Genomic DNA, 72,089 nt, shown 5'->3' with positions numbered 1-72,089 from the left:
ATTACAGATATTGTGATCTCCTTTTAAACAATGAACAATAGCACAGAAGACTGGGCTCTTTGAAAGAAGCTGAGCAAGTAAAAAATAAGCATAATCTGTTCTTCATGTTAGGAAAACCTCTGAAACAAGCTAAAATTTTAAGGATGAAAGTTTTAATGTAGATATCATATTAACAAAGTCTGAAATAATGTGAAACTGCAAGCTATTTAAAGCATATGCTATAAAAGTAAGAGGCAGTTGCAGAAGATCTAATAGGTTTGACTCTAAAGTGATAGTTAACCTCCATAATGAGATAATGAGGAATATTTTAGTCTCATACAGACAAAATGACATAGGCTCATTGTTTCTTCATTTAAGATACTTGAATGATTTCCCAAGAGATTTTGTTGTCTCATGCTCCCTCTCCATACCATTTTTCTTTATAAGTACAAATAACAGCACATGATCATCAGAAGCAAGTGGTATTTCTGATCAAAGATTTTGTTACGGGAATAAAATCATCCATCCAGACCCAAATGGAGCTGTGTATAATTTCTCTGGTGATCAAAACCCAGACACTACCTTCATTAGTTTTATTAAAATTGCTGTATTAAAATTGCCATATTATATTCCATTTTGAGTTGAAAAATAGGTCTTAATGTAATCGTTCACTCATAAGAAAATAATTTCAACTACAACCATTTAATCCTTATTGTAGAAACCTTGTTTGCAGTAAGTGGATAACTTTTGTTCACACATGATTCACTAGAAGATATATGTCACCAGTAGAAATTATTAACTGACAAGATTCCATTTTTACATTATATGCAATACATTCATTTCCATAAATTTATTAAAAGTGCCTGAAGAACAAAGAAATTATGCACTTCTATTATTTTTTTTTTCACAGAGATTGAAAAGAAAAATATACTGGCAAGCTCTGCCACTTTACTTAATTATTTTATTCATCACTAGGATACTGAAATGAGACCTCTTAATGATGTTACTTTATACATGCTAAACAGCTGTATGCACACACAGACACACAAAAAGAATCATAGTAATTTATCAGAACTATAGATGTTTAAATATTTTCTCTTGCAAAATTTGTTGAGAAGTGTTCAAACAATTAGCTGAATAGTTATGAAAATATTTGAAAGTATAAAGTGTACAGGTGAACTGTGGGAAGTCAGCACATCCCTCTGGATGTCCGGAGTTGCCGAAAACCCTCAAGGGGGGCTCGGAGACCCTGGCATGTTGCCCGGAACACCTGGTGGCTTCACTTTGATACTTCCAGTGAATTGCCACCTGTGTATGAGGACATGAGAGCCACACGGGTTTGAATGGTGCAAGAATGATGTATTTACAGGGTGGAAATATAGATTTTGGGGTTTTTTGGAATAGGGGTTATGGAGACAAGATGGAGGAATCAGGGCGTGTCTCATCCTTCTTCTTTTTCTCCATTTTCTGCTGTGATGTTGGCACTTGGGGATTGGTTTAGAGTAGAAGTGCACTGTCTAACATAGGTGATAGGTATTGGGAATTAAAAGTAAATATGATATATGTAGTTTGTAGTACATAAAGACAACACTGCCTCGGGGGCGGTCAGAGTGCTTGTGGCTGCCTTGCTGTGCAGACCTCAGCTGGGCAGAGAGAAAATTTTGTAGATAAGAAATAATAAACAACGTGAAGACCGAAAAGTGAAGAGTCCAGACTCATTCTTCGGAGCGTGGGCTGCCTCAGAACCATCCCACGCATCTCGGGGCAGAGACAGACAGCCGAGCCGAGAGTGAACTATATTTTTTTGGTGACAGAGTTTATCAGATTCATTTAAAGTGTCTTTGCAGACTTCTATCTTTCCTTATGTGCGGGGGTTTCCATGACAAGGTCCAGGTAGTATTTAATGAAATTCCCCAGGATGAATCTGCCCATGATGGTAATGAGTGAGTGATCTCTCCCTCCCCAGACTCAACCCACAAGCTTTTTGTGGTATTTTCTCTCCCATAGGCAGCTGGGGAGGGCAGTGGTAGTCAGACTTGGTTGGCACCTGGCACCCAACCAGGGTCAATGCACCACAACCTTGAATTCTCAGAGGTCACTGAAGTAAAAGAAACCTTTTCAATCCTCCTGATCCTAAAGTTGAAGATTTGTCAGTCATTTGATTTGAGGTCTACCTTTGAATTAGAGATGGGAATTAAAAATTGAGCACTACTTAAGAATACACCAAACTGTAAACTTTATTGAAAAAAATTTATAGCTAGCCTATCACAGAAAATTTAATTCATGTGAAAGACATATCAGTGTTATTCAACATCATCTCTGAGTTCTCTTACATTGTTTCTCTATCAACACTGTGCTATAAGAGCAGTATATTGTCTAAATTACAAAGTGTAATAAAAAGAGAAACAAAACAACATAATATATTCTCAGTTTCCATATTACAATGCTGACATATCTTCCTAAGATCTTTGCAGGTGTGTAGCACCTACCTCAAACACATCTCTCCTTTCACTGTACACTCCACAGGTTTGGTAAGCACTTCGCCAGAATCAAAAGCAGCCACCTTTTTCTTTAGACCATCCTCAAAGTTTTTGCTGTAAAAGAAGTAAAAGTTTGCTGGGAATTTAGAAGTTTGCTCAATCATAGCATTTATCCTTGGCCAACTAGTCCAGAATTGTGCTGAAAACCAGTCTTGAAGTTAGACCAGGCTGCTCAGTGTTTGTCCACTTGAATGGGGGTCTCCACTCATGACTAGTCAATATTCTTATCTCACCTTAGGACTGTTGACCTTTTTTCTGCCACACACAACATCTCTGACAAAAGCAGCAAAGAATCTTAATGAAGAATTGTGACTCATTTTTCCAGCTTGTCTGCCAAGACTGTCGATGCAAAGTTCATGTTTCCTTATTCTTTGCATTGTTCTGTTTAAAGGTTTTGGCCTAATGATGCAATGTTATTAACACAATAATTTTGTTTGTTTGATTTTTTTTCTATGCTGTGGCAGTCTATTTGTTCTGTCAAGCTTTTAGTTACTATGACAATTCAGTACTTACAGTACAATGACATTACAGCTATGACTTTAACTGTAGTACTAAGAGCAAACTTAACTGTAGTACTAAGAGCAAACTTACTCAAGCATGTTAAAAAATATTCCAGAAAGTCTGTCAGAAATTAACAGTTCTTGACAAAAGAGGTGAAGACGTACCATGCCCATAGTGAATTCAGTGTATCTATTGATTTTTCATGCATTAAACTGAGATAATTCAAAATTAGGTGAATTTCCTGGAGAAAAGTTGCTCATTCAGTGATGCTATGAGAATACATGTTGTCTTTATTAAACATTTTTGTTAGGAAAAAATCAAAGAATTTATGGAAAATTCAATACCGTTTTATTTCTCAAACATCTTTTTGTTATAATTTGCCTACAATTTGTATTTTTATTGCAAAAGTAAAATAGGTCTCAATTAATTGTATACATTGAAAGTTTAATTTAGTTTTCAACTGTTTGAAATTACTAATTTTTCTTAAAAAAGAAAAATCCTTTCCACCTGAAATTTATTTCCTGCACCCTTACTTAACCTAGCTATCTCAGTACAGTGCCACTTCAGTCTTCTCTCCATTGGCTGCCATATTTGTACTATTTCAAATAAACACAGCTCTCCACTATACTGAAAAAAGGGAATGAGGAATTTGTTATAACACTCTGTGTCACCAAATTGCAGATTCATTCGGGAGCTTCTTAAAACAGTTAGTACTATTAGAGTAAGGAAGACATGTGGAATAGAATTTTTGAAACTCTCCTTTAAAATGATCAGTTTTACTAGTAGTGAGATATTTATGAAAAGAGTTGTGAGACACTGGTTTGCCAAACCATGAAGGATAAATTCCATCTTCAAGGGTTCAAAAAAAAAGAGAATTTATGTGTGACGGGAATAATATTAATTTATGGGTGACAGGAATCAAAGGAGATGTTTCTTTATGCAGTGACAATTTACTCAGAGAAATAAGCATGAACAGAAAGCTGGGGATAGGTTCTGAAACAACTGGAGTGGAGAAATAACTCTCACCTGAATTTATTTTTTACCTGATTCTAAGTAGACAGAAAATATCTCTCCTATTTTTGTTTTCTCAGTCAAGAGCAGTGGCAAGCAACAGTTCTCTTTTTTATATGCTTTTGGGTTTTGTTACTAGTATGGGAATAAAAGATCCTACAGGCCCAGATTATTCACTATTTCTATTTAACAGAAAGGTATTGCCAGTATCCCCACACTATGTACTACAGGAAATGGAATATTTCTACTTCATGATAGGCAATAGACCTTCTTCAAGCTCTGTAAACCTCCAATTTAGACAGTGTTAGGAAGAGGGTGCCATGTCTTACTGAGCTGATTATTTTATTTCTTCTTGTGCTCTGTATGAGCATTCTAAATATATAAGGCATGAGAATATGTTACCTCAGAGATATTTCCATAAGTACTTCTAAAAATCAACATTTTTTAATCTAAATAATTGTTTTTTACAGGTGTCAACCCTTTGTGGTGATTAATCATGATTAGCAGTTGACATTTCTCTTCTCTAACGCTGCCACAAGCAGTGAATATCTAGTCTAGGTTTCTGGGACAAAATTGTAAAGATTGAACAAATACCAAAATTTATTCTGGAATTTCAAAAGCAGAGAAATAGAAGAAATACATAAAAAAAGAAACTGCATTCCTATGTCTCTACTACTGGATTGTCAACACTTGACAGAATTTAAAAAGAATTATATTCTTTCTATATTAAAACCCCAAGTCTGTTTATTCATCCTAAGTGATTTATCTTTTCCTCCAAGTGCAAAAGCATAAGCTTTGTAACTGCCTAATACATGAAGCACATAAATCAACTAAAAACCAGTGCCAAAAGCAGTAAGAACAGAAAAAAGCTAACACTTTAAAGCTGCCCACAAGCTGGATATTCGGGCTCCCATGATGCATGTTATATATATATATATAAGAACTTGAATTTTTAGGGTTTTTTGGTAAAAAGGCTCAAAACAGCTGGACAAACTTGAAGTGAATAGATCAGGCTACCAATATTACAATGAAGTTTTCAGAAGAACATTGGGCAATACATATATATATATATATATATATATATATGGCAATATACTGAATATAATTTTCCAATTGTCATCCCTCATTTTCTCTCCTCAGACAAAATATCTGCTTTTATTGTTGGTGTAAGATATGCCTTTTAAATCATAAAACTTAATTTTTTTACCTTCTGTGTTTTAATGCCCTTTAATCTGATGACTTCTTGTTACTTCCTTGTGCTGTTGTGCCTGTCACTTCTTCCATCTACCTGTCCTGACCATTCTCATAAGTACTGCTCCTGAGCAAATTTCAACATTCCTGCACAGTGGATGGTAGAATTGGTACAAAAGCATAATTAATCCCTGTTCATCACAGAGAGACAAAATATTCATAAGATGAGACTTATAAATGATAAAGGATTAATTATATAATTCCTTCAGGATCAAAATACATTCTTATAAAAACAAGTGATGTGGAGGAACTAAAAAAAAAAGTTGAAATTGCTACTTGTGAGATCTTATTAATTTTTCCAGAATGTAGTAAATTTCATTAGGGATCAACTGCCTAAAACATTAGGGATACAAAAGTTAAGAAATTTTCGTGTCATGAAAATTTCCAAATATTATTGACATGATACAGTTTTCATGGAATGTTTCTATCAGAAAAGGCAAAAGTGATGAATGCAAGAACCTCTTACATAAATATAACTTTTTATTTGCAGAAGTATTGAAACTTTTTGTTTAGAACTTCTAACAGTGGAAGGTAAATTTCATATTATACTTAAAATTATTTCAATTAAATAAAATTATACATTTGATAAAATTTATTAAAATTATAAAAAGCAAATAATATTATAAATGATAAATAAAAAACCTTTTTCATGTGCACCAAGGCAGGGCCAAGGCTGGGAATGGAGATGGAAAAAGCGCCTTATTGCACTGGGAGAGGCAATGTGCAGTTTACCTCGTGGCTCTCTAAAAATCTGTCTTGAATTATTGTACAGTTCAAGACTGCTAAATGAAATCTTATTCTGTTCATCCTTAAGGCCCATATGTAGAGAGCTTCTCTTGTGTATTTTTAGTCATAATACACATATTTTTAAAGGTCCTTGCTGTTGCTCACCATTGAATCAAATAGTTATGGACATAGCCTGCCTGCAATTGGAAAGTCCATCAGTCTCTGTGGTTGCAGAAGCTCCCAGAACATATTTGGAGTCTATGAACTTTAGAAAAATTTTCTACCTTGAAATTGCTTCTTTTGATCATGGATGGCATTTTTTCTGTTATTGTGAAAAAAAAAGAAAAAATAAGCAGAAACAAGCAAAATGTCCTAAAGAAATCCTATCCTATGAGAGATAGGATTCCTGAGATATCACAAATAATCTACTGGGGAAAATAGCTTATCCTAATAGCAGAAGATACAATAAACAGGTTTCATTATCTGGTAATAACCTTCCTTCTCCAACTATATTAGTCATCATCAGACTGGGGGAATGAAGTGAGTCCTCAAGGGAATAAAAATATTGTATCATTCAAACATCCTTCCTATTTTACTTGTTTCATGTGAGTTTTACTATCTAAACCTTTTTTTTCTTCAGGGCAAATAAGTAAATGATACTGAATCATCGAATATCCTCAGCTGGAAGGGACCCACAAGGATCATTAAAGTCCAACTCCTGGCCTTCAACAACACAGCCCCAAGACTGTGCGCCTGAGTGAGGTGTAAATGCTTCTTGAACTCTGTGAGGCTTGGGGCTGTGACCACTGCCCTGTGGAGCCTGTTTCAGTGCTCAATACCCTCTGGGTGAAAAATATTTCCTAATATCTAAACTGGACCTCCTCTGACATAAATACATGCCATTTCCTTGGGTCCTGTCACTGGTCACCAAAGAGAAGGTCTACTGAAAGCTGTGGGCTACAATGAGGTCTCCCTTCAGTCTCCTCTTCTCCAGGCTGAATGGACAAAGCGACCTCAGCCTCTCCTCACAACACTTCTTCTCAAAGCCCTTCATGTTCTCAAAGCCCTTCACAATCCTTGTTGCCCTCCTTTGGACACTCTCTAACAGCTCAATGTCTGCTTTATACTGTGGCACCCAGAACTGCCCCCAGCACTCAGGTGAGGCTGCCCCAGTGCAGAGCAGAGCAGGACAATCCCCTCCCTTACCTGGCTGGCCACGCTGTCCCTGATGCCCCCACAACACAGGGCCCTCCTGGCTGCCAGGGCACTGCTGGCTCGTGTTCAACTCATGATCTACCAGGACCCCAAGGTCTCTTTCCACATCACTGCTTTCCAGCATCTCATTCCCCAGTCTGTCCCTACATCCAGGATTACCCTATTCCAGAGTCAGAATATGTCACTTGTCCTTAAAAACTTCATGAAGTCCTTGACTAATGATTTGAAAATCATTAATCAATATCTCTCTGCAGGGCCTCTTTGCCTTCAAGGGAGTTAGCAAATCCTCCAATTAATGCCATTAACAAACTTACTAGGTATTCCTTCAATCCTGGGTCCAAGTTTTTTATGAAGATGTTGAAGAACACTGGGATTACATCTGTTGGCTTCCCTCGTACACCCACTGACAGGGAAGGTTACCTTGTAATAAAAGTAAATCAGGTTTGGCAAGCAGGAATTTCCTCTCATGAAGCCATTCTGTCCGTGGCAAATGACTGTGTTTCTTTTCATGTGATTTTCAGTAATTCCCAGAACATCCTTCTCCATACTTTTAGTGGGCACTGAAATAAGATTGACAAGACTGACCATGGTCATCATGGTCATCCCTCTTGTGCTTCTTGAAAATTGGGACAATATTTGCTAGCTTTCAGTAGACTGGGAGCTCTCCAGATTTCCAACAGCCTTCAAAAGTCATTGAGAGATGCTTTGTGATGACACCAGGCAGTTCTTTGAGTATTCCTGGATGAATTCCACCAGGCACCATAGATTTATAGGGATCCACCTAGAGCAGCAAATCCCACTCCAGTTCAGGGTTGACTGGGAAATTATCACTCCTACAGCCATGGTCCTTAAGGTCAGGGCGCTGGCACCTGCAGAGACCATCATCTGTGTTGAAGACAGAGGCACAGAATGCATTAATCACCTCTACCTTGTCCATGTCCCCGTTCGTGAGGTCACCATCCTCATCTTAGAATGGGCTGGTGTTATTTCAGCACTTTCTGAAACCATCTCTCATCCATACCAGTCGCAGGACTCATCACACCACGTTTTTATGTGTGTGATGTCATTTCTCTGGACTGGGCCAAAGCTTCGAATTTGTCTTGTTTGCTCTTTGTGCTGCCCATGTTGGACTAGGAACAGTTCAAATGCAGCTCATTTTAGCCAACAGCTCATAGACCAAACTGAAGGATCTCATGATCGTGCACTGCCTCAAATTTTGTCATGCTGTCCCATTACTTATCCCTGGCAAGACTGGTTTTTCCCTGTCCACCCAGCCAATCTAGTCTGAAGCTCTACCAATCAGAGCTGCTAACTGCTGTGCAAAACCCCTTTCCCCCCACTAAGAAAGGTGCATCCCATCAGGTGTTTTATAGATCATCCCAAGATCAAAATCCAAACATTCTGACCCTAACACTGTCCTTGTTCCATTTTTGTTCTAGTTGGTCTACCTATTCCTTTCAACATTTTTTCCCTGCTAGTGAAAGGATCAAGAAAAACATGTGGCCCTCATCCTTCAATCAATCACCTCAAGATCCTGTAATTCTTTTGGTTGCCCTTGGACTTCTACTCATCTTGCCTCTGACAATATGAAGAACAAAAGCAGGCAATAATCAGACAGCCATAGAGTGCTTGCTCATATTTCTTACTCAGACCCCAGGGAAAATGAGCAGATTTCCTTAAGGGCTGGCTCTGGCCTGCACTGCTCTGTGAAGTAGAATACCTCCAAAAGCTCAACTCCAATTATCAATTGAAAAAATGCTGGATAATTAATGAAGTAAGCTTACAGTGTTTAACCAGTTTATTATGTGTGAAATCCTTGCTGAAGCAATCACATAAGGAACTTTTTTGTTCAGGAGCAGCATTCCCACAAATTTCAATGCAATTTGATACAATTATCAATTTCAACCAAAAGAAAAATACAAAGTGCTGCTTCACTCAGGAGGAAAAAGGCATCCAGGCTAAGTTTTACATTGCACTGTTCGCTTATTTTCTATAACCAATGCTCTGACTCATTTACTGGAGTTCATTTCAGCTGGGAGAGGCTTGCGGTGGACATGCTATCACCATCTCTGAATTTAATGGGTATTTGGCCCAACAAGCATAGATGTAGGTAATAAAAGTAACAAACAAGAAGCAAAAATCTACTTGCTGCTAGTAATTTTGCATTCATACTGAAATGATGTTCTGTAAAAATGATGCTTTAATATCACTCACTACTGATGAAGCCTCCCATTTTGGTTATATCAATACTGGAATGCACTGCTTAGCTGCAATCCTAAACTCTTCTGCAGGCTTAATAGAGAGAAGGTGGGTTTGAATCTCTGTTTTCTTTTTGCACAAGTCCAAGAGCTCACCATAGTGTGGAAAAGCCACATATGATATGGCCACCACCCACTCAGTGTCATCATGTGGGCAATACAAGGCAGGCATAAACTTCCAAAAGTGTTCACTGTCATGGACCTAACTTATTTCCTGAAGTTCTTACCAGTGTATTTTGGACATAGCTGCAATGTATTCAAATACATATGAAGGCAAGCATCTTTATCAATATGATAAATCCTCAAAAGTTTTCATCCTTCATTCTTGTGTACACACTCTTTTGTAAAGTAGTGAGTCACAAAGAGGCACTCCCAACTGAGCTGGGCAGAACAGAGAAAAAAAAATTAGTGAAAGAGTAATACTTATTAATGTTTGGGACAGTGATCTAGTATTGGAGAGTTTCTGACTATAACTCCTGGCCTTGTTTGCCTTAATCTTCTTCAAAATAAGAAATGTCTGAGTGAGGTATTCTAGAAGGTGCTGCTGGCTCTTACACATTTAACCTTTTGTGAACTGTGGTGAATTTGTTTTACTCATACAAATGAAAAAAAGAGCACCCTAGAAATCCATCAAAACTTTATGTGAGATTGTTCATGCCAAGTACTATTTTTCTTCAACAAGCACATCTTTTAGCCAAAGTGAAAGATATCAGTACAATCCTTAGTCATCTGGATTCCTCATGGACTGGGCACACACATTATCTGTGGTTCTCTAATTTCAGGTTGCACTTCTCCTCCTCTCAATTATGTTGATATTCTTCCATTTTTTCAGACTGCTTTTGTCATGGTATTAACACTTAAATGTTTCAACCTAATAAGAATAGAAAACTATTTTTTTCAGTTTGCTAACCAAATTAATTTCTATTATTTTCTTCTTTGTATTGGCTTTAAATTCTGGTTTAGTGGACATTTCTTCTAGAGAATGCAGGACATGGAGAACTTAACAACAAAACCATGGATCTTTTTGACTCTTGTTTCTGCTTCTCAGTCAAGTGACAATGTTAAATAGATGAAAAGTCCTGACATGTAGATGGATAAGAATATCAGATGAAAAATCCAATATTTCTTTCTATATGTGTCACTGGAATTATGGATTTAAGAGGAAATATTATAAACTAGGAATCTTTTCAGGTGCATCTTAGTTTTTGCTCATAGGTACCACATTGATATGAGCTGTAATGTTATTTCTATAAACAATATAATTACTATTTAATAATGCAGTTATCCCATTACTTACAATGTCTATTGAGGGCTAAAATAAAGATCAAAATCACACTGGAATAGAATATTTGTTTTAGGAATGCATGTAGAGTTATACGTTTGTTATATATGCTGTGAACTCTACAGAATTCCCTTCTTCCCCTCTCTCATAAAATTGAAGACTGATTTGTATGTTTCTTTATGAGCCTTCACCAAGAGTATATGGTAGTTCAAATACCTTTTTAGAAGCAAACTATTTACTGCAGGATTTAATTGGATTTTCTAGTGATCCCTTAAACTGTCACTGTTTGAAAGAAGTGAAAGCAGTAAGTGCTTCCAAATAAATCTCTGTGACATACAGATGTTTAAAATGCAATAATAGACATCTAGTCTATAATAGTCTATGGAGAAAAACAGGTAATCAAAGTATAAGTATCCTCCATAACAATAAATTTTGCACTGCTGTCCATGCAGTTTTCATCCATGAAGCTTAACATAATTACAGCAAGTTGCCGATGAAATAAAATGCCTTATTAATTTAGCATTTTATTTACTAATAATTATGAAACTCAGGAATATGTCAGTTTAATTGCAGTATGCAAGGAACATATTTTCTTTCATTATATACAAGTATTGTATTCAGTGATATCTCTGACTCTTGCTAGAAGAACTTATTTATCTTACTTTCCATTGAGGAGCTATTACTCAGTGTTCCTTAATATTTAATTAAACTTTGCTATTGACTAAGAGCAATTTTTAGATCTGCAGCAATATTATTTAAATCTTTATTCAGGAAAATTAAAATGTCAAGGGTTTGGGTTTTTTTTCCTGTATTTATTTTTTTATTTAAAGTGATACCAATTACATTCATTGCATGCACTCCATGCAATGCATAATATCCTATGACTTTGGTGAAGCCTTCATTCCACCATTCTTAAAAATATGCATTAGAGATGTCCATAAAACTTCTGATCAAAATATGAAGTTTTGATAAAAGAAATTTGTCTATAAAGGTAGAAAATTTTTTCGTCTAGTTCTAATTCATAGATATTAACATGCACTTACTATCCTGTAGTCTACCAGGTCCACATCAAGCAGAATACTACTCAAAATGCACTGTTTGAATCTGATAAACAAAAAAAATATACACTTTAAACTGCCCAGATCTTCATCTCCATGCAACAGAAAATTAGTATTTTTCTCTGGCCTATAAAATAAATTGAACAGCAGCTAGATTAAGGATAGGTGCAGTGAATTGTCTCTCTGAAGCTTTTAAGTTCTGTAGTTTTTCTGTGTAAGTAATTCATATTCCTCTAACTTCTCATTTGCATTCATTTATAGTTCTCTAACTTCTTATCTTAACTTGTTAATTTTTTCTTCCTTTCTTTCCTTTCTCACCACACTCTCTTAAATCTCACATAGTGGCCTCTCCCACACTTTCTAAAGCACAGTGCATTAAAATTGCACAGGGGAAAAGTAATTTTGTTAGGCTCACACTGAATCTGAGTCTCTTTTATTCAGCATAGGAGCACATTGTTTATGAGCTTTGGGTGAATGTCATGTGAACAGGTGAAAATGGGATTTGAGAGGTGCAAAGAGGGTTTTTGTCTATAACGCATTCATCCCACAGAGCCCAGCTACAACATCTATAACTAGCACTTTGTAGTGCTAGAAAATTGCTAATAGTTTTGTAAGTGAAGAGAAGAAAAAGAAATAGATGAGAGAACATGGTTGCACCTTAACATGTCTTAAGTCTTACAGTGTGTTTATGTTGGTTTTAATTCTTTTCTTTCTTCATCTTTCGTTTTCCACAGGAAATGGGGCTCATTTTTAATATCAGTAGGGTACATTGGTAGTATCAATATGATCTCCTTCCAGGGCCTGCACTAGCCACCACACAAAAAAGTGGCTGTTGAGCGTTGTTGGGAACACTCACTATTATTCAGAGCATGGAGAAATACCTGCTTAAGTACCTTGCTATGAGCATTAAGAAGAGGATTCAGCTAATTTCAGAGACTGCAAGAAAATATGATTTACCTTTCTACAATGATTAACACAATGACACAGACATTAAGAAGAAAATTAAGAATTCTACAAGAAAATTAAGAATTTTCAATGTTTGTGGCCATGGTAAAAATTATGACCAGAGTTATCTATCAGAACATTGCAAAAATTAGGATTATCTATCAAATTATAGAAAAAATTTCAATTCCTACATGGAACATTTATGCACAATTATTTTATTATATTGACAAGTTTATAGTTTTGGGGTTATTAAAGCCTTCTTGATCTGTTATACTTGACACAGAAGAAGTCCAGACAATTTTAAAATTTTCTATCTTTTCCACTTCTAGCTCAGAGCAGCCAGCCATACTCTTGCATGACAGAAATGCAAAACATCAAACATCCTGTTAATGCATTACTTTTTAAAATAGAAATATGCACACTTCATATCCTTAGAGAAGAATATAGATAACCTAAGACTAAAACACATCAGGATAGCTTACATGAATTAAAAATATCTTAGCCAAGATCAGTTTCACTAAGCTTGTGCCATACTACATATAATTCATCCACTTTCTTTTCATACTGTATCAATGACTTCTGGTGGTTGCATTAGGAGTAATAACTTTGAGTAGAAAACAGGAATAATTCAGCTCTTCCAAGCAGAATATCTGAAAACACAGTGTAAACTGCGAAAAAGTTCCACTGATCTTAAGAGCTAGATGGTACTCAGCTCCTGCAGTTGGGGTTTGGAATTTATTGTTTCACTCAGATGTCCAGCTCCTAAGGAACCATCTCCTTACCCTGTCAAAGGTGGACACTGGGAAATTTACAATCCTGACTTCTCTGTGTTTACACTGGTGAATTCAAGTGCTCCAATCAACGTATAATAGCTGCAGTCTTTGTTTTTCGGTGTGAGGAAGAGAAGAATCTACAAATGGTCAACATTTCTCCCTATTTTCTGGTGCAGCAGGTCACATCATCAGGCGTGCTCCTTATCTGCACATAGCCATGACCAGGTGAGTGAAGTTGCTTTTGTGAGAAGCACAGTAAAGAGACACAAGGATATGTAGCAAATCTGTGCTAGCAGTGAAGGAGGTGCCCAGAACCCCTGAGGTGGGCAGCAGGCCTCAAGTGCAGCCCCCAAACAGAAGTGCTGAAGCATTTGGAGTCACCAAGGCCAGCAGCTCTGCTGTCCTGGGAGCAGACCTAGGCCAAGGACAAATCACAACTCCTGTGATCACTCTTGTCATCACAGTGCTAGAGAGGCCACAGACCATGGTGGGAGGCCAGAGGAAGTCTTGCTGCTGCACAGAGCAGGAGGGGTAATCTGGGGATTACATGCTGCAGGGAAAACAAACGAAAAAGAGAAAAGCTGGATAATAGGATCCATGAGTTATATAATAAATTTGGCTTCTAGAGATACAGGTTTTAAAATCTTTGGTCATTTTAGGGAATCTCATTTCTTTTAGCTATAGAGGAAATCAAACTAAGAAAATATTTTGTTTAAAGGTCAGACCTTTCATTGCTAACAAAGCTTTATGGAGACGGTTGTCATGCCAAAGTACTGGGATGAGTTTAGATGTTTGTGCCAGTGGTTGAACAAGGTAGTATTTGAAAAAATGGGATGCAAATGAAATTTGTTTCTTCCCAATAAAGGCTAATGGAGTGCTGAGAGAAAAATTGAAGGACAAAAAAAAAAAAGTAAATTAGTAGTTCCTAGTTATTACTAATTATTACTTCTGGACTAACAGATGTTAATTTGCAATTTTTTATACCTGTTTAGTACTAACAGAATATTTTGTCAAAAATAGACAGATCTTCAGTTAGCTACTGCTACTGAAACCTTACTATGGATTGTGCCTTCTTGAAGTATCAAGGGAGAAATCTCCAAATTCAGAAAAATCATGGGCAGATAAACAGGGTTTTTTATGATCATAAACTTTTTAGTGGTTTGATTTTTCTGAAGTGTCATTATTTCTCACAAAAGGAGGAAAATCAACAAAATGATGTATATTTGCCCGAGAAAGTTCATTGCGATGTCCTCTTTTGAAGACTTTTTATAAGTGAATCACATTTATATGTATAATTTTTATGCTTTATACTTATTTGTTTTGTATGTTATAAATATTTTATTAATTAAAATATGTGTTTTATTATCATTATTATTTAAATTAATCACAGGCTAGGTACCTCATAGACCATGTCCTAAGAATTGGAAACTGTAATATGTATTATTTTTTCCTCCCTTCAAATGTGAAACTGTGCTCAGGGCCTTGGCTAGAGTTATGGTCACATTCTGCTTCTCTCTGGTAGGGTGAATATTTAAGTTGCCCACAAAAAGTAGAGTAGCTTTGGCAAGAGTAATACAGTGTGCTCAGACTCAGACCACATGAGTCAGGCTTTCATGGCTTTTGCCTCAGGAACGCAGGCTCAAACTCCATATGAAAGAGAAAGACATTACAACTGGGTTTTTCATAGTTTGAGTAGGAGATCTCACCCTGAGATCTTGACACAGAGTTGTATCAGTCCTTGCATGTCATTTCCTCAGTTGAAGCCAGAGCTCTGTGGCTCTGTATGTACATTCCCTTACCTATGTACACATATTACAAATATCAGTGTGTGTGTGTTCCCTGTGAAATTGTCTTTCATACAGCATGACTCTAGAGGTAAGAAAGGTTATAGGGGTCTAAAATAAGAAGCAGACGTAATAACAAGAGAAGAGGTATAGTAATAAAAACTGAGAGAAAAAAAAGTAAAAAACCAAACATAAGAAGAAAAAAGACATTGATTAGGAAGAAAACTTTGATGGTCTGTGCAAGAGGAAAGTGAGACATATCCTACATTGAGACATTTCCATCAGGGTTAAAATATTAAGGGGCTGAAAGTAGTAGTAAATATACTTATGGTCTCTTGTGGATCTGCTACTTTTGACAGAATTTAACTTCCTAAGAAATAAAATATATTCACTTCTACTTAAGTTCATAGAAAAACCCATTCCTAAAGGTGTCACACTGCTTTGATTTTTATGACTTGACGTATTCTTGTCATTCTCAGCAAGCCTGAAGTTACTGTGCCACTCATCCATCCACTGCTCAGTAACTTTGAACTTGTCATGTAAGAGAAATTCATCACCCATAGAAAGATGTCACAAGGTGTCAAGCCACAGATATGTCTTTCTTATCCTTTTGCTGCAAATGAGATTCTACTGTCAAGATGACAGAATATTCGAGGTGGAGGTGTCTAGTAAAATGTCAGAACCTCACTCACAGTGAGTTAGCACCTGTATTCACATCTGAATTGAGCTCTGGCGAGGGTAAGACTTCTTAAAATCAAACTAAGGACCAACTTTTCAAACCTCCTTGATCATCTCCTACTCTTAGGTAAATGGCAGCAGGTTGATTTGCTACATCTGCCAACACAGAGTTCTGCAATGCAGCTTGGAGAATGTTTCTGTACATTCTTCCGTGACACAGAACCTCACATACAGTCTGTGAGGAAAAGGTTAGGCTTGAGGACACAGAATACCTCACTTCCAATTCTATCTTAAGAGACTGATAAAAAATATTGGGTTTGATGTTTGTTTTTATTCAGTCTAGAACATAAGCAGAAATGTAACTTAATGAAATATACATCCTTGTTAGTCACGAATTAAATAGTGGGGAAAATAACAAAAAAGAGAGAAACTGGGAAATGGAAAGGTGAATGAGAGCAGGAAGAGTTTCTCAAAGATGGAAAATTGTGAAAGATGGATGAAAAATATGAAGTAAGGTTCTCTTCCAATGTGAATATTTAATTCTTAAATGCAAATATATATGTGAGAGGTGTGCTGTATCTAAACACAATGAGGAAAGCTAGTGTGTAAAGGAAAATGGACAAGGACAGAAATAAGAATGAAAAAAGAAAAGTAAATTTCAAAGTTCAAATACTTTTTTTCACTGGCTTGGTTAAGAAAATAAATTTATTTTTGTGCTCATAATGGAGACAGAGGTAGCCTGGAAGTCATAAAGTTACATCTTTTGAAGGCAAATTTCTAATGAAACCATGGTGAATTAGAAGGATCAGCACATACTAGCTTCCATCCCCCAAGATTGTTTGAAAAATAACTGTGGGATGCTTTGCTGTTTTTACATGGGAAAAACCCTAGAAATATACTCTTGTATGAGTTCATGATGGCACATTTTTATAGAAGTAGAGAAAAATTCTGAAAAGATATCAGTTCTGATAAGTACCTAAACTATTTTGTTCCAAATTGTTAGCTTAAGTAGCATAATAGTGATTCTCTCCTACAGGGAATAAAGGAACTAATTAGCGTTTAGTTATTCAGACAAAGTAGCATGCTGGCACAGTTTTATATCTTTGTGAATTTTATAAATCATGTTTATGAAGACAATAAAAAGTTATAAATGGTTACTGCGGTGCAGAGTGGTCCATCTCAGATACTCAGTATGTCAACTTTATTTTAATGGCTAAGAAAGGTAATAAAATAAGTAATTGTAATATATGTAACTTATTGTGAACCAAACAATGGTAAATGCAAGGTCAAACAATACTTGTCAGCAACTACATCAGCTGTGTTTCAAAAAATGCATAGATAAAACTCTTTTATAAGGAATTTTGGACCCCATATTCCTAACCTATCTTTTGTGTCACAGATTATTCATAGAATGTATATCTAACAGTAATGTCTGAATTGAGAGAAACTTTTATGATCTGTCAGTTGATCATTTTTGACAATGCCTTCTGTTGATTTATTATAGACAGTAATTCAAATCATCTTCATTATTAGCACTCCTAACTTTTCATCATGTTAATACCAGTCACTTTCCTTCAAGAAAATAATGACAACCTATTACTGCCTATTATCTCTTCATTTTCCACCAGCTAAGTAGTTATTTTGACTTGAGAAAAGGTTAAAAAAGATGAAACGATGGCATCACAGGAATCCTCACTTTTAGTGTTACTGTATCTAGTGCCTCTAAAGAGTATGGCCTGATAGAGTACTGACTCAGGCTAAATCCCTGTGGGAGTACTGTTTGGCTTCTGTACCAAAAGGAACATGTGCTTTCTCAGAATTGAGAAATTATGTCTGCTTATTGAAATGATGGGCATGTTAAAAATTCCAATAATAGTAATTTTAATTCAGTAGTGAACTATGGGAAAGATGAGAGAGTACCCTGATATAGCTTGTAACTGGTTTTCTCTAACTTCACTGTTGTCATTTCAGAGAGAATTAGTTTTCATCTTGAAAATTGATGTGTTAAGCACATGAATTAATTTTGAAATGTACAGGTTCCTTGTTGGTACTGCAGATATAAATGATTTCTCTGTGGCTTAAAGAAACAGGACTGTCTCTTAACTCTTTTTGGATGACAAAGGACCTGATACTATGTGTTGTTTTAGCATTACACTTTAAAACTAGGTGCTAAACCATATTTTTCTTGGACCTTTCAGTGCTTTTTTGAGTTGTGTTTTTTGGTTCATTGATTGGTTGATTGTTTGGTTGGTTTGGTTTAATTTTTTTCCTCTTCTTGTTTTGTTCTTGTTTAGTTTATCATTATTATTGGAAAGCTGTACAGCATTTCAGGTTACAGACTTCACTTGCTTTTTCATTTGCTCTGACTCATTTCCTTACTTTTTTCCATGGTTTTGTCCCTGAAAAATCTCCTTTACTTTTGTGAGCTTTCTTATTCAACCTCCCTTGGTAAATGATCTAATTTTACTGAAGATTTAAGGTCTCTTTGTTTCCATTGCAAATTCTAATCCATCTATATCACCTGGAGCTATCAGCCCCTTACAGCTCTCTCTTTCTATTCATACTGAAGTCTGGACCCATACAGGTAATATTAGATACTCCTTAAAGCTTACACGTGCATCCTGCTTGTCAAGGAGGTGCACAGTCTGTTGGACAGAGCTAAGCTCCTGCAGGTTCACCTCAGACCTAAGCCACTTTGCAGCTGCCTTCTACCCATCCCCATCCTGCTTTTTATGTATAACAATAACATTCTATTATCAGTGTGCATGACCTTCTTCCACTCTTAACCAAAAAGTCTGATATTTAAACATACAAACACTTCATCTAGCCAAGAAAGGAAAAAAAACCATGAAAACCAAAAATATGAGAGACGTAGAATTAGACAGTCTAATTCAGCACATCCTCTTCTGGGCCTTCTCAGAGTAAAGTTAATAAAAACCTTTGTCAAAATACAAAAGAATTCTCAGTTAGAGCAAATAAAGTCCATTTATGCCTTCCAGCTGCTGTTTTTTAAGATAGCTGAACTCTGAAGTAAACAGTTTTGAGGCATCCTATTGTTTAGACTGTAACCAATATCAAATTAATAATCTAGAACCAGTTTTGTATGCTGAAAAATTCATTTGGTACTGGCCTTTCTCTGTTATAATTTGCAACAGGCTTCTGGGCCATGACCTCATAACAAGTAATGTTGTTATGAATCCGAGCTGGCAACTAAGCTCCAGAGAGTATCCTCCTTGTGTAGTGTGGAAAAGAACTGGAAAAGTGTGAGAAGCTCAGGGACTGGGGTGCAGAGAATGTTTAATAGGTAAAGCAAAAATCACACACCTAAGCAAAGTAAAAAGGGATTCATTCATGCCTTACCCTGGGCAGGTACAAGTTCATCCATCTCCAGGAGAGCTGGGCAGCATCACGCACAATGATAACTTGGAAGACACCAGCATTCCCAATGTTCCCCTCTTCCTTCCCCTTCACTCAGTTTAATGTGATAAGTACGACTATTCTATGTGGTCTGAAATACTCCTTTGGTCAGCTGAGGCCAGCTGTCCCAGCCATGTCTTCTCCCAGTCCTTGAGGACCCCAGCCAGTCCCTGCTGGGGTGGGGTGAAGAGCAGAAAAGGCCTTGGCCTTGTACAAGCCCTGATCAGCAGGAAGTATACTCAACAGTATTGAGTTTCCAATACTGTTTCCTGGACAAGTCCTAAAACAACCTGCATGCTAGCTACTGTGAAGAAAAGCAACTCTATCCCAGCCAAAGATAGCACAATAATTAAGCAAGAAATGTATAAAAGCTACACTAGATTCTAAATTCTCAAAGACCTTGTAGGCTGTGCACAGTGTTTTAATCTAGTATTTTTAAGGTCTGTAGATTTATGCAATTTGAAGCAGAATTGCCCTGATCTCTTGACAGAATCAAGGACAAGAGATCACCTGAAAAGAGAGTTATCAACAGGAAATAAGACATAGCAGGCACTGTGTGCATAGGCTCATGACCTAGCTCCTGGAAAGCTGAAACATGCATTGCAAGTCATTGCTTGGTAAGAAATAAAGAACAAAAATATAGTGATTATTTCAGGGCCACCATATTTTTACACCTGCCAGTAGAACACATGAGCAGTACAAAAGTGTTCCTCCTTTTTGATTTACAGCAAGGTTAGTATTTGTGCTTTTATGGGAAAACTGCTCCCAAGCATGGCCAGACTGTGAGAAAAATACTGCTTTAAAACCATAGTAGTTTGTTTTGCTTTTTCTCTAGCACAGAAACAAGGTAACTTTCCTCTGTTTTAAGGCTTTGCAGAAAATAATTGCAAAATTTTTTAAATAATAGCTCTTCTGCTTTATCTCTTGCGGATTTTTTCTCTCCTTCCTCTGTGTCTTCCTTTGTCATGTTTTCTTCATTTTCCAACTGGTTCTTAGACAGAACAGCTCTGCACTATCCCAGCATAGTTAATGTTGTATCTCCATGGTCTCTGCCATGACAATGCAAAGCTCCTCAGGGACCTTAAAATCACGAGTAGACTATGCCTTTTCTTTACTAATTGCCTGCTGTAGAATAAAAGTTATCAAAAAAGAACCTATTCTTCTGCTTTTCAGAGAGTGCCTTACAAGTCTCTGAAGACACTCTCTGCTTCTTTTTTCACACGTTTACAATACAGCAATAGTTGGAAACATCTAGTTTCACTCTTGAGATACAAAATCCAAAAAGAGCAACCCACGCGTCTCCCACAGGCATAGTTTTTATAGTTATAAAGCTAATGCTTTTCTGTGTTTTTCTGAGAATGATAAATGACTTTCTTTGTTGATGTGTGTCAGTTGGTGTGAAAAGGAAACACTGTAAATAAAAAAGTGGATTGTATTTCATTTTCCTCCATCAGTTGGGGAACATGATTCCCTTACCCATTGGTTTTCCTAGCTCCCAAGCCCAGAGATCAATTGTTCTTTTTTCAGCTTCTGTCTCAGAGTTTTTACACTTTAAATGACACAAACCATTGGGCCAAACATGTTGGGCCAAAATTCATCAGCAGTGAACAACTGTATATTATGTAATAGAACACCCCCACAAGCAAATAAACACCAGCAGAGACCACAAAACAAAACACAAAGAAATTTCTGGTTTACTATTTAAAACAAAAACAAAAAACCCCAAACAAAACAAAACAAAAAACCGAACAAACAAAAACAAAAAAAAGGAAGGAGTGGGGGGATAGTATCTTAGTATCTCTCCCCATGTAAAAATGTCTTTGTCTTTCTGTGTTATTTTCTACCTGCAGTGATTCCCTTTGGAACAGGCTTGGGGCAAATGTTGACTCCTTGGACATCCCAAGAGATGTTTGTTCATTCTTGGTTTTTCAATAGAAACCCCGTAAATCACTTGACAAGTGGAAGGAAAGAGGCAGCTTGTTCCTTCTCCAATAAGTAACTTTATAACTGACTTGTGTGAAGTGCAGTCTTTTAGTGGCACTTTCAGTGAGCTGCCAGAAGTCATTTGGAACGATGTGCATAAGAAGAGTATTTGAGTTGCCTGAAAAATACCACCAAGCTCCTTTCTTTTTCAAACTACTGATCATAATACAAACTCCATCCAAACCATCATGTCTAAATTGACCAAAACTCCATGTAGTTCTCACTGGGGAGGGGAAATGCAGGAGGAAGGAAGGCAAGTCACTGCCATGTGTGGCTTGAGAAGGTCATGTATATGACGGTGGGGTAAAGGTGGTACAAGGGTATGTGGCTGGTACAGCAATGCTGGTTGGAATGGGTTGGAAGAGAGGAAATGTGTACAACTGCCTGGAAGAGCCAGGAAAGATGATATGGCCCACCTAGTTTTGGACAAACCTAAACAATAGCCTTGAGAGAAGAAAGTCCTTCTGGTGCCAGAAGTTATAGATGTTTCAGTCAATACAAGTACAGTCCCTGAGGGAAAAGTTACACAGTCAAAAAGTAATTCCCTGCATCTTGCCAATGAATAAGCCTAAGGGACAAAATAAAGGAATATACTTGATCCAATTCAGGTCTGTAAAAGCAAATGATAGCTACTGGTGCTTAATGCAAAGCTGCTGCAAGTTTCCTTTTCATAGGAGAAGTAATGACTTTAAGATTGAAACTCTATTGTCTTTTGCCAGAAAAGATTTTAAGATGAACAAGAATAAGAGAAAGATTCTGCCTCTGGCTTTTAAAATTAAAGCCTGAAAAGAAACTTATTTACAAATCTTCTCTAAGACAGCAAAGTTTTCTAGCTTAGTTTTGGTGAAGTTTTTCATATTATATCTTAAAATAATTATTTAAATAAACTTTCTGCTAATCTAGGCTATAACTTTTCGATGAAGTGGTGGAAGAAACCTGAAAGAAAATGAAACAATGAGAAAACCCCAGTGATTCAGTGAGATAGTCCTCTTAAAAAGTATCCCACTCTGGGCATGAATGTTCTCCTATTTCTCATCTCTGAAGTGAAGTGCAGACATGACACATCTCTTTCTCTGCCCCTTTGCTGACTTAGGAGAAAGAAATCTTGGTACATGACCTAGCAGGAAGCAGCCAAAAGCTTAAACAAGCCATTGTGTGAAGATATTTCAAAACAGGACTTCTGAGTCTGTTGAAAAACACTCATGCCCCACCTCAGGGGTGACCATCCTTGCCAACCCATACTACAAGACGCAGCTGACATTTCAATAATGCCTTGTCTTTTTGTCTTGTCTGAGGTGACTGAGAACATCCTGAACTTGTCCAGCTCCAAAGTGGACTCTCTTGGACTATTTCCAACCTGTAAATTGGACCAAAAGAGGCATCTTGAATAATAAACATCTCATTCTGTCTGATGTGGAAATACAGCTGCCAGATATTTGGGTTTTACTTCATTGCTGCTGTCCACAGAGTGAGTCTGAAGTGCAGTGAACTTTATAATATCATGTTTCTTTGACAGAAATGTCCTTGCACTAATGAAAGAATTAACAGACCCTGGCAGGGATAGGGTAATATAACAATTCTGTGATAGCAGAAGAGTTAACAGGTGGAAGGCTGGAAAAATTAATTCCATGGGTTTTGGATACTTTGTGCCTTTGCAGGTGCTCTTAAATTTTGTTTGAACTTATAATGATTGTCCTTGTGATGCTGGGTAAAACACCAGTAAACATTGGTATTGACTTCACAAGGAAGTCGTATTGAGATCTAGGTTATTTATTGCTGCACTAAACACTTCTCCTTTCATTTTGTCCCTAGCAAGCTGCTTGATAAAGTTTATTTCTCTTTCTGCATTGAATGTGACTTTTCCTGCAATGTAATACCAGTTTGCATTTTTGTCAGTGACGTCCTACATCTGTGTGTGAAAACTGGGTTCTGTAACACATTCAGGAGGAAAAACCCATTCAAATACCCAGCTGAAATCATTCAGTGCTGCAGTGCTCAACTTCTACTACCTTTAGTAAGTGTAACATTTGTAGGTGGTTTGGGCAGAAATCATAAGGCATTAATGCTCCCCCCAGCCCCCAGCAGAAGAGCCCCTTCATGTCTCTCTGAGCACAGCATTGCCAAATGCCATATTCATCCCCAACTCTGTGATACACAAGAAATTATTTTTTCACATGGCTTGTGGATAACAACATCCAGAGGAGGGCTGCAGGTGACCAAAATAACTGTAGAGGAGGAAGTAAATGACAAATAGCAAAACAAAATGTGCTACCATTTAATTGTCAGAAGGAAATCAAATGTTTCCAATAATTTATAATAAATTTGTATTAATAGGCAGTCTGTGGGCTCAGAATGAATGGCCTAGTATTTTTTCCTAAATAACAGATAAACATACAGCTAATAGAATGTGATTTAGTCCTATGAATAAAAAGATCTCATAGATTTCCTGTAACCAAAGGTAACTTCCAGAGGAATTATTCTTGACAGAAACATGCCATCTTTAATTTTGAAATAAGATTCTGATCTTAATTGGTAGATTCTATTTTTGCCAGAGAAAGTTGTTTTCTTAAACTTTTTTCTTCAGTGTTTTCTCATTATCTACTGAAAAAAAATCAATTTTTTGTTTGTTTATTTGCTCGTTTAGCCACTCAGGAGAAAAGTATCTTATTACAAAATGTTATAGATGTGAACAAGGGTTCTCTCCACAAGAACAAATGAAATGAAGTTTTTTAAGAGTGGTTTCTTGTGCTTATAAACCACTTTGCCAGTGTCAGCAAATCTGAGTAATTTAGAATGCACCAGAAGATCAGTTAAAGAAAAAGGCAGCCATTTTTTCATGAACGTATAAACACTGTCCTCCTGATTATATATTTTGACCTGATTCTTGATATTCTTTATAAATATAACTTTGTTCTGGTTTTTGTACCCAGGAGCTCAATATTATTCCAAATTTCACTGTGGTACGCGTTAGAACTTACCACTCATCTGGCAGTTACAGCATGAAGCTCCATGGTTGCAAACTTTTTCATATTAATTCAGCCTGAAAGCAGAATTTGACCTTATTTTTAATGCAGATTTTCCTGAATGCTTACAAATGTTGTCAAAATAAAGATTTTTAAACATCAATCTTGATGATAAGTATCCTTATTCTCTTTCCATACATCACTGAACAGTGAGAATACTCATCTCTCTCTGCACATCTCACTGTTCTAAGCTATAACTTTATTGGTTGTGAGATCTTTGGTTCTATCTGAATATCAAAAAATCAGAAATATACTGTCTGAAGTGTTTGGGATTTATTTGTTTAGGTCTTTTGTTTGTTGTTGTTTATTTTTCTGTTGTTTAAGCACAATGAGCTTCTGACTGAATTTAAACCAAGTCTGACATACTTTAAATTGTAAATCTGTTCTGAATTCCTTTATCAGCATGAAACTGGAATCATGAGACCACCAGATTGGCTGCATCTTCAAAATTAGGGAATACCAAGATTTCTAAGACTGTTATTCGACATTGATAAGAAATTTCTGAAAGAATGGCACAAGACCTCTAGTTGGGAGGTGCAATGGAAGTAAATCAGTGCATGTGAAGCCATTGGCACATGCTCTCTGCTTAGAGATCACAATTATTTTTCAAGTTTTATGAATGACCTTGAAGTGACTGCTGACACTGCAAGTAGAAGAATACTAAGGAATTTTCTGTATTTACCTTAAGACAAAGATATTAATCAAAATTACATTTTCTAGATGTACACTGTTCTTGCAACTATTCTTGCAATTTCTTTTGTAAAATATGTTCTTTTTTTTCAAACCTTAAGCAAAATGACTGGTTTCATAGAAATATTTTGTGGTTCTTTATAGTGACCAGTATCCAATTTTCTGAGGTCAGTCTTCAGAGATACTAGATAATTAATCCCTTGTTAAGTAGCTTCTTCATGGAGTTTTTTTTTTCCCTCTACATATGCTTGTATATGCTTGCTAATTAGGAAAAAGTCAGAAGGGTAACTGTGTGCATTGAGTCATAAAGTGGAATATTATAAAAAAATGCCTAAAAGAAAAAAAAATATAAATAGCTGAAAATGGTAGTCCATCGAGTGAAATCCAGTTGGATTTGGCATTTGTAGTTTTGGTATGGTCAATGGCAATACATCTTCCCCTGCCTGACCTGAATTTGTCCCTAGGACATACAATCACAGAATTTTGATGTTTGATCTCTAAATTATGTGAATGGTGAAATATGATGTATTAATTGCCTTATCAGTACCTTGTAAAGGGATAAACAGGCTATTAGAAAGAAAATAAAACTTATTAGGACACACAGCACATTTTCTGGGATCTTCCAGTTATGTCCAGAGTGAGAGGATGCCCCAGAGCCTCATGTCTTCTCCCAGTAACTGCAAGTTTCCTCTCATGAAAATGGAAGGAATTACAGAAAGTAGGAGAAGAATGAGAGAGAAGAGAAAGAGGTGGGTATATTAATGGCAATGGCAGATTTGTGGGGAGGTAGGCGCAAATTTCTAGAGGAACTGAAGTGAAATATAGTGAAAGGAATTTTCTAGATTAACTACAAACACACTGCCACAGGACAGTTGCGTGAAAAAACATTTAGAAGAAGTGAAAAACTGTTATTTGTTTCACAGGAAGTGTTGCCCTGGTAAGAAAAAATATTAAAATTATACTGTGCACTTTGATAGAAATAATGATGCAGAATGGTGCTCCAGGGCATGAGTTCAATATGAAGTGATGTTGGCTAGAAAGAAAGTGCCCCTTTGGGCATGTAGGATTTTGAAATCCTGACTCATGAAAGATTTCTTAACATTTTCTTTAAAGTGTTTGCTACAGGCTCAGACAGAGTAAACCAAACCATGCATCTAGTGGTTTGTGCTACAGAAACACCTGATTTTGTGTCTCCCAAGTAGAAACAAATTGGTTTTTTACTTTCTTTTGAGAAGTGAGCACCTTTATAAGGAGATTTTCGTTGTGCTTAATTTTTGAACCTCCTGATGTATCAAAATTAGGTGAAACAAACTCCAGCTACTATTGTGGAAAAAAAATGAATGGGACATTTGCTTAGGCTTTTTTACATTTTCCCATAAGATTCTGAGCTAAGAAATACAGTTTCTTTTGTCTGATTTTAAAAATGCCTTTATTTTTGTTAACAGAGGACTGGACAAAGTCTCTGTTAAACACAGAAACCCTGTCTATCTGACTTTAGTACTGACATATAGTAAAGGTCTACTGAGAAAATTTACATTTTACTGCAATAGTTAATTTTATTACTGTCCTAAGTTTGCAGACATTTGGTTGAAAAATTAAGAACTGCCTGTGTACATTGTTCTACTGTATTAATCAAAGACAGGTTCTTACAGACACACACAAAAACCATGAATTTAAGAATTTTTTTACATTTATTCCTCTTCTTTTCATTTATGAAGAACATTTCATTACTCACTGACATCTCATAGGCCCAGGTATTTTTCCTGCAGATAGAATCAAGCAGGTACATACAGTATGTTTCCGCTGTGGTCGTTTAATCAGGCAGTTATTCTTCCTGGGTTGGTCAGTTTTTTACTTCAGAGTGGAATTTATATCCCACAATAGGATTTTCTTTGTCAAATCAATAGAATACTGATATATATTGAAAGCAAATTTATGTCACAACACTACTGTTTATGGAAAGTGTATTTGATAATAATGCAAAAATATTTAGCATTTACACATTTTTAGCATGAGAATTTTTAAGAATTGCATTTACTTACTAAAGCGACAAATACTTGCACCAAGTCTCCAAATTATTTTGACACTGGAATACAGAAGACTTTAGTTTCATCATTTAGGTCAGAAAAGGAAAGCATTTCATGTGATTAATTTTCAGATGACATAGTAATCAGAAGTAGTTAAGCAAAATAACCAACATTTTCTCATATAAAATAGGCTCTTCAGCATAGCTCCTTTTAGATTCAAAGCTAACTGAATCATCAGGATCCATATTTCATCTTCAATGCTTGTTCAGAATCCTACATACAGGAAAATACATTAGTATTTCTTTAAAACTTAACAACCTGAGAATACTTGCAGTTTTTTTCCCCTCTCCCTTCCTTCTGCTGTCCACTTCCAATAGATTTTTCCCTATTTTTTTGCCAGTCTTCCATATTACTGTCTCCAGTTTTACTTTTTGTTTTCTGGTCAGTTGGAAAATCCTCATATCCGAAATCCATTGCAAAATTTTTTTGACAAAGTGAATAAAAGTTGCAAGGGTTTTTTTGACAAATGAGCAAAAATTGCTGTTGTTTCTAACTTTGCCCCTGGATCACACTGTCTTCTCCCGTCATTCACTATGAGGAACAGTTGTTCCACAATTTCAGCCCAATGAAAACAGCAACCTGCATCCACTGATTTTTTTTCTAGTTTGTCCAAAACTGTTGGACAAAGGTTCATGATGCATGACATATTTGACACATGATGCATATGGTGTCTCTTTTCAGCTATGCCTCTGATTTTCTTCCTACCTATATCTATTTTATCATTATTCATATTGATAGTCATTAAAATTATTTTATGTTTTATTTCCTCTTCTTCCAAATAAAGGAAAAATTGTACTGTTTCTGTGATGTCAATGTTCATTGCATTAACATTTTGTCAATTGTAGATTTATCCTCTGTCACTCTGCTTAGCCACAGTGATGATTCAATTAAGAAAAAAAAAGTTTGAAATCTAGTTTTACAGAACTTAATTTTGATAAATGGGTGTTTGGTTGGAAGTTTTTTTTTCTAATTTTGGTTTTATTACTGTATTAAGTGGAATAAGGAGTTTGCTCACTGGATTCTAAACTTAGGCATTTATTTATTCTATGTGAAATGGGTTTCAGGCTGTAAATTATGAGCATTATTGGTACACAATTGTGCAAGTGGCCTGCAGTTAACATGATGAGTAACTTCTAGGGTGAATTCTATTTCAGGAGCTATACAGCACTATTTAAAATGTGACATTTTAAAATATTTTTTTACTATTTTGTATGTTCCTTGAAGAAAGACAAACTCTTAACTTTAGCTAAAATGCTGGATTGCTTGATTTGAAGTTCTTTGAATCAGTAAATATGATAGGTGTGTAAGGGGACTAGAGGCAAAAAGGCTTTAAATCTTTTTTTATTTCATCATGTACTATCTGGTTCTTTAATGTAGATGCTTTTCTTGCCTGTTGCAAATCTCTCACTCTGTACCTCCGAAATAGTTTTTTCTGACCTATTCTGTGGAAAGATTTTCCAGAAAGACTATTAAAATTCAATGGACAAATGTGTCCTCTGAAAGGTACACTGGTGGTCATGCATAAATCTAATATCCCTTAATGATAAATTATGGTGAATGGAATGGCAATAATCCCAGAGACTAATTATAGCTCATCTCGCTATATCTGGCCCAGAACCATCTTCTGAAAGGCATTTCTTCTACTGAGACAAAAGGGATACTGTGGAGAATAACCATGTTGGTAAATACCCATTTTGGTAAATACCTTCTTCTACCCCAGCTTGTGTAACCAATGGCTAAGCAAATAGTTTTACAGGAGCAATAACTTTCTTTTCAGGAGTCTTAATTATCTAAAGAGAAAGCAGAAATCCTGTTTTACTTTCACACTTACATATTTCATGCTTTTTCCATGTATTTAAGCTGTGAGTTACTTCTTGGACTCTGCTGTAAGTTCACAGTTGTGAGTTCTGCATGTATTTAATAATTGCAAGAGTTGTTTCCCAAAGTTTTCAGCTAGGTTTCATTGATATGGAGTTTAAGCTGTTTAGTCTGAGGCTGGCAAAGAAGTCAAGTCTCTGCCAACTATTCGGTCCCAGAATAATTTAGAGGTCTGATTAATCATAGGTCTTATCTTTCATCTCAAAAAAGGAGGTTGGACCATAACTATGCCAAGGAAATTCTCACCTAGGAAGATATATCGTGCTTATTTTTAAAGTATACTATAAACTCAGATACTGAATTCAATATGTAACAGCAGTTTCCAATTCCCTCTTTCACCAGCATTGTTCTTGTTAGTTTTTATGTCCAAACCAAACATAAACAAACCAGTAAATTTACACAAGGGACAATAAACTTCCAGAAAGTACATAGTATTGATAGACAACCTTCAAATGCTTTCTGTGATCTTTACATGGTTGTGTCTTCTCGATGATTTGAACATTTCAGGAAATATTTCCAAGACTTCTTACTTCCACCTACTCCTTCAGCGTTTCCTTTCATCTGGTTTAACTCATCTTTTCTAATTCTAGGAAGCAGGAGAAGCTGGAGAGGTTCACTCTCATAGGTGCTCATTTCCTCATCCTCCTTCTCCATGCCTGCTTTGTTACAATTTTCTTCTGATTATTTAATCCGTTTATGGCCTTCTCTTTTCTCCCCTTTTTCTGTCCCTCAGCTGTTGATGGCTCTGATGCTGCTCTACCTGATGGATTTTCCTGTTGTAGCTTTACCAGTTAGGTTTATGTTTAGCAAAAGAGAATAGTGAAAAGTTGGGTGTTTTCAGCAATCCAACCGTTTCCAAAGGTGTTGTTACATGTCACACAATGTCCCTGCAGCAAGGTCCTCTGGTGACAAGTGAGGAGTGAACAAGGCACGGTGAAACCCACCCTTGTGACTGTCTGATCACACTGTACCTCTGCCTGGATCACTGCACTAAAGCCAAACTACTGCTGGGCTTCCAGGGCCTATGAGCAACCAGGCTACCCTAAGCCAGGCTCAGGACTTTGATCCAAGTCTTGGGGCAGTTCTGCTGTGAAGCTCTCTGCAGAAAGCAGTCCTTGCTCCTTCTGTTCTCTCTCCCTTTTCCTCACTAGCTGATTGTGAAAACAATAGTGAAGTCAGGTATTCGAATTTTAATGATTTTAGAACTAAAATTTTGTTTATGTTTGATATAATTAGATAGTTTACAATTAACTAGTATTTTTAAATTCAAATTATTTTTAGCTGTGTTAATTAATTAAAATTTTAATTTCTTCAGAGGAAAACTCGTAAAGCTTTTGCTGGATCCAAAACCTGTTGAACTCTGTAGAAAGACTAACAAACTCAAGCATAATTTAGAAAAACAATTGAGTTTTTTTAGTTAGAATGATTGACAAAGTATTGTTAACTTCTTTATGTTCATGTTTGCTCTCAAAGTAAAATAAAGTGAGCATGATGGAAATTTTTAGCAAGAACAGTAAGATTTTAAACAAATATTGCATCTTTTTAGTGAGAAGATTATTTTCAATTATTGTTTTGAAACATTCACCGTGGAAAAATGGAAAAAATCCCTGATATTTTTAAGTTTAAGTTTATCCCAGCATTTTCACAAACTTTAACATAACTAAGGTTGTGTTACAAATTCTAAGACTCATATTTAACCTCTCAAGCTACAGTCATAAAAACACACTACTGTGTCTTAAAATAAATCATACTTATTTTTCTTCAGTCACCTGCAGTGCAGCTCTTAGAAGATGTGGAGACAGAAGCTAGATAGTCTAAGGTAACTAAGAACTAGGATACAATAGAAATTTAATGAATTATAATATTAACAATACAGGAAACATAATTACAAAGAATGTACAGTGGAACAAGACCCCAGTTCACAAGAGATATCAATCCCTAACCCTTGACTCTGATTAGGCACATAAAACAATGCAATGCTAGTATGGCACATGAAGAAAATGAAAATTTATAAATTTTATTTTAGAAATAAAATGTTTTAGTCTAAAAAAACAAAACCAAAACCAAACCAAACCAAACAAACAAACAAAACACAACAACAACAAATCTTACCAGAGCTGCCATTTGTGATTAGAGTTAGGGATGTGGTTGTGGGTTTCTAGATTTTCAGGTGCTAGTAGTCCTGGAACTTCTCTTTGACCCTTTTCCCCTTAATGGCTCGATCTAGAATAAAACTACTAAACTTTTTTAAATAACAGAATGCTTGGTTTTTTATCAGACTTCACGGAGGAAATTCAAGGGTCCTTTTATTCCAGTCTGGATTGAAGCATATGAAAGAAAACAATTCAGCATGGCTTAGTTAAAAGCCTTACCTTTCTTAGAGCTCCTCAGATAAACAAAGATCCCAGTTACTGGGCTGCAGCATCCATGCAACTACAGTACAATTTTCATCCCCATTCAAGACTTTAGACCTTTAAGCCTCCCTTCCTGACAAAATGCAAGGTTGTTTTGAAGCATTTTCAAATTAGTGAACAAGAATTTACTGTGATATAGAGTTGGAACATGCAGACAAGTGCCTGGTGTAACATGCAAGTTTCCTATTTAATGGTCATAGATAACTTATGGTATGTTCCAGTATTTTCATATCAAAAGCATGGCTGCTGATTGTTACTTTACGCTATTATAAATGGATTTGGAGAGTCATGATGGGAAACACAATATTAAAAAGTTATACTTCCCACATAGATAATGTTTGTTTTGAGATTTAGCTTGTGTGAAAAGCACTTACTGCAGTACTTATATTGAACTGAAGGCATAGCAACAATTTTAAGCTCCTTTCAGTCATCACTTTGATTCCAGGATTATGCTGATAAACAGAGAGAATTCTCCTTGACCTTGAGACTTTAATGTGATCCTGGGGAAAAGGAGGAAAAGGCAACAGAGAGAATTCCCTTTTGTGTGCTAAAGTGAAGAGGTAGTCACACAAGCTACAACTGACCTTTCAAAAGTGGATGGATCTAAACAGATTTAGAATTTCTGTGTAGCTGTGAGCCTTATTAGAACAGCCTTCATAATAGTGTTTTCCACTTCCTCAGTTCTAGCCGAACCAGGAATCTAGAGAGAATAGAGAGAAATCTTTTGATCCTTCTGCCCTTTAGACTCAAGTGAAACCAGAAGTGTAAAGAACTAATAAGGGCAAAAGAAAGAAATGTCATTTCTTAACACCGGTTCAGTTTTGGATTAGTTGCATCACATTCCCTGGCTGCTCCTTAAAAATTAAGTACTCTAATCCCCTCTCATCTTTCTTCTTAATTTGAATGGTTCATTTAAAACCTTCAGTGAATGGCATCTTTCTGTTTATTGCTGTCAACACAGTTACTGCATTTTAGAACATCTCATTCTACTTAATTCTATGCCATTTTTTGGTGAGGTTTTTTATGTTTGGTAGCTATTCGGGCTCATAAATATCTCAAGTACAGCTTTTGTTCCACTTCATTCTTGTTCACTCTCTTTCCCCATTCCTTTAATGAATGCAGTCATGTGCTTGCTACACATCTTCCTTGTGCAGCCAGATCATAATTTCATTCCCATTTGCCTCACTTTTCACCTGTTTGGAAGGCTGTGCTGGGCTTGAGTACAAAGGAGTGCACTGAAGTAGCAAAGGACTCTAAATGGGAAGTTAGCAGAGCTGAGTAGGAGCAAGATGTCTGAGGAAACAAAGGAACAAAGTTCAAGGAAGTCAACTGGATTGGAAATCCTGAGGGAAGAAAATAATTACTAAAAAGCAGATGCTTGGAGAGGTGAGGGAAAGAGAGTGAAAATGTGAGGCCAGAGCAGCTCTCATCCTTCAAGCCCTTTTTTTCTGCCACAGTCGACCCAGCCAGAATCTTTCACTATCTCTCTGACCTCCTGGTGCTACAGAGTCCCTGGCTCAGCTCTATGAATCTGCTTTGGGCAGAGACTTGGCTCACATAGCTGAGAAAATTGCAGAACTGTAAGGAAAGGCTGTGACCAAATCTGTAGAACAGACACACACATGATAAGGAAAGTAAAATCACAGCACTGGGACTATGTGGTAAAGAGCTTGTTAAATCAGGGGCTAAGGAGAAACCAGCCTCCTAAACAGGGACAGAAGCAAACCTCACTTGTCTTTGAGGCCTTTGGCACAGCTTGCCTCATGGAGGACAGTGCAGAATCTCAAGGAACAGCTATCTGGAACCAGAATAGAAGATAGAGTGGATGAAGTACTTTGCTAAACAAAAGGCAAACAATATATTTTGAAATTAAAGCCATGAACCACTCACTTTGCAGGAAGTAGAAAACAAATTTACTAATATCACATAGCCCTGCAGGTTCAGTGGAAATATAATGGGAACAGAAGATCTTCTAGGAGTTCTCTGTATCAAGAGATTTGCTCCATGAGCTGTATATAAGGTAATCTTGCAAAAATGAAACTGAATATATAAATTTCATATGAAGTAAGGTTTTTCTTCTTCTCAGAATCATTATATTAGGTATTAGCTGGCCATAATCTGAATGATTCTTGTTCTTTTTTCAATCTCTAATAGTGTATGTGACAAGTACTGTTGCCATTTTAAAAGAGATTTAATACCAAAGTACAATCTACTGAGGAACAAAGCCCAAGACCTCTATTTGGCATGTCTTCAGAGTTCATTTGTAAATTTTACGTTGAGATAGATTTCCCTTGGATACTCTTGTGACAGAATTCTGCATAAAATCATTGTAAATTTAAATGGAAAAAATAAACCTTCCACAAGGATTAAGAATGGAACAGGAAGCATTTAAGCTTTCAGTCTCAGAAAGGTTTTGTGTAGTCTGTGAACGGGGAAAAAATTGAGAATGGGGGATAAAATGGAAGACATCATAAAATGTCTAGTGTCTGCAGCTAAAGAGGGCAATTAATTCATGAAAAACGAGCACATTCCCAGGAAACTGAGTCAAGTAAGCTCTTTGGCTTCTTTTGAGAAGCAAAGTTTCTTACATTAAAATTATTTTAAATAGAGGGAACTCTATGGCAGGAGAAGGAAGAGAATGATTAAGGGAAAGTTGAAAATACTTGTAAAAAAAATTATTAAGAAAAGTTCCTCACTGCAGTAAGTATCTTGGCAATAGTTCTAGCCTAAATACCCCTGATGGATATGGGTTACTAATTAAGAGCTGCACATTAGGTTCAATCCCTTCCTTTGTCCTTTTGCTGCAGTATTTTCTGCTTTTTGTTTACTGCTGCCTGATCTAAGCCAGTGTTGCACTCCCATTCCCCCCTGTCCTTCTTCACAGATGCCATGGGATGATGCCTACCCTGGTGGGCTTAGGATTGGACTCCACAAGTCATTGCAGTGCTTAAAAAACAATTTAAGATTGTTTTAGCTTGCTTGGAGTAGGTGGCAATAAGTCTTCCTTTCTGGAGTCCCAAGGATCTCATGGATTACTTACTTCCTTTCTTCCACCACTTTCCACAGTAAATCTTTTCCCAAAAACTTTAAAGTACATTTATGTCAGGTTTTTCAGAGCTGAGAGATTTCCAGGAGGAGAACAAAATGGAAGAACTATATTGTGCTAGTAATAGGAATTTTTATTTGGTCATGATAGATGTTTTAGTCTGGGGTAGTATATGTGATGTACAGGAAGCAAGCACATAATTTGAATTGACAACACTTTCTAAGTATCCCTCAGAGAAAGTCGCCTTACTTATCCCCTGAAAAACATAAAAACATGATCACAGGATCAGAGAATTTTCTGAGTTGGAAAGGATCCAGTAGGGTCATCAAAGTCTAACTCCTGGCCCTGAACAGACAGCCCCAAGAATAATACCACGTTCTTGAGACCTTTGTCCAAATTCTCCTCAGACTCTGTCAGTTTTGGAGCTGTGATCACATCTCTGAGGAGCTTGTTCCAGTGCTCAGCCACCATCTGGGTGGAGAACATTTTCCTGATGTACAACCTAAACCTCCCCTGGCACAACTTCAGGGCCTTCCCTGTGTCCTGTTACTGGTGACCACAGGGAGGAGATCAGTGTCTGCCTTTCCTCTGGCCCTTGTGAGGAAGTTGTAATTGTGGTGAGGTGCCTCCTTAGTCTCCTCTTCTCCAGGCTGAACAGACCATTCACTGCACCTCTTATCTCTTTCCCTCCACACACTTCACCATCTTCATTGCCCTCCTCTGGATGCTCTCCAATAGCTTTATATCCTTACATTGTGGCACACAATACTCCCTCAAGCTGAGGCTGCCCCAGAGCAGAGCAGACTGGGACAATCCCCTCCCTTGCCCAGCTGGCCATGCTGTCCCTGATGCTCTCCAGGACACGCTTGGACCTCCTGGCTACCAGGGCACTGCTGGCTCAGATTCAACTTCCATCAACCCCCACATCACTTTTCACAGAGCCGCTATCCAACATCTCATCCCCAGTCTGTCCATACATCCAAGGTTGACCCAGCCCAGGGGCACAATCTGGCAATTTCCATTGCTTAATTTCATACATTTGGTGACTGCCCAGCCCTCTCATTTGTCGAGGTCTCTCTGCAGGGCTTCTCTGCCTCTGAGGGAACCAACATCTCCCCCAAATTTATTACCATTTGCAAACTTTGGAAGTATCACTTCCAGTTCTTGCCCAGGTTGTTTATGAAGATCCTGAAGAGCACAGGGCCAAGGATGGAGCCCTGCAAGACCCCACCAGTGGCAGGTCCCCCATCTGATGCCACCCCATCCACTATCACCTTTTGAGCCTCACCCATGAGCCAGCTGCTCACCCACCCCCTGTTGTGTTTATCCAGTTGTGAGCTGGATGTTTTATCCAGCAGTATCCTGGGATAGACAGTATTGGAAGCTTTACTGAAATCCAAAAAGATTGCACCTACTGTCTTTCCTTGATCAGCTAAGTGGTTTACCCTGTCATAAGAGTAATTTAGGTTTGACAAGCAGGACCTTCCTCTAATGAATCTGTGCTGGCTGTGACCAATGACTGCATTGTCTTTCAGGTGTTTTTAAATGCCACCTGCAATAACCTTATCCATAATTTTACAAGTATGAATATCAGTACGATATGTGAATAATATTAGCAGAATTAGCAGTTTACAGTGTGAATAGTATTCCTGTTGGATATCAAAAGCGTGGGTCTAAGGATTTTCCTTACAAAAAAGGGTTAAAGGAACTTTAGGTCCATGATTCTTTAAAACATCCACATTTTGAACTACGTTTGAGGAAACCATTTCTTTGACTTCAATGTACTATACATATTAGCAAAGTCAACCATAAGAATAAATATCTGCTGCATTAGTACCGTCTAAATATCCATGACAAACCAAAAACTAATAAAAATCAAATGATCCTTATCATATCTGGAAGGCAGCGGCTGTTTGGGAAAGACAAAGCTTAGGGAAAAACAAATCACATAGAATTCTATAAATCAATATTGTGCCTAGTGATATTTGACAGTAAAACTTTTCTGTTGGTATATCATACCAAGGGTTCTGAAACTTTCCAAAAGAATAAAAGTTCTATGATAAGATCAAACAATATCTTGCTAGTTTATTTCTATTTAGAGAGTCATCTTTGAGAACATGAACAAATGTCAGTCCAGAAGATTAATAAAAACAAAATACACTAAAAACAAGGGAAGAATTTAAATATTATGTGTCAATATTTAAAATGCAAAAACAAAGGACAAGTAGACAACTGTTCTATTAGGAATCTGTTTTATTATCATTTACAAAAATTTTGATTACTCTTACTTCTTCCAGATAACATTTACCCAGAAACATAAAGAGCTCATATTAAAAAAAATGATATAGCAATTTAACTAGGAACATAAGCACAAAGACATCACTGGCTTCAAGGGGTCTTCTCATATCTTTAAAGTCAAGTTGATATGCTTACTTGCTTTTCTGTGGTATTCCATGAATTCTTCTGCTCCTAAAAAAAAAAAAAGAGAAAATAAAAGAAAAACAAAAACTTAATTATTTTGTGTAATGGTGAAAAGAAAAATCAGTTAAAATGTAAGACCTGTATTTTGAATGGTGAATATGTGTTTCTGATGATATGAATTATCAGTTCCAAGTCACAAAAAAGGACTAATTTTAATTTTCAATCCTATGAAATGCATACATCTCATAGGTTTTTCCCTTATATTTTCAGATAATGACAGTGACTTTGGGAACCTATTTTTTTCAAGCTCTAACTTGAGATTCTTAAAAAGAGGTTGCATTTTAGAAAACATTTAACTCTTTGTCTTTCTTGTGATTGCTTGTTTTTAAATTGCATCAGGATGAAGGAGAATCACAACATTTTTTTAAAATATTGTCTCTTTTCTCAAAGCACATTCCAAAATGTTTGCAGTGAGCTGTTTTGTATTCTAGCTTTAGTCAGTTCAAATGTGCTTTAGTCAGACCACCAGACTGTCCCTCATGCTTTTATAATACATTGCTCAAATATTAAAAATCATTCAAGTAATTTTAAGTGTTTTTCAGGAAATATAGGCAAACTACATTCTCTGGGCCAAAATCACCATGGATATTCTAACCTCTGTTAACGTGTGATAAGAGTCTGCAGATCCTTCTATTGATTATGCTGTTTTGAGAGGAAAGCATTGATTATGTTGTTTTGAGAGGAAAGGTCCATTAATGCTTCTTGGATGTTCTCTTCACTTCTGCAGCTAGTATATGAACACATAAATCTTTTCTGGGAAGAAAATAAAAAATATAAATAACTTTAAGTTATATTATGCAGAGTTTGAAGAGGGGAAATAAATAAAGATAAAAAACTGAAATGTGAAGAGCTTTCTTTCCATTAGAAAGGAAATTACAACATTTAATTCTTTTCCACTGCTCTCATGTAATCTTACTGGTCCTGTTCTGGTCTGCTACTAGCTTTAGAAAGCACTAGAGTGCAAAAGTTTACTCACTGTTATTTGAGTAGCATGCAAATGAATTGTAGAATCATTTGGTATTTTACATTTAACTGGAGTTGGAAGCTTTACTTCCAGCAGAGAAATATTAGGATCTGTGTCTAGACCTCTGCTTTTGACACTTGCGATAATTTAGAGCAAGTTTAATGTTGTTGTAATGGATGACATTATACATTTTCTTCTGAATTTGTACTATAAGACTTATGTTTTAAAAGGATTTGATCTAGGCAGTTAGACAGCACTGTCAGAGAGCTCCTTGTTAGCACTTCATTGTGGTTACAGGGATGGGAGGAATCAGTTGTTGACACTCTACCATCAAGGACAATCTCTGCAGAGATATAACGTGTCATCAGATGTAAGACTTGAACACAAATTAACATTTTTCAGGCCATCACACAAGAAACCTCTTGCTCAGACCCTTAAAAGAAAACCAGACCAGATGAAGGCTTATACATCTGTCTTAAGACAGAGCAAGTCACCCTGTGGAAGCATGATCACTGCTTAAAGACCAAAAGTCACTAAATATGTTACTTCATTAGAATATGCTGCATTCACTTTCTGTCTGGATATAATGAGCCTCTACTTTCCCTTCTGTGTTCTTCACACCTAAAACTGGATGCAGACTCAGTCACTTTTCCACCCTTCCCAGCACCTACAGAGGACAAAAAAACTTTTCTCAAATGCTCTCCAGAAGAATATTCTCTGTATGCCTTTCAAATTTATTCCTGTGAATCAGAAAAATCTGTCCTCTGGATTCTAGTGGCTACAAAAGAAGTTTTCATTCCCCAGCCGTTTTCAAATAATCAGTTTCATAGATGTTTCCAAATAAGTGAAAGATCTTTATGATAACTAGGATATTTATTTTAAGCATTACTTCAACCAGAATTTCTGCATTGCTTTTCCTGCAATATGTTTTGGAAGAACTGGCCCAAATTTATTGCTGATTCCCTGTATCTGGAGTGAACGAGCACCATAAAGATGAATTTTGATAACACTGTATTTTTTTGCAAGCATTTCTTCACAGCGTTCACAGGAAAGAAATTAAAAACCCTCATGACAGGAAAACAAAGTACAACGTAAGCTTTAATCAAAGTGCTTGCTGGTACTGAACATGCCACAGCAACAACTTGTATGGCTTAGGGTGTGAGTGGAGACTGTCTCATGTACACTAGAAAAAGCAATTTTAAGAGATTCTGAGAGACAAATCAACTTTGATTTCATTTTTTCGGAACAAAGGAAAGAAAGTAAAACAATACTAATTTAAGAGGTTGCAAGCTTGGAAAGATTCCCAAGGGTCAGATTTTTTGTAAATGAAGGTGTTTCACTCTTCTGCTTCAGTGTCCAGAGGTTAGCAAGATTTACACCCATGAGCTGGAACCAAATTATGATTCTGTATATTTCTGTAAGTGGCATTCAACATAACATCACCCAGTTTTGCTGGTAGTTCAAAAAGAAGCATCTGCTATTTATTGAGACGTCAAGTCATGAAAGTTTGTGTAAGTGGAAAGGTTGGTAAGACCTTTTATTCCTAAAAGACACAGCAGTCTCTTTCAGGAAACACTTGAAGGAGCTTCACTCCTCTAATCAATATATTTCTATATTAGTACACTTTATCAGAGCACATCTGCTTTTCAATTGTTCAATAGAGGGACATACAATCAGTGTTACTACCTTTATTACATTGATTTCTTTTATTTTGCATTTTACTAAGATGGCAAAATTAAATATTTTTACTTCAGTAACTAAAACTTGACATAAAATCATTCCTTTAGAAAATATTTTTCTCTCTCAAGACAACATCTTAAACTGCAGCCACTGCAACTCATCATTTTAGCTATGAGAATTTAACAATTCTGTAGTTATTTTTTTCTAAGTATTTTCCTCACTAAACCTCACATCTGTTACCCAGTATCTATACAGAAAAGCATGTTGCAGATGCTTGCTAACAAGATGTTGAAAGAATCTGACAGTGTGACAGAGGATTCAATTTTTTGTCTCCCTAAAATAATATAGATTTACTGAAGTAGTAAGGTCCTGCAGAGTGAGTTGCACTAGATTTTCAGAAAGCATTCTAATCCAAGAAACAGTCCAAAACAGTAAAGGATTTCAATTGCTTACTGTAGAATTTGCTGTGAATTACAAAAAAAACCCCTCAGAGTAGCCCTTTGGAGACTAAAAGCAATGCTTCACCTGGCATTTCACCTGGCACCTTCATGTAGCCAAGAGCAGAGACAATGCATGTGTTGCTGCAGAATGTTAAACCCATACCAGGAGAAACAGCACTTCTCCCCAAACTCAGTAACCATGGAGGGGCAGCCACCTGCGCCTCTGCCCTGCAAACATGCCAGGACTGGAAAACTCCAGCTGGACAAACTCAGCTTATGCTTTGCCCAAGAGAGATTTTGGAAGCCAGAGATTCTGCCTGGAGTTGATGGGAAGCAAAGAAAATCTTGTGCCCCAACATTCTGGTCTCCAGCAAGAGTACTGCTTACATTCCCAGGCTGTTAAGAGAGAGGAAATCTATAGGTAAGATATCTGATTAAACTATCATTGATCTGCTAACTGCTGTCTTCCACACATTAATTGGTTTCATCTTTGCACCCCTAAGAAAGTTTTCTTGGTGGTCAGTTCTAAATTTCTTTCTAAATGAAATATTTGCCCCAGCAAGAGCCTTCCATATGGTGATTTTTTGGGAAACAAACCAATATTTCTAAAGGACTTGACTTCAAACAGACAGGCAGACCGGCAGATTGATTAGTCCCTTTTTGCTGCCAGAACCTGGCAGAAGGTTGCATGAGTATGAACAAACTTTCTGTAATGAAACTTAAATGGTGAGTTATTTTCAGGTTCCTCTCTCAGCTCAGTTCTTACATTAATAATGCCATTTAAATTTCAGTGCAAGGAAAATATGAGTAATAGTCTTTCCACTATATCTGAGTTCTTAGCTCAAAAACCTGATTTTTGATTATACCTAAGTGAAGAAATAAAATAATGCATATTTGAAGATTGGCTTAAGATTTAAACAAAAACAAAATCACCTTTTTTTTCTCCCATGATTACTGATTTATCCAAAGTGATGCACAGCTGATGAGCAATAATACCACAAAATCAATTGTAATAGAACTGAATAGAATATCACGTTTTTTTCTAATATTTTGCTCAGAACAGAAGGTGTAACCTTCTGCCAAAAAGTGTTTTCCAAAGTGTATTCATTCTGGTGGATGCTTTGATGACATTATTTGAGAGACATTGTCCCTGGCCAAAGGGAGTTTATCCAATGTGGAGAACTCCAATCAGCAAGATCTGTCTTCTTCCTAAAGAAATCTTTCAGAAAATATACTTTGCCATGGAATTTAATAAAATCGTGGAAACATTGACTGGATCTCCATCATCTAGCCCAACCTCTATCTTGAAGCAGAATGGTAGCCAAAACTAAACCAGGTGTGGTGTAGCCTGGCCTCACTGTATATGTGGAAAACTTCCAGGGATGGTGACTTTGCAGTCATTCTGCACAACCTGTTCCAGAGATGGACACTCTGCCATGGAGGATCCTTCAACATGAGGGACGGGGTCAATAGGGTTTGAAGGGGAAAAGTGTGACCAGTGAAAAGTAGGCCAAGGAAAGGGAACAGAACTTTCAATGAGGGAAGCACACAGGAATTTCCCAAGGACTGATGACAGTCTGTTTGCCCTTACCTTTCCCTGTTCCTCCAGTACTCAAGGTGTAGCCTAATAATTGTTATTTTTTTGCTGTTACAAGCTCATTTATTTTTTTAAACCAATGTTATGAAAGGTTATTTCTTGTGCTTGAATTAGCAACACCCCTACTGTATTAAACACATTTCTGCTGTTATTTAAACACCCAGTAGTGTATCAGCTTACAGAATATTGGGTGAAATCACACATGCTTGTTTAGAGAAATTGAAATTGAAAACAAAAGCATTTCCCAGCAAAATTACTGAGGTCCTTGCCACAGGTCCTTCAAACAGCTTAAGAGCTTAAAGCATTTTCTCTCTCCCAAATACGTTACTCATCCTTTCAGAGATTACTTTCTTTCCTTAGGAGACTGAGAATATTTTCTCTGATGCAATCTCATCAGCTGGTGCAACAAATATGGGAAACATATTCAGTGAGGGATGAAGAAATGGAGCTATGATTAGTAGCATTAAATTCTAGGTCTTTTCCTATTAGGTGGTGATGATAGGGTGGGAAAGGATTAAGGAAATTCTAGAAATAACCTAGACTACATCCTACACATCAGTTTCTGGGTTTATGCTTTACTTGTTCCCTCTGCTGGGAACAAGTAAAGCATAAACATAAGAAGTGGCATAAAACAAGAAGCGGCTTCTTCCCTGGGTATTCCTGTTCCTAAAGGTAAATAACTTTATTCTTCAGCAGACATTTCACCAGCCTTTCTCTTTCCCTGCCTTCCACCTATATACAAGCATGGAGGTTTTTTGGAAATGACACTATTGTAATATATTATCCAAATATGAGAAATCATTGGAGATTGCAGATCAGAGAAGGGAAGCTTAGAAAGTCAAAAGGCTTTCTCCCACTCTTTAATTATTTTTTCTGAAAATTGATAAGAAACACTTGCAGAAATCTTAGACAAACCTTAAAACAATGGTCTTCCTGAGATGTACAATAAAATCTATGAAGGATTTGAGCCACAGTTGGCATCCTGCTGTCCTGAACCTCCCCCAGGCATGACTGACAGTTTTGCTGGTAGGAATCTGTGTTGATTTCAATCTTTGAATTTTTTTTGTGTCCAGTCACATGAGTGGCTGATGAAGTTTTCTCTATATACAGCCTGGAGCCTAATGTATTTGGGTGGTTAATAGGTTACTCCTTGCTCAGGAGAAACTCTGAGGGGTATAAACAGTAGTTTTATTGTCAGAATAAAAGTCTTTGAATTTCTTGCATCCACCCAGAGGATATGACTTCTCAGAGGAAGTCACCACTCTCTTAAAAGTCTGATAAAGTAGTTTATAGTAGATAGTGTGTGAAAGATGGGAGTATCACTTCCTGCCTGGGATGTGAAAGATAAATCTAAATGTAAATTTTCTTTCAGACAATTTAGTTTTTAACATCAGAAATGCTAACTGATTTGGACTACTTTGTCCTCTGCTTCTGTATAGAATATAGATACCACATGAATCCTCCATATATGTCACAGTAACAGAGAAGCCCCTACTGTGTTTTCCTCACACTGACAAAGATTTTTGCCTTGAAATCCTTTGTGCCTGATATGCACAGCTGCTGTAATCTCTCTTCATTTTATCTTTGTGACTTTGCCCTGGGAAAGCTGGGCAAGGTTGTTTTGGTCAGAGTGAATAACCATGCTGTGGTGATGGGGATTTTCTCTCTTGCTTCTCTCATTTTATCCCTTCTCATGTTTCCCTTTCTTGGCATGCATGTGGACTTGTATGCAGGCCTGTAAGCAGAGCTGTGGCAGTTGTGTTGATGAATGCTAACTAGGCAAAAGCTGGTGCAGCTCCAAGCAATCATTCTGCAAGTAATTCATTTGGATACTGAGTACCCAGCCTACAGTTTCTGTGCATCTACCCAAGGGACAGCTCTTCACATTAATTTAACACTCCTTCCAGCAGGACATTATAACCCCTTTCTACACATTTTTTTCCTTGCTTTCTTTCCTGTTAGTATGATGCAGTATGGCTGGGTCTGTACCTAAAAACAGCCTCTAGTATGATTCCTTCTAAGGACACAAGTCTGCAGGCCGCATGTCATGCGGGTCAGGTTGTTATTCATAAGGAAGTCCCACTGTCAGCATGCACCCCTGCACTCACATGCATTTTGAACTTCTGTAGTTTAAGAATCTTCTAGTTCAGGGAGCAGGAGGTGAATGCAGAAATTTTTTTCTTAGGAAGAGATATGTGTCTTAAAAAAGATAAAAGGGTCCTGTAGCAATGTTAGAAGGTTTTCTTCAGCTTTTGTGAATTAAGCCATGCTGTCTCTCTCCTCTCTCAGTGGAAAAAGCTAGCTAGCTAGCTAGATAGATAGAGAGACAGACATATATAAAGAAATCTTAAATATGAATTGTTGGGGCAATTGACCTGGCTGTCAGGAGGCTGACACCTTATGGAGAGAGTGATGTGGAGCCTTTCATGAGCCAAGATGAGGACAGAAATCAGTGTGATATGTCTCTAGACAGGCAGAAAGATAAGACAAGCCCAAAACCTTCCTGAAATAAGATCATGTTACTTAAAATTTGTCTAAGTAGGATGCTTATGACCATGCAAGGTAGCTCTATTATCTGGAGACCCTCATCTTGGATAGCATTTTGCCTTGGAGACAGCATCTGTCAGATATCAGCTTCTCAGGAAACACTAAGTGTCAGGTGTGCACTCTGGCAGCCAGTGGGTATAGATGGGTCCCAAGCAAGAAATTGCAGGGCAGGAGCCCAAAATAGATAGCAGAAACTGCTGTGTCTAGAAAACTATCTTATCAACCTATGGGGAGTCTGGTTCAAGAAAATAAAGTCCTTGCCTCTAAAATCTGGTCATTGACATGCATCCTTAACAATTTCCTTCTCAGGTGTACTTACTGAGGACAAAGCCAATACAGCACAGGAAAACAGTAGTTTCTATGAAATATTTCTCTGGAATAAAACACAATGTCATGGGACCTGTGCTTCATGTGAATACCATAGCTTTTGCCCACTTTTGTGTCCATTACTGTGCTGGTACTTGTTTTACAGACACACAGTATGATCACTGCAGTTGTTCTTAAAAGTGTGTATTGAATGGAATGCTTGAAGATCTAGACCAAAGCAGTAAACAAAGTTGCTTATGTAACACTATCTCTTTATGTAATTGTAATTAACCATTGATATGCCTCTCAACATCTATTGATTTTCTAACTATTAAAAATACCCACACCATTTTCTGGACATTAACAAAATGTGAACAGATGCAAATACTTTCCAGAATGCTGATTTTAGTGTTTAGGGATTAAAGTCTAGTTTCTGCAAGAATGTAGCTTCCCTGACATTTAAACAGGCATATTCATGAATGTTTTGTAGCTGCTACACATATTAGTAGCAGTTCTTGTATTTCACCTAATTTAACTTCAAGATACAACCTTTATTTCAGATATGTGTCCTATTAAAAAAAGTCATCCTCTTCCATGCTATTTTTCACACAAGTATCATATTTTGTTTGAGATTACCCATCCCATGGTGACACAAAATTTGAAGAGCTCTTTCTAAATCCTTCCATACTCAAGACCAAGTGAGCAAATAAGAATAGGATGAGATGGTGTGGATCATCTCCTTCTCTTGTCCCAGCAGAAATGTCACTAAGACTTTTAGACCATGTTCATTGGTCTGTAACTGAAGATGCTTATTATTTGCTTCTCAACTTTCAGTTGGAAGCAAGGTTCAAGGACAAAATATCAATTTCATGCATGTAGGGCTTTTCTCTTATCCTGGAATTATAACATTAGGAAGTAAAATAAGAAATACAAACTATTATATGGTACATATATAAAATAATAAACTATAAACTAATACTACAAAGTAAAGTCTTTGACTTCAACAGTTAATATAATTTTACCACTGATTCAGCAGTAGATCAGGATCTTACCTTGTTTGTATTACAAGTCATAGAATCATAGGATATCCAGAGTTTGAATGGACCCAGTAGGATCAGTGAAATTCTGCACAGGACTGACCAAGGAGTGACACCATGTGCCTGAGAGCTTTGTTCCAAGCCTTCTTGAACTCTGTCAGGCTCAGTGCTGAGAGGACTTCTCTGGGGAACCTCTTCCAGTTGCCTCTAAGGAAGAACTTTTTTCTAATATCCAACCCAAACCTCTCCTGACACAGTTTCATGCCATTCCCTTGGGTCCTGTCACTGGTCACTTTAAAAAGAGATCACTGCCCCTTTTGCTTCCCCTCATCAGGAAGTTGTCACTGCAACAAAGTCTCACCTCAGTCTCCCCTCCAGGCTGAACAGACCAAGTGACCTCAGCTGCAGCTCATATCACTTTCCCCCAAGGCCCTTCACCATCTTCCTTGGCCCTTCACCATCTTCCTTGCCCTCCTTTGGACACTTGCTCACGGTTTAGTGTCTTTGTGTTTTGGCATTCAAGACTGTCCCCAGCACTTGAGGTAAGGCTGCCCCAGAGCAGAGCAGAGCAGAGCAGAGCAGAGCAGAGCAGAGCAGGAAAATCCCCTTCCTTTCCCAGCTGGCCGTGCTGTGCCTGATGCCCCCAGGATATGGGTGGCTGTCCTGGCTAACAGGGTACTGCTGGCTCATGTTCAACTCACCATTAACCAGGACTCTCAAATCCCTTTCCATGGTGCTGTTCCTTAATATCTGGTTCCCCAAGAACAAGATAATAATGCAAATATTTAATTCTCTAATAATACAAATTTTTAAAAAATATTTACCTGTGTATAGGTTCATTCTATTATAGTGCCATTCTTCTGCTTTATTTCTACTTGTCCTTTCAGAGGTTTCTGCTCATCCAAGAGATGCTGCACTCCCACCTGTGTCAGTGTAGCCATGGCACATTGTGAAGCACCCAGACTGATATGCCTGAGGTGTGGCTCAGGTTTTTGAGCCACACAGAAGCCTGTGCTTCACTACATCCCATCTCCATTCACCTGTCTCTAAAGGATGATGTGATATGAATTTTCTAGACAGTACAGTTTTAGTAAAATTGAAAAAGTTAAGACAGAGGATAAACTGATGAAGCACATATAAACACACAAACAAATTAATTACCTTTCATTTTCTTCTTAATTTCAATCAGTTTCATAAGAGTTTCTTTGTAAATAGAAGAGAATATTAAGAACAGCAAGTATTTTCTTTTTGGTCAGTCACTGTGATTTTCTTCTATCCATCCATCCATCCATCCATCCATCCATCCATCCATCCATCCATCCATCCATCCATCCATCCATCCATCCCTTTCACCTCCCAGTCTTCACTCATGGGCTTATGAAATATTTATTTCCTCTAGTGTCTTTCTTCTTGTCCCTTGCCCCAGAAGCCTCAGTTGCTTTTCTTGCTTTACTGCCATTTGTCACAGTCTCTCTGTTTTCAAAACATAATTACCACATTAGAAAACCTCATTCAGCGCTGCAAAAATATCTAGCAGAGATACCCGCACATGAAAGAAAAGCAAGATGGGACAACAAAAATGTAAGGGAAAACACAATCTTTTCTTTAGAGGCATGTGAAAATACTGATAATGTCTGTGCTAAACATTTTCCATCCCAAATATTCACCTGAGTAAGAAAATCCCAGACAATACCCAGATCTTTAATTTTCCACCTTTCCCTCCCCTCCTCTGATTTTCTTCTTTTAGCACGCTTAAAGTATCCAAATCACCTCCATTTTCACTGAAAGGAACAGATCTGGTTTTATATAAACCTCGGGCCTCTTCTGTTCTTGAGAGCCTTTTTGTAGTTCTAGTATTGCAGTTTATAAAGAAGATGCCTTAGGAAAGTTCTCTTAGGCTTAAAAAAGATTATTTGATATTCTACTGACAAAGAATATCTGTCTTCCTCTCAGTAAAAGATGCTGAAAACAAACAAAAAGCTGCAAGAAATAGAACAGATGGTTGATTGTTAAAAAAAAAAGGCTGTCAACTATCTTTTGGAGAGCAGGGGGCATATGATAAAGTCAGAATAGCCAAGAAAATCAAACCACATTAAGCCTTACTAAGGAAAATCAAAAATATACACACAGTAGAGAAGGAGATTTTCTTGTTGTAGAAATAGAAAAAAGGACAGGACAAACATTCATGGTCCAGGATGCAGTGTAGAAGGGATTCAGATGTGGAAAAAACATGATGTGATCTTTGTTTCATTTTCCAGTAAGAAGGATGATGCAGAATCACCTTCAGAATTATATTTAAGACTAGAAATAGACATGTATACCTGTCAAAAGCCAGCATACACAGACTGAGGTGGCAGATGAAGTTTCTGGAATATGGTCTGGTCTATAGAGTCAGGTCCAGTAGAAAGATTTTATGGTTGATCTGCTTGAAGTGATACTGACTTGAAGTGATACTGACTTGACTGCAGAACAGTAAAGATACCTGTCAAGGAAAGGTATTCAAGAACAAACATGATACAATCTGTCCAACACAAACCTTGTGAATAAATTTTAGAAGAATGACTCGGGACTATAAAAAAATAGATTGTTTTTAAACACATTGGAAAAATCATTAAAAAAAAAAAAAGAATTGCCAAGGATGTTTTTAGTCATGTTAAATAAGCGTTTTGATAACATGTATTTTTTGAACAAATGGTGAATGGTGGACTTATCTCACATGATTTCAAGAAAACATATCATAGAATGGTAGCTCATAGACAGGCTAAGATGATGGAAATGGTCATGGCTGCAGAAGTCATTAGAAAGGAAGAAATGGTGAGAGGAAATGGTAATAGACACTTCTAACAGGACTGGGCAGAAGCTACTGGTGGAATCCTCAGAATCTTAAGAGACTGAACCTAGACAGTAATGACTTGGGAAAAATAAATGAGAATGTAATAATTAAATTTACTGATAGTGAAGATTTGAGAGGCATCATCAATATACAGGAGAATCAGAATAACATACAGGAAGAGCTAAATGACCTGGTCAAGGGAACAAATTGAGAAGGGACAAAATTTAATCATGCAAAGTGGCATCTCTGCACTTGGCAAGATCCACTAATATAAACAGAGAACTCATCAACTGAAAGTGACAGAGAAAAAAGAAAGATTTAGTGTTTTTAATCAATCACAGGATGTCTGTGACCCTCAAATGTTGCTGTTGTCATGAAAATAAATGTATCAGATGAGGTATTCCCTCTCAAGACAGGGAACCTATAAATTCCTCTGAATAAAGCTCTTGATAAGCTCCTGCATGGTCACACACATGCAAGAAAGATTAATTCAGGCTGCCGAAAGTGGCAATTAGTGATACTAAGATGATCACAGGAATGCCAAACCTATCTTACACAAGAAGAGTAAAGGCACTTGGCTTGTTTAGTCTTGCCACACAAGGGAAGAAAACGGTGTATAATTGCCCTCTCTAAAAAATACCAGAGAAGAGAAGAGCTGTTAAAGCCAAAGGATGGTGCTGGCACAAGAACAAATGAGTGTAAGCAGTCATGAATAAGTATGGGCTAAAATTAAATGAAGGTTTGTGTGAAAGGAATGAGGTACTGGGACTGCAGTTACTGGATTGGATCAGAGGGGCAAAATTTAATTAGGTTTGAAATGAAGCTTCACACATCTCTGAACGAGATTATGTGGTGTGTTTTTTGGTGTTAAAAATGGACCAGACTCAGAAGCTCTCTTCCATTACTGTGGTTTTTGCTGCTATTTTAGACAATAAGAACATATGGCGGATATTACAGTCATTCAAGTTTTTAAGGGCCTCTTTCATGTTATAGGAGTTCACAGAAGATTTTTATATACTGTAGATTTCTTGAATGTGTTCATGGAGCCACAGAAAAAGCTTCTGAAGGAAATTAATATGGTCCACCCATTCAGTCCATCCCATCATCAGTGCCATATTCTTAAATCTTCTGCAGAGTTATAGTCATATATTTAAGGCTTCTGTCACTTTTCTTGAGAGACTGTTCAAGGGTCCATTTGATCCTTCTTCATTTCTTCAATTCCAAAATTACACTTTCCTGAGAACAATTTGTAATTTAAACTTTCCTTTGCAGTCATTCAACTATTCTTGAATGTTTTCAGAAGGTGTAAAACATTTCAGCTGCTTCTCAACATTTAATGAGCATTCAGTACATTTCCCTCATAACCTATCTTTAATCCATCATTACAACAGCTCTTGCTGTAGTTTTTGTAATTCTGTTGTCAAAGAAATTAATTATGTTCTGCCTAATAGTCCTTCAAGGGTAGGAAAATACATGTGTCTAACATTTCACTTTGAAAAATTTATACTATTTTAAAAAATGTAATACTGGGACTTTTGCTTTTTCAAGTCAAAGGAAAACCCTGGTGAGTTCTGAGACCAAAGCCTGCACCATTAATGAGAGTTTTCCTCCACAATGTCCTATGTGACTTCACTGATGGAAACCCTGGTCTGATATTGCCAGCATCTTTTCCTGAAATAGCTGGTGCTGACCTGAAAGCACACCTTTCTCACAGACGCTGTGCTGGAGCAAGCCAAAAAACTGTCTCTTCTTGTGATAATACTCTGAAACAAAAAAGAAAAAAGAAAGTCTTTTATATGTTTTGAGTTCTTAAATTTTTATCCATTTAAAAAAAATATATCAACACTGTTACATTATGAATGTGGCCATTCAAGGGCACTGGGAAAGGGGAAAAGGAGCAATTTTTTCTCCCTTTATCTGGACCATTGCAGAAGCCAGCTCTGATCTCACCTTCCACTTTAAGGGACTGAAGCAGCAATGGAAGCAACCACCAAAACCCAGGCATCCTCAAAAGGATCTCAAGTGTATCTGAAAAGCTACAAAAATTTAGTCTCTCAGTGTACACAAGAGTATCAGATAAATTTTGTTTTTCATGAAAAAAACATATGCTGCCTCATCTTCATTTGCTACACAGAATGCAGACTTCAATATTTATGTTTTCCTTCCTAGGGCCCTAGTAGGTACTTACTGCAAGTAAACATGCAAAGGACACTTTTCAGAAAAATTTGTTATACTTTCAGGGACCAGTCAATGAATGATAGTTCCACCTATAAGAAAATAAATTTTTGCAACATCATTTTTTCTAGTCCCAAACTTAAGAAAACCTAAATTGTGTGTAGAATGCCAGTAAAGTATTGACATAATCAATTAGTTGCAAAATATAGAACCAGAGAACTATGATTATTTTTTCCTTTAAACAACAGTTGATCTTTACATAAGATCAATTATGAGTTTTGTGTCATCTTTGAAGGATTAGCAGTGTTTAAACTTTCTCCTAATTTTTTTGCTTTTTTGTTTACTGATAGCACAATGGGAGAGGTGAGTCTCTAAGTGGGTCTCTAAGTTTTATGTAATAAGTGCATAAACCTGACTGCATGTTTTATTTTTCTGGAAAGCAATAAATGTGCAACGAATCAAGCCAGGAGTGTTGTGACCTAATTTTTTCAAAGGGAGTGTGTTAGACCTAGATTTTCAGTTAAGGGAACATCTTGGGAAAAACAGCTTTACAGCAAGCCATCTTGATTGCTTCAGAAAGGAGAAATGGTTGATTTATGCATATGTAGATCAGAAAAAAAAAAAAACTGCTTAATGTTTTTGTTTCTGCATTGTCGGTTCAGATCCAAGAAGCCATCCATGAGATTTAAACATCACTAATTTTTCCTGAGCTTTGTGATCGCTTCCTGGATGATTCTGATACTAAAAACCTGAAGTGAGTAATTGCTGTTCTATCCTAAGCAAAAGATAGCTGGTCTACAGTAGTCTGATAAAATAACTACTGCAGTATTCAGATGAACAGCAGACTTCAAAAGATGGATATCTCCAAGTTAGAGACTACATTTCCTATTCTGAAGTCCAGGTATTCATTTAAGGTTGTTTAGTGCTTGATTAAGTGACTATGCATACACTTCAATCAAATCCTAATTATTAATTCATAAAAAAAAGGAGCTATTCTTAACAATTCAGTAATACAGCTGAATAAGTTATATAGTGTAAAAACAACATGTACATGAATAATACAGAAAATATACCAATAAATATAAATATAGACATTAGATGTAATAGTGTTTATACAATTATATGTTGTTGGCTGGTAGACACATTCTCTTTTTTATACTTATTAAACCAATTTGACTGTCCTTAGCCACCCAAAACCTTCTTTAATTAAAATAAAGATCTTGATTATCATTCCTTCCCAGAAAACAAGATTATCATTCTACCTTTGGAACTTTACCACATAGTTCATTGCTACCAACACCATGTTTCTTCCAAGGAGAAATAAGCTGACATCATGGAAGATCCAAAAATAACATTAAGATGTAAGAGGAGACTGGAAAAGCACAGACTCAATACCCCTTAGTCAAAGAGTAGAGTTTTTAAGACCTCATTTGCACGCTGCAAAGCTCATTGCTGACAGAAGCTGGCCTATAGCAATGCTGCCACCAGCGCCTCTTCCATGTTTATCACAAAGAGTCAGGTTTTGCTATGAAATATTCATTTCTGGAAGATCCAGTTGCTCAACACTGTCAAGAGGATGTCTGTCAGCCTTGGAGACACCTGCACGTGTAAAATAATCACTCTGGTTTTATCAACAGCAAATGCATCTCTCTAGAACAACTTATTTTCTTTTTAAAGAAAAAAGTCTCTCACTTTTTAGTTCACCTCACTGAACACAGGCATACAACTGAACTGGCTGCAGCAGAATTGTGCTGGAGATATTTTTCCGCCACTTGATTTCTGAAAGGTTAAGAGCAACAGCACAAAAAGGCGTCTCTCTTTAGGGGAGAAAGTAAAGCTGGTATGCAATTTTTTGGCTCATCTTGTGATTGTCTTGCCAGCAAGTCTTTTGTTCAGATTGAATCAGGTTGACTGAGTTCCTGTTCCTAATCCAAGCAAAGATTCTGGCACAAAACATCTCCAGAATAAGACCTGAAATTTCTTTTTTTGGGAACTTTGAAAATTAGTACTGAGAATAATGGTTGCTACTGAGTCAAAAAAAACCAAAACAAAACAGGTTTTGAAGTATTCAATTCTGCCCTTGTCAGCAATGATACTGTGCCAAAAGAAAAACCTACCCAAGTGAACGTGCTCATTGTCTTCCTTTGAAACTTAAAATAATTCTTAGTTCTTGATGATTTTATAGCTCTAAAACCATGGAGAAGGTTTGAGTCCTTACTGTAGCTCAGCCTATACAATGTGCTGTGAGGAAGCTGCATCTTTGCTGTATGGATACCTCTAAAACCACACTGATTTCAGCAGAAGTATGAGAGAAGGATCTTAACCCAATGACACAAGATCTTTGCATCCTGTCTTCTGACCAGCTGCCTCTAGTAAATGGAAAAGTGAAAAGGGAAACTGGGTGACACTTCCCAGCCATGTCATAGAGGAGGATTTACTGGATCACTTCAGTTTCTTGCTAGAATCTTCATGTAAGCAGTTTATAAAACATTCTGTCCAAAATGGAGAGCTCTGCTACAAGTAAGTCAGCCATGTTGCAAAAATTAATGTTTTAGTATGGAAAAAATAATTTCTGCAAAGCAATAACAATTATCATCTTTTGAAGAGAAAGTATGAAGGACCAGTTATTTTTAAAGTTGTTGGGGATTTTTTTTATCTGTGGACCTCTAAAAGTTTTTTAGTCCTTTTAGACATTTTTATTGCTAAGATATTATATGGCATATAGGCACCTCTTCTCTTTCTCTTCCCTTTTCTTCTCTCTCTCTCTTCCTTTTTCTCTCTTCTCTTCTCTTCTCTTCTCTTCTCTTCTCTTCTCTTCTCTTCTCTTCTCTTCTCTTCTCTTCTCTTCTCTTCTCTTCTCTTCTCTTCTCTTCTCTTCTCTTCTCTTCTCTTCTCTTCTCTTCTCTTCTCTTCTTTCTTTCTTTTTTTCCTAATTTGTTTAAAATAAGAAAAAGTTGTCTATCAGATTTCATACAGCCTTAGAAGTTGTCCACCAGTGCCCACAGAAACACTGGACACTTGTTAAAAATCCCTGAGTTAGGCAGATTCAGTGCTAGAATAAATTTTGTCTTCACTTATTTTTCCCTCTCTGACAAAACTCTGACAAGCTTCCCAAGTCCTAAATCTGTGACTAGCAATAAGCAATAATCTTCCACTAAGATTTGAAGATAAAAAGCAAAGAGAGAGAGAAGAGAGAGAGAAGATAGAGAGAGAGAGAGAGAGAGAGAGAGAGAGAAGAGAGAGAGAGAGAGAGAGAGAGATATTTTTTGTTTGGGGGATTTTTTGTGCAAGGCAAGCAGGTACTGTCTTAAACACAAAGTTGCACCACATCGCTTTTGCTAAGCAGAAGCCAAGAGCTCTTTGTTCATAGATGAGAAAGTTACCAGGCTGCAAAAAAGTGAATTGTGATGTATGGATGTCCTTTTCTTACAGATCGTACAATTTTTCACTCCTTTTTCTATCCCCAGTTTTCAAATTTATCTTTGTACATTCATCCACTGCTCAGTCACTGAAGGTTGTTCAAGAGACTCTTTTGTATTTTCACTGGATACCATAATAATTGTGTCTTTATCTACTGTATTTGAAGTTACCATGTCAAATATTGATTTCTAGCATCACAGCCTGGGTGGTAGCTTTAACAATTCAATTGTCCTTAATAGCCAATTCTACACTTTTCTCTGCTGTCTCTCTCTATTGCTGACTGCAGAATAACCCACTATAAAATTGCTAGCACTTCTCTCTGGATTTACACAGCTTGTAGTGAAGTAATATGAATTCCTCAAATGCAGATTGCCATAATTGATCAAAACTGAAAAATAGGAAACAATAAGGAAAGAAAACAACTTTCATATATCTCAGGTATAATGAAGAAGGTGATATAATTCCAAGTAATTATTGAAGTAATCAAAGTTTCTAAGGAGATAACATGATTTCCTAAAATGCATTCATTCTCCAAAATGCTCTTGTTACATCAAACTGTCATGCAAACCTGCACATGCAAAGAGACACACCAAGGTTTATAGCAGCATTGCAGTTCCTAGGAATCTGACACCTTAATCTTATATTTTTATATAAATATAAACCAGGATTCTTTATCTAAGGGCTTGTGGCTAAGTGGCCAGATGACAGTCAGTGATGCAATACCTGTGTGCACAGCTGGGCATTCCTGGAAGGAAAATCATGGAGGAGAGTTGTCTGCAGTTTGCAGTCCCAGGACTTAGAGGTTGCCAGGTGAGCTGGAAGCCTGTCAGACACTTGGAGAAGGAGGCCTGAGGTGGATATAGGGTCTGTATCCCCCTCACAGACAGTATTGCCCTGATCTGCTGTCTAGCACTGGGGGACAAGATACCTCTAGAATCATTTGTGCTCACAATAACAGACTGAGGCAGCTCTTGTATCCAATAAGGGAATGTTGTCCACCCGTTTCATATGGCCTTATAAGTTTTCTTGCTGAGAAAAGACACATCAATTCTCCCAGCAGAACAAGGTCTTTTTCAACCCTTATGTGCTGCTGCTTCCCTGTCACCTTTTCTCAGGAACAAAGTGTGTGTATGTTGTCTTTATTTGGGTTTTTGGTATACACACCTTTTCTTTTCCTTTTACCTAACAGGCTTTTTAGTTTGACATGTACCATACTATGACTAAAAAACACTTGAGATCCATAGGTGAATTTAAGGCAGAGAGAAATCTGATAGGAGGCAGATCTATTGGCAAGGGTCTGCAAGTGTCTTGCTATAGCACCACTCTTGAAATACAGAAACTACTGGGCTGCAACACATTTCTTCACTATCCATCTAATAACAGAGCCAGAGAAGCTGGGATCTAAACTCATTTTCCATAGGACCGTGTGTGGGTATTACAGACAGCCTTAACAACACCTGCAAAGACAGCCATTCACTCCTTACAGTGTACACTATTTCTTGTTTTCCACTGCAGCAAACAGCAAGAACAAACTGGTTTCTTACCCTGGATTGATACAGCCTTTCCCTAGTTGATACCTGACAAAACAGAGAGACAGCCTTAACCAGCACACGTTCAGATTGACAATTAAGCATAAATAACTTTTTATCAGGATGCTAAAAAACCCAGAAAAGTAATTTTGAAGTATATAAATCTCCTTTCTCTATGCTTATATTCTCTGAAAGGACTCTTTTTCTTTCAGCCTTCCTCATTTCTCTAGATACTGTTATTCAATCCTCCCCTCCATCTTTCTGGGGTCTTTGGAGCTGCCCAGGGACTGAAGATTAGACTGATTCTGGTGTTCTGTATACTCCTATGGAAATGCTCCTTACATATATATTGATTAATGCCAAACTTTAACTGATGCCTACTGAGTTCAAACACTTATAGTGGGACTCTGGTCAAATTTTCAATGGACACATTATCTTCACTATAGGTATCTTATCTTTTATACATTGTTCAGGCCCCACTAAATAAATTGGGAAAACTTCTGAATTATTATGGTATAGAAAATTGAGAGATAAACTCTTTAAAAACATGCAAGCAGTGTCAATCTGTGTATTTTTCAGTGACCATTGAAGTTCAAGGAGCAATAATTAAGTTCTGGATCAAATCTGGTGGGGCAGAAAATGATAACACCTTAAAAGCAAAAGCAGAGAATGAAAAAATCAATGATAACCTATGCCAAGGAGTGACAGAATCCAGGAGTTTTTTTTTTCCTCTGAGCTTTTAAACAAAAAAGCCAATTTAATGTCACTATCTCACAGTACAAGCCTTGCTGCTGTTTCCAGTGGTTTTTTGTTTACATTTTTTGTTTTATTTTTATTTTTGTTTGTTTTGTTTTTTAAATCTTAGTGATTTATGATGGCTGCTGTCAGGAGAGGAGAACTTTGATGCAAAGCTGGGATAGTCTAATTGGAATTCAGAGCTGAAATGACCAAGTGACCTCATCTGCAGCTCAAAGTTCTTCACCATCCAAATTTCCCTCCTTTGGACATTCTCTAATGTATTTCTTATATTGTGACACCCAAAAATTGCTTCATATTCTTCACACTTTCGTCTCAAGCCATAATATATCTCCTTGTATAACACAAAACAAAATACGCTTAAATGTGAAAACCATCAAATAAGCACACAAGCTTTCTCTATATGTTTGGAGGTTACAGCTCTGCTATTACTGCAGTAGGTTTGCGAAGTGCTTAGAGTACTTCGATTTAATTAAAACAGGTAGGTTAGGACACTACTTATGGAAACTCCACACATTCCTAGACATCACCTTCCTATTTAGACTGCATCTCAGAAGCATGTGAGACCTCATCCTAGTGCTTGCAAGAAGCTTTTTGTTGCCATACAGCATTTTGTCTGCTAAATAATACATGTACACTGTCCCCTGTGCCCAAGACATTTCCGGGTAACTGAAAGATTACATCAGCCTAACACACAAATATTTGGAGTAGTATTGTTAATGTCTCCAGTGGGGGAAAGTCTCAGCTATTTCACTAAAACAGATTCTATGTTTTCTGTCAGTTATTAATACATTAATTTTAACTGAGGGAACTTCTGGGTTCCCTACTAAATGAATTTGTCTTTAGTTTTCTTTTATGAAGTGTTTTGAATGAATTCTTGTGCTCTCAGAGAGATCTGAATATTATCCTAGAATATTTGACCTGCTGTGTTTGGAACATCTGAAAAGTATTTAGCTGCAAAGGAAGTTTAGCTTGAAAAGTTTTAGCTTCTTTTTCTTTCCTTTTTTTTTCTTGCATCATATGCAAAAATTACATATCTTTTTTGTGCCTTGGCAAAATACAAGATAAACCCAAGACACAGAAATAATAGAGTCAGTTTTCCTAGGATCACAAAGGTTGTGGAGTTTTCTTGCTTTCAGTTTTAGATCCAACACAGCTCAAAGAAGTAATGTTCTGAACCAGAAAACAAGAAGGAATATTAATCAAATGTGAAAAGGTTGCTGGAAAAAGAACAGCCTCAGAAAATGTTTTTAAAGATCACTTGTCAAGAACACCATTATTTCTTTGGCCCATTTTATGCCAATTTTTTAAAGAAATGGATAGTAAATTTCATCTCCAGAGTATACTATAGTCATGTGTACTGTAAGGCTGCTTAGTGGCTAAAGAGAATTTCTTAATATTTGCATTGTAAAGAGATCTTCAGTTTTCCAGATGCTTGGAAGTATTTTGTGATTTTTTTTGCTCTCACCCAAGTCAAGGGGCTACTTCCATCTCCTTACTGATGAGGATGATTGATAGAGCTGGGTTTCTGATGCACATTTTTTAAATTAGTTGGAGATTGCTATTAAATGTCTGAGTGATTGCTGGCCTCAGAATCTTACATAGTGTGGTGTGACTTCAGGACCCATGCAAGTCCCATCCCTGAAACCTGCCAGCACAACCCACTCCCTGTTCACATTCCTGAGGCATCTGAGGTGCACCAGGTCCCATTCCTCAGACAAGAGCAGCCTAGGGAGAAGCTTTAAGGTACAGAATGAGTGGGAAAATTCCATCTGATAGAGAGAGAGAAAAAAATTGGTCTTGCACTACTCATACAAGTCATTCCACCAAAGAAAGAAGGCTGGCAACCCTCGTGCTTATAACTAATTGATGGTTTAGTTAACAACAAAAGTAATAAAGTTTGCGGTTCTACAGGCACAGGATTTAGAAAGTAAAATTTGTGACATATACTCAGGCTTCAGTAAAATTTAGGTCAAGAGCATCACTGCATTCAGACTCCTTTAAGCTGATGAGGCATCTTATGGTTACCCAGCACAACTAGAGTATTTCTGACACTTGCTGGGAGAAAAAAGGAATACTCCTTTTGGTGAGACCCTGGTGGACAACAGCCCCATTTCTCCATTTTTATCTCACAGAAAAATACCTTCCTTCCTCCTCTCTGCACTTAAAGCTTTTTCTACCAGAAATAACTAAACATTTACTAAAGAAAACAAGCAAAGACAGTGCATTGAGTCCAGAAGAGAATATTTAACATTCAATATCACAACTTGACAGATCTGTTTTTTCACATTTATTGACCTCCTAAGTTTCTTAGCAATCACCAGTAATATGTGTTTATCTCATGTACCTCATAATTAGTTTTCGTCTTTCATAATTAGTTTTGGTCTTATAGGGTTAAAGACTTAAAAGAGCAGCTTGTAGGATCAGTTGACTTATTCAGAAAGGTAGGGAGTAAAGTAAAACCAAAAACTGGACCAATGTTTTCTGCAACTCTGTCAGGTGTCAATTTTTGAAAACCCAGATTTAGTACAACTATTCTTCTTAACTTTCTTATATGGAATTGTACTTGTTAAATGATACATCAATTATGCACCAAAAAGGATACAAGTCTCTACATTAGACTTAAAAAATTAATCTTGGGTGCTCAGAATTCTGAATTTGAGTTAGACTTACTTAGAAAGAAACATTTCATATATTTTAGTTTAACTGTCCAACCATAATTCTTCCCGTAAAAATTCTTGTGTAAAGGTTTGCAGATTAACTTGTATTTAATTTTTAATTTACAGTCCCCAAAATCTATTGTGGTTTGCTGCATTAGTGAACCAAAATTGTGTAGCAGTTACTCATGGAAAGAGAAAACTGTAGGGAAAAAGGGATGTTACTGATGTTACATGTATTTTACAGTTTGGTCACTTTCCAAAACATCTAGAAAATTAAAAAAAAAAATTCAAAGAAAAGAAGACATTCTCAAAAAAAATCCACCCCTTTTTTATCCCCTTTTGCTAGTGCAAATATATTTTTCATAATAATTATATATTCACCTTTGTGAAACATATACTCTTGTTTTACAAGCATCTATCCATTGTTTTACAAAGGTCTTTTCCTTCAGAGAAGCCAATTTATTTTACTGATATTATTAGGGTATTTATGAGAATTATTTGGTATTTGTAAATTGTATATTCAAACCTTCTCTGGACTGAGGTTTTACTTGTAGATGCACTTCCCACCTCAACAATGTTGCCCAAGATGTGGAATGTGAAATTCAGACCAGTTCTCATTTTCCTTGGCCTGTTTTGCATCCCTACCATCCATGGCTATACATCATCCACCAGCTGACAGCTTCCTGGGAAAAGCACCAAGGCATGCCTTGAGCTGTGCCCCTGCCTGCAGCTGAACCATGTTCCTGCCTGGGCTGTCTTGCCATGGATCGACTGTCTGCACACGGAGTGATGGCAGGCTGCACTCTCAAGTTACACAGGATTTAATGACACTCAAAGAGGTCGTAATGACTTTTCCATTCACCAGCTGCAATACAACCTGTCTTTCTTGCAGTCAGTAGCACCTAGAATTGCTGTCTTCTCTACACCTTTTTGTCTTAGATTTTATATTTTTTGGCACCTGTGTGTCAACGGGTGTAAGTGAAGGTGGTGCTTGTGATTTGTCACTGTTACAGAGCAGAATCTTCCCGCCAACGGGGCAATTCCTTGACAGAAACAGACAAAGCATCCAGACTAGATCTTCATTGATGTTTCCCCTGTTTCTCAGAAAAATATGAAAAGACTGTTCCATCTCAAAACAGGATGGACATACTCTAGCAAGAATTAATGCATTGTGTACAGGTTGCTCTACATATTTATCTAAACATATTTATCTGTAATATTGAGATCTTTGTAAATGTCTTCTGCTATCAAATCTTTAACTGAAGTGAGTTAATTTCATTGACAAGATAATATGCTTGGTCAATATATAAGAGAGTAATTCCTTTTCTGCAGGACCTCACACCCATCCTATTTCAAGGCAAACAGTCTGCCAAATTTCAATGGATGATTTGGCAGACTGGGGGAGATTTATACACATCCTTCCCTGGGGCTTTCAAAACAGAAGGACTGGGGAATCCAGGGGCACATCCTCCTCCCAAATCACATTTCTTTTGTGTAATTCTCAACTCTGTAACATGTATGTTCAGGCTTCCATGTGTTTTCCAAAGATATGTCTATATAGAATATCAGTCTTTTTCCACAAGGTCTTTGTGTGTGTCTACTTACAAGGATTAGTTATGCACTGAATGGTTTGGGCTGCTTCCAGACTGTGGGGAACACTGCATGTCCAGTTGCCATGGCTTAATGCAAACCATTTATTAAACTGTCAAAATTGACTAAGCACCAAATGCTGACTCAAGTGCTGGATATTTTTGTAAGGTGTTTATAAGCTTTTTGTATGGAGAACTGGGGACATTTGAGAATATGAAAACAGTGAAAGATGCATGAATATTAATGAATATTAAGACAGTAACAGACATGACTTCAGTAATCAGCAAAACCCATACATAATATTGTAAATAACAGCACTAGCCAATTTGTGATAAATTTCATTGAAAAGGTCTAGAGTTTTGTAAATGTTTGCTGAAGGAAAGTTCAATTCTTCTGCTGGTATTCAAGGATCTGAGATAAAACTTTCAGCTTTATCATTAACAGCATCTTATCAGGAGCAGTATCTTCCACTTCCATACCTTTGAATTTCAGAATTCCAGCATCTCCAAACACAGTTCTGAATGAAGTGGAAAGGCACCGTTAGGTAGGCTACTGGACCAGAGCTGCCATATATGGATATCTTACAGCCTTGTAAAGGTTCTTGTCTTTGGCAAATCTTCACTTAGCAATTGAACTGGTAGAAAAAAACACCAACAATTTATTCAGCAAATGATATGTATGGTTTATAAAATTCATCAGGAAATTCATATGAGCCAAGCATTTGATGTGTATGAGGTAGAGCTTTCAAACTTGTGCATTTTGCTGCAGAAATACTGTGTGATGTGTTTTTCCTCAACAATCTCTTGCCACCTTAAAACTCCTAGGTCAAAAATTGTAAAAACCTCAGTTTTTCATAACTTTGAAAGTATATATAAGAATAAATCACTTTTAAATTTCCCATTGATATGTGTGAAATCACCATTTTGGACAATCTACCAGCCAGCAGCCAATCTTTGAACATTGTAACTGCAATGGATATTTCCCATTTTGATTGCAAACTAAGGGTAGATACTTCTGCTTGGTGAAGAGAGCTTAACCAATGAATTTTCTAGGTAAAATTTCCTTCTCACTTGAAATGTCAGAAGAACAGAAAAATAGGGACAGGAGAAGAATTTTTTTATTTTTTAACTTTCTGCAATACTGAGATATTGCAGGTATCTGAATAAAGTAATATATTACTGCTGTGTAGGGATTTGAAATCAGTAGATAATTGCTGCTTAAGGAGACTGATTGAATTGTGTTTCTTTTAAATTTGCATGATATGCAAATATAAGTCTTCACATTTCTTCTCTTTGTAAGACTATAAATGAATTAATGTCTTAAAAAGCTATAGGAGAACGCTTAAATGCCAGATGAAGGAGAACTTGTTTTAATTTGCTGGCAGTTTTCCTCCATTTTTTTGTAGCTCAGATGTAAAGTCCATTATGTGAGTGAAAGCTGCATACATTCAAATTGCTTGAACTATATTAAGTTAATAAAAAGGGTAAATGAACTTACTGAAAAGTAAAAATATTATGAAGGAAAGTTTATAGCCATATGGGAAAAACAGAAAACAGAATATAATAATGTAGACCAAATCCTTTACTCAGGACAAGTACTTAATTGTTGGTATTAACTGCTAAAGAAAAACTGTATGCAACAAAAATGAGAAATGCCTTGAATTTGTTAGATAGGAAACAAGAAGAATCTAGAAGACAATGACAGGAACCTGAGATGTGGGTTTACTTCAACAACCAAAGTAAAATTTAAGACCAGGAAGTATAATGAAAGCATAATATTGCTTTCATTATAACAATTTTACTCTTTGATATCTTGGACAATACAAGAATGACTCATACAAGAAATAAAGGCAGTAATATTCTACCCCACTTGCCCTCCCATAATAAAGGGAGTCTAAAAATGTCATACAGATATTGTTTCTGATGCACATGAAGAAGAGTGAAAGATAAACAGTACACAAGCAAATGCAAAGTCACCCTAGACTGTTGGGTCTGCAGCTTCTGGAGTGAAATTTAACAATGGGTGTTTTTTTTATGTTTTTTTTTTTCCCAGAGCAGTTGAACTAGAGAAATCTCAGAAAACATTTAGTTATTAAGTGATCTTGTACATCTGTTCGGATAGGTTTTCTAAATAGCAGATGTGGTTCATAAACATTAGTAGAGACTGCAGCATACAACAGAGACAGAAAAATTATGTCTGATTCTGAACTCAGTCCAGTATACGTTAAGATTAGCTACTTGGAATGGAGTATATAAATTCCAGTGTGAAATCACAGCAAGAGCAAACTTATTCCCAGAAACATCTGGATAAATATTGATCAAGACAAATTTCTAAGGAAGGTTCTGATGTTGTCCTTCTGCCCTTTAGACCTTCTCTTGTTGACCAGGTGTAAAACAGGCATACAGGTTATGCATGGACTCTCTAGCAAAGCCACTCAATTCTCAAACTCGGTTAGTAAAAGATTTTCTCCATAAATAAAACCGAAGGCACTGAAGTGGTACAAAAACTCTCACAATGAATTCATCCTTAAGAGCAAAATGCAGAGATTTAAGTGCCAAGAAGACTGTTTACTGCTGTGATTTCCATTACTGAAAACTCTGAAGAGAACCTGTAACAGTAAGTACTTCTCTCAGTATTTCCAGGGACTGCTTATGACCTAACATTGTTCTGTTAAGACAACACCACTTTAAGTGCTTTCCTAACTTAGTTCTAATATATAATTTATATTGAAGTTAACCAGCCCACAGTGAGTTCTTTAGTTGTTAAAAATATCACTACAGCTGCAGCTGAAGCTATAAGTTAAAATGGTCAGACTACTAATTTTGTTTCCCTGCAACAACAGGACCTTTGTTTATTTTTTAATACTGCATAAATAGTGACTAGACCTGTTCTGTTCAAATGCTTTCCTATTAGACACACTTCTGTTTTCCATTTGTGCCTCCTGCATTAAAGGGATGCTTGAAAGCTTTGGAAGTGCTAAATCATTGCAATACTATGTTTCAAATTGTAATTGGGGGCAAAAATACCACGCCTGTAAAAAAAAAAAAGAAAATTATTTTTTAACTACTGTCTTTGCAGATCATCAACTAAATTTTTCACTTTTAGTCACAACTAATGAAAATTTTAACATCCAGCACATTTATTTCCTTTTTAAATTTTACTTTGTTTTTCTTGGTCTGTTTTCCTGTTGGTGGCATAGTAATGTGAAACTTTCAACAGCTTTTGTGTTACTGCAATGACACTTACAGTGGCAGCACGGCCCAATGGTACTTGATAATTCATATTCTCTCATTTGGTTACAAAATATCCACCACTCTTTGGATACAAAATATCTACCTCTTATCTTGAGGTGACAGGAGATAATAGATGCCAGAAAACTTATCATATGAGATGTATTTTTGTCAGCTGTCCTCAAAGCATTTAAATAGAGATATTCCCATTATGTTGCCCCTGGTAGATCCTTTCTGTGACAGCTTGGGGAGCCCCAAGATATTTTTACCCTTAAAGAAAACCTGGTGTCCAATCAGCATTGCTACATGAGCTCTGTAAGGTGTCTCAGATAGAAGACAGCCTCTGCCTGTGAAACCTCTGGACAAACTTCGTCTCCTCTCACGCTCTCAGGAAAGTCAAAACTAGTGCTATCCTTTTTTCCATTTTCCCTTTCTGGGTGAGGACACCTGAAACAGTTCTGGACCATAGAAATTGAAAAAGGAATGTCACAGAACAGTTGGTTGTCCCATAGTGCTGAAAAAGCAGCTAAGCAGCAATACCTTCAAGAAAAAAATAAGATTAAATGAGCATAATGAGTGGTCAGTTAGTAGATCACAAAATCATAGAATTGTTTGGGTTGGAAGGAACCTAGAAAGACCTTCTCAGTCTGACCCTGTCTTCTATGACGTCGTTCACAAGACAAGGTTGCTAAAAGCCCTAATCAACCTGACCTAAATACTTTCAGAAAAGGGGCACCCACATTTTCTCTGGGCAACCTCATCCCAAAAAGCCCAATTCTTCTTTATATCTAAGGTCAACCTGCTCTATTTTAGTTTAAACCATTAGTCTTTGTCCCGTCACTACATGCTCCAGTCAGAAGTTCCTCTCTAGCTTTCTTTTTGGCTTCTTTTGGTACAAAATCTTGCTTTGAGGTCTTCCTGAACACTTCTTGTCTTCAGGCTGAACAGCCACAGCTCTCTTTGGTCTTTTTTTCACAGGAGAGGTGTTCTTGCCCACCAACCATTTGTTTGGATAATTTCATACAAGATAGTACTCACAATATCCTTTTTTGTTGTACAGGAATGCAAGCTACAGCTGGATCCTGTGTTTGTGTGGGTGTGCAACCAGCAGCTGTGGCTTGCACACCCTCCCTCTGCTGGAACTGGTCTTGGAGGTGTTTCCATCTACATCTGTGCTGTTGCAACATTTATCAAGGACTTTCAAGTCACCCTCTTACCATGTGTGAATTTTCTAATGTGAATGTGCTTGGGAAGGTTTAAATCCTATGCTCTTCACAGAAAAATAAGATATCTCCCAGAAGTGTTCCAATCTTTGTATTCTACCATGGAGTACTAGTACAATGAATTAGAAAGCACAATATGCTCTGTAACTCGCATATAATTCATAAACTGAGCTGTTAAGTAGAGTCCTGTCAAATCTAATCAAGAACTTTTTAATTCCCATTTTCCCGTATTCTAAAACAGGTCCCTGCAAAGAGCCAGTGTAAAATATTAAAAGAAATCTTACCTCTCAAAAATATGTATGAAACATGGGAAAATTTTTGGAGAATTCAACATTCTTCATTGTCATTGCCTAGCTATGGACACAACTGGACGCAACCACTATTGTGCTGCAAATTACAGACCAAGAGGGCTTAGTCTGGAGGTGCAGCTTATGTGGTCTGATCACACAAATTAAAAATGATGGCTCATGGAGTTTTGCATCCACACAGTACAAGCACTGTGATCAAGTGAATGAAAATAAAACCAGGAAGAGTATTGCAAAATACTTACAGATATCATGTTTTTGTGAAAGTGCTTAAAATGTGAAACCCAGATACTTTTATTCCAAATTATTCTTATTCACTGTAGATATTTAATTCTGGTCTAGGAAAAAATAAAACAAGGAAAATAGAAGTTACCCATTAATCTTTGCATTAATAGCCCTAATCAACTGAAGTTTGTACACAAAGGTTTTTTATATCACTATTTCATACTATTGATCCTTCCCAAAATAAGACTCCTCTAATGTGGTACAGTTCAATAGCAGAGGCATTTGCACTATTTTGAGCAGTACCTAACAGAAAGGAAAGCACAGGAATACATTAGACATTGCCTACAAGAGGATGTACATCTGGATAGGAGCTGCAGCATTACAGTGGATGATGGGGTGAAAGACTATGCTGTGGACAAGTCCTTTGCAGGGAAAACTCTGAAAGGCTGCTATAGTTTTCTTAGCCTTCAGAAGCTGATCACTTAGGAGAACAAACTGAGATCTCAAAGTAGTAGGATCAAGAGATCTTCTATCCTCTGTTTGTTTGACTGAAGCATGATGAATGGAAGGGTTTTCCTGTCCCAAACCCTTGAACTAGAAAGAGCTGAAAATAGGAATGTCTCTTAAGGACAATTCTTTTGGAAGCCAAGGTGGTTGGCACACCGCAGCGAGGTCTGTGCAGAGGCACTGCATCTGGCAGAGATGACTGAGACACCAAGAGCTGATCCCTGGGAGCTAGCATAGATTTTAACATGTCAGAGGAGGCAATTGTCTTCATGTTTGAGAACTGACACCTGACTTTGCAAATGACAGCTCAGTTATTTGTCACTCTCACCAGGCAGTCCCTTGCTGCTGTTGAAGTTCTGCTCATTTATTATTGAAGAGAGAAAGGGAAGACTTCAGCTAACTTCTGGGAACAGATCATAGATTGCATTACACATACAGACATGCATGCAGATGCTGGCTCTAAAACTTTTAACTCCTAAAATAAACACCAGTAAAACACTCAATTTATGTAAGTATGTACACCGCAGTTATGTGTGTGCCTTACTAAAACTAAAAGAAAACCTACAAAAAAAACCTACAAAAAATAGGGGGGAAAAAAACTTTTCTAAATTGAGGAAACATATTGAAAATTAACAAGAAAATTTTATAGTGCTGCTGGTAATTTTCCAGAGAAATGGTGAAAAAGCTAGCTCACTGACAACTTTGGAAGCTTGCAGGAAGAAAAAGCAGTGAAGGTCAAGCCAAGTAATTATTAAACTAAGACTAACTTTATGTGGCTGTGTTTGAAATTTTAGCAATAAATATTTTACTGTATTTAAATGCAAACAAAAGTATACTTATATTAATTAAGCTTGAAGAAATTCTCAATTGCAGAACCAAATCCAATAAATATTAGTGTTAACCTTTTTATTCTCTCCTACTTTTTAGCAGGATGTCATAAAATAGTACAAGGTGCTTATTCCTCTCTGATTTTAAGGCTTTTTGTGTATAAAAGAAAAAAATAGAATACCTATCAAGAAATGCAAGCCCTGCATAAGAAAGCCTGATTTCCATAATTCGGCAAATAGAAACTGCAGTTTTAATTGTCCTTATAATATGGCATGACTTGAAAGAAAAATCTTATTTTAAATGGTATGCTTAAGAAAGTACTTAATTATAAGTGGGTCTTCAGTACCTGCTGATCTCCAGAAGAACATGAATATATCTTCTGTACTCTCCTGAATGAGTTGATTTGTAAACAGTGTTTTTTCTTGTCTCCCTCCTTAATTCTGCCTGCTATTTAGCACTATGGTTTTGGTACTATTAATTGTGTTCATTCTAAATTATGTTCATAGACCAAAGAGAGAAGTAGGAGCTGAGGGCCTAGCATCCCCTATCTCTGTATAGATGGGTTATTTTTGTGTCCAGAAAGTAAGGATGGCATTGATACCACCCTGTACCCTAGGCTGTCCCTCACACCATGCAGAGGCACTGGTATCCCAGACAGCTGGGAGAACCTCCCAAAAGGAAATGAGATGGGGTTCAAAAGCATGCCTAGGTCATGCAAACCTCATGAAATTCAACAAGAACTACAAGGTCTTGGGACAATTCTAATCACCAGAAAGGTCTGGGCAGAGATGGAAAGGATGGAATGCCTCTGCTGTGAAATCAGTTGAGGAAGTTGAGGAAGTGGTTCAGCCTGGAGAAGAGAAGGCTTTGGATGCCTTTCAGTACTTGAAGAGGGCCTACAAGAAAGCCAGGTAGGGGCTTTTGGCAAGGATATATATAGGATAAGAGGAAATGGCTTTAAAGTAAATTAGAATATATTTATATTAGATATAAAGAGGAATTTTTGCTGAGACACTGTAACAGGTTTTGTCCAGAGAAGTTGTGAATGCCTCATCTCTGTAAATATTCAAGGGTGGGTTGGATGGGGCTCTGAGCAAATTGTTCTTGTGAAAGAAGTCCCTGCTTATGGTAGGGGACAGGGAGGTTTATTATAATGTCTTTGAAAGTTCCTTCCACACCAAAAAATTCTATGTTTCTCTGAAAATACATTTTTTCTCTGCCCAGGACAGAGGCTGTACTAAATCTTATCCATGTGACTATTAGAAGATGAACACTGCTAAGCTAAATAACCTCACAGCTGGCGTGCTGCACTTTCCTCTACAATAATAAATTTTCTATGCTTAAGAATAATGATAGTATGCTGGAAGGGAAAAGTTGATTGAAAAATACATCTTGTATTCATGGGAGATACAGAAAAGCCCACCCTTTTCCACAGTTCCAGTTGGGATTGCTAGCATGAAAACAGAATTTCAGAATGTTTGTATGTTTTTTCCCCCACACTTTTTGCCATATATGCCTCCCTCCATTACCAGTAAAATGCTTTCCCCAGAGAGAAAGGATGTCACTAAAAGCAGCTGGGCTGCACACAGGAAGAACCATCCCTAGTGCATTGCCTGCTTGGACAAAAAAATGCCACCCTGTTGATGCCTTTATTTATTCCAATATTTATGGATAAATGTAGGCAGACTTAAAGATTCTTTAGTCTGCATGACACAGCTCTGGAAGCACCAGTCCCTCTCTAATAACAACCCACAAATGCAAATCCAGTAGCCTAACTTACATACACAGCTAGATTAGGCTGAAAAAATTGACAATTGTCTCTTTGAAAAAATGAGCTCTCATCATTCCATGCCTACACCAAGAAAAGAGAAAAAATTGCTATTTCTGGGTAGCAGTTTCCAAGGTTGTTTAATATTCAGTGAGCATCTTAACGTTAGCTCATATTTTAAGAATTTCACAGCACGTCTGTGCATCATTGCATGTTTTACGGGGTTTCTCAGACACCATAATTTTTTTCCTAAAACTCTTACTTGAGAAAACAAATTCAAGGTATTAATTGTTATTCCTCCACAATCTCCAAGGAGATTGCATTTCTAATTACACACAATTGCAGCTTATCCATCTTCTTTACATTGCACATTCATACGATGTGCTTTGTCAAGAGCTGCTACTTGAAAGGTGTTCAATTTGATCCTCCTTTTCTTCCTTCAACAGTTTATCAAGACAGTATGTTTTAGTTATGAAATATACTACTTTTATATTGCAAGTGTCTTTAGGTAAGTACTTAGGATTGCTATGATGTTGTGACAAAGCAATGGTAAATTCTGTGTCTTCTATAACAAAATGGTTACGTGAAAAGTGAAAATAGCAACCTTAATTTTTTTGAAGGTCTAAAAGATATGACAACACACCTATCCTATTTGTATAATAATCTTCCAACAAAGCACTGGACCACAGCACACAAACAAAACTGTCCCCACACTAATTATCATGGCACATTTCAGCCCAAAGGGAGTTTATCTGATTTATAAGCCTTTGGGGAAGGGGTATGAAAATATAATTGAAATGTGACAGATTCCTAATTATAGAGGAACTGTATCAGTCAAATATTCTCAAAACAGTAGCACGTGTAACTAACTTTGACAAAGTAATGGTTTTGTGAATTAATGTTGCTGACATTCATATCCAGCTTACAGGGAATTCAAGATATTCTGTGATGTTCCCTGTCTGTGCCCCTGTTAAGATCCAACATGATGATACAATGAGGAATGACAATCATAACTAAGACCTTTCCTCACTAAGGCAATCTTCCTTATTTTCAGAATAATTGAATATATATTCATGTAGACTGTTATCTAATAAGAAAATCTTATAATAAAAATAAAGCTTGCTTCATATTTTCCAAGGACAAAAAGTTTCTTCCTCTATGCCCTTATAGCAGTGACCTCAACATGTACCAGGGAAATAGGTAGTTATAGCAACTCAGGTAGTGAACAACTCTTGGCAGTATGCGACATTTCTCAGAAAAAAGCTAAATTGCAAATAAGAACACAAATTCATCCAAGCTGACTTCCCGCAATTTCAGTTAAAAGGCTCTTAACAAACTTTTGTATAACCCAGAAGCACATTCCAACCTGGTGGGAGCTATTTTCTCAGATGAAGGAATCTGAGACCTGTATAAACATAAAGTCAAAAGGGCTGGAATAAAGCAAGTAGGGGAAGAGGGGCACAGAATATCTGTGCAATTTCTGCAATAGTCCCTCACGGAGCATGGGAACAAGTGGGTCCCTCTTCAGCATGGAGCACAGAGTACTCTCATGGTGATATGAACTCTCAGAGTTCAAATGTACTTCCAGAAAACTAGATGAGTCTGACATCCCAACTTTTTATGTCATGTTCTTGAGAATGCTGCAATAAGTGTTAGAATGTGTACCTACATCAGAAGTGACCTGTATGGCGCCCATTTCCTCTTGCCACCGGAGTACAGGCCATGCATGATCCAGCCACTGAAGGAGCTTGTTCTGTGGCTTCTCAGGTGTGAGAGATTTGGCTCCAGTGTAGAAGAAACAACCTCTGCCCTACAATTCAACAAGCTAGAGGAAGGAGAGCTGAAGCCACTGAGAATTGAGAGCAGATGTAAGTAGCCAGTCCCCAGGATGCCGCCAGCCAGGTATACAGAAGTCAAGGTGTTTCTAAGTGCCTTCTTTTATCGCATCTGCTCCCAGCAGACAAATGCATCTGATCTTGGAGCTGATATTCTTCATCCCAGAGAGTTGCAGGGAAAGGACACAAAGCCATAGTGCCTATTCAAAATAGGTGCATTTGACTTAAGCGAACTGCCTTATCTTAACCTATGAGTTGTTCTCTGTTGTAGTTTCTCCCTTCTGTACATCTGAGCAAGGGGACAGATAGAGTGATTTGGTGGGCATCTAGCATCCAGCCAAGGTAATCCACCACAGAAGTGAAGCCAGATGATGTCTTAGGGAGTGGGAGTCTTTTGTGGATGGATTGGAAATTTTGTAGGGCAAATATCCAGTAAGATCACACTGGCTTAATCCACAGTATGAATGGACAAGTAGGATGGATACTCTGAGTTTAAACCAAAGGCAAGAAACACTCACACTGTAATTAACTCAGGGCTGCTTAGCTGGCTGAAACACAGATACCAATGCTAGTGCTCTACAAATGTGTGTTTTAGATCTATTCAATTTGATTGGTGTCTCCCAACTCTTCAATTATCTTAACACCTTACTGCTGACTTGAATAGCTTCAAGACTGCATTGTAAATGTGCAGTTACTACAAGATAATTAATCAATGAATTAAAAGCTAGAATCTGCAGGGAAGCAAAAAACTCTGGGTAGCCAATGCAGTATCTGAAAATTTCCTCCTAGGAATGTAAGGAGATAGATCTCTGGTAGAATCATCATGGCAGCTGTTGCCACTCTGCCATTATTGTCTTTAAGTCTTTATATCAACAGGATCTTCCTCCTGAAGACAGAGACAGAGAGGAGGAGATAAAAGGTGCACCCTTTCATCACAGGGCAATGTGTAATTCAGATCACAGATTATAGTGTGCCACTGAGGAAGAAAAAATGAAAGAGAATTCCACTTTGGTGTCACCATGCCATTCAAACCCACAAACTTCCTGTCAGTTTTACTCCTGGCATTGTTCCCAAGTTTCTGCATTTACTTCCCCAATATAATTCTGCTGAGGGCCAAGATCTTCCAATTTCTGTCCATTTACAACACCACCACCCCTGTCTCCCTCTTCATTGTGGCAAATTTGGATGATGCAACTGGAGAAAAATGAAGATACAATTTTTTCAGTGATCTCACTTGGAATGAAATATTATATAACCTAAGCATGAGCAGTGAATATCCCTCCCTTGTTTCCAAATTCTGACAGGAAAATGTCCCTAGGAACTCTTTGTGAAAGCATTCCTATTCTGCAGAAACCAGTCTATAGGCTGCAGGAGAATGATTGAAAATAGAATAATAGAGTCCTATAACATTCTGAGTAGGAAAGAACCCGCAAGGATCACTGAAATTCAGCTCCTGCCCCTGAAGAGGACAGTTCCAAGTCACCTCATGTGCCCAAAAGCACTGTCCAAACACTTCTTGAGCTCTGTCAGGCTGCTGCTGTGACCACTGCCCTGGGGAGCCTGTTCAGTGCCCAAACACCCTCTGGGGGAAGAACCTTTTCCTGAAATCCAAAC

Source organism: Molothrus aeneus, chromosome Z (genome assembly GCF_037042795.1).
Source record: "Molothrus aeneus isolate 106 chromosome Z, BPBGC_Maene_1.0, whole genome shotgun sequence".
Lineage (NCBI taxonomy): Eukaryota > Metazoa > Chordata > Aves > Passeriformes > Icteridae > Molothrus > Molothrus aeneus.
The sequence above is the reverse complement of the archived record's forward strand: the minus strand, read 5'-3'. Positions refer to the sequence as shown.